This window comes from Ochotona curzoniae, unplaced genomic scaffold (genome assembly GCF_017591425.1).
Source record: "Ochotona curzoniae isolate NIBS_2020 unplaced genomic scaffold, NIBS_Ocur_1.0 scaffold_2476, whole genome shotgun sequence".
Taxonomy (NCBI): Eukaryota; Metazoa; Chordata; class Mammalia; order Lagomorpha; family Ochotonidae; genus Ochotona; species Ochotona curzoniae.
The window spans coordinates 20,715,858-20,786,143 of NW_024467095.1; the positions used below are offsets into that span (position 1 = coordinate 20,715,858).

Here is a 70,286-nt window from a genome sequence, read left to right on the forward strand (position 1 = left end):
CCAGACCCCAGCAGATGCTAGGATAAATGGCCATGGCTTCTTCTTCAAATTGATCCCAAGACTGTCCTGCTTAGGTGTCCTTCCAAAAGACATGCTGGTGTCACAGGTTCAGCACTTCAGAATGTGACCTGACTTGAGTCTTCACACAGAGGTAATGAAGCAACAATGAACCCATCAGGGTGGACCCCAATCCAGTACAGCTGGTGTCCCAATACAAAGGGGCCGTGTGGAGACAATGGAGCAGATGCCTGTGAACACAAAGATTGCCATCTGTCCTGAGAGGGGAGAACCAGGACATGGTCCCTTCCAGCCCAGAACAACAATCAACCCTGACAACATCCTAACTTTGGGCTTCTGACCTCCCGAGCCACACCCATTGTCTGACGACCCCCAACCTCAGTAGGTGTGCACTTTTCCAGTTGTTTGGGACTTTAGTCCCAGCCTGCTGGCCCTGAGCCTTCCTAAGCACACTGCTAAATTCCCTCAGAGGTACTGCAGGGGAGAAACTGCCAGCTCTCTTCCCTGCTGTGCCGCTGGAGAAACCCCAGCAGCCAGACCCCACTGTGGGGACATGGAGTATCTTTTACTAGGAGCCAAAGCAAAACTCAGTCTTTAATTTTAGAATTCACAGGGGGTAAATCCAGCTGGGATCAAAGGACAGAGTGCTTCCCAGATAAGCTCTGTGCCAACATTTGCTTCTAGGATCACAACTGCAGAGGCCCTCCTGACTGCCCCACAGCTACAGGGGACACGCTGTGCACCAGTCCACACGAGCCACCCAGGAGCTGGCCAGCTGCAGGAAGCAATGTCTGGTTGAACCTGAGAAAGGTAGCCACTCAGTGGCTGAGGAATGTACCGCCTTTCTGGGCCTCTGGAGCAGACACCCCCAGGACCTGGCAGAATCCGGGAACCAGGCGAAGACTCCAGTGATGGGAAGGGCCACAGGAACGGGCGGGGAGGGAATCATGTCCCCTGGGCACAAGGCCACCTGTGGAGAGTGTGGTCAGTGGGCCCCCCACCGTGGGTCCCTGTGCTCAGAACCCCACAGCTCCTCCTGTAGGGTCCGCTGCATGCCCCCTAGCAAGTCACTGGGCTCCTTAGGCCGGCCTGGGATCCTGGCTGATTCTGCGTCTGCACTGGGGGTGGGAGAGGTCGTTGGCGGGGGTAAGGCAACAGGCACTAAAGGAGGAGGGGGCACCTGGTGGCTCCCCATATGTCCGAGCACAGCACAGCAGCTGAGTGCTGAGGAAGGAGGCCCAGGAGGCTCTGCGGGAGCAGCATCAGTTGGTAGCTGAGGTGCTGAGCGGGCCCTCCCTCTGGGGAGTCCTGGGGAATCACCAGCCCTACAGCCCTCAGCCTGTGCCCGGAGGATCTTTGGTTTAGGTCTGGGGGGACCCTTCTGCCTCCAGTAGGGCATATGTCTGCGACCAAGGCCGTTGGCCCAGCGAGGTCCCCGGGAGAGGGCCCATGACTTTGACTCAGGGCCTCGTGGGCGCCTCCCCAGGCGATCCACTTGGGTCCTCATGGTGGCCACTTCTTGAGCAAGGCCTGCCAGGACTGTGGCCAGCCGATCCAGCTTCTCCTCGAGGGCGGCCCCGAGGCTGTGCAGCTCCTGCTGCAGGGGCTTCCCACAACTGCAGGCAGTGGATGACACGGCAGGGTCAGCTGCTGGAGGGGGCGACGCTGGCGGCTGTGGCTGCAAAGACTCATCGCCCATCTGGGGAAAGTCGCTGGGGTGCAGCTTCCCTTGGGCCTCAGCTGAAACCAGAGCAAAGAGCAGGTCAGACCATCACCTCCAAGGCCTGGCTTTCTAGAAGGGAAGGAAGATCACTGGAGCGTGAGCACACTGTGTGCAGAAGCTTGTTACAACCAAGGCAGCCATGTCTCCTGCCTCTTCCCCAAATTGGGGCATAGGAGCAACAGGCTTCCACAGTAACCAAACTTTCTAGGAAACAGCAGCTGGTTCCTGGTACTAAAATCAGTACTACAACACACACCCCTGCCCCATGGGTTGGTAAGAAGGGCCCACAGCAGCCCTTAGGAGATGGGTTGGGAAGGCTATTCAGCCAGGGGCCACCAGGCACACCCAGAGTCACCCAGTTCCCAGGGCTCACAGTCCCAAGCAAACCACAAGGGGTCCTACCCATCTGGCTTCAACTCTGCTTAGAAGTTACAGATTGAGAGCGTTTTAAGACTTGGAATACTTAAAAAAAAAAAAAAAAAAAGAAAGAAAAAAGAAAATCACAGAACTCCTCAGACCCAATTCCCCAGGGGCTGGCCTTGAGCCCATGCAGTCCTCTCCGGAGAGCCTGGGCCTTAGCACCTGGCGTTCCTGCCCAGCTCAGCCTCAGGCAAAGCGGTCACACAGGTCAGCTCAGGGCTCCCGAAACCCTGCGCCCTGAAAGGGGCCCCAGCTCCCAGCCAGCCACAGTGACCAGAGCACAGGGTGCCATGCTCATGCGTCTTTCTCCACCAAGGTTGATCAGTCAGGTGCTGTGAAGCTATGTCTCTGGACGACCATGGCCAGGGCATCCGACAGCACTGGGTCCATTTTCTCATTTGGGTGTTAAAGTCCCTTTAAGCCCCAAACTTGGGCTCTGGGACACTCCTGAATTTCTGCTTTTAAGAGGTATGTTTGCTGGTTTAGAAGTTCCAGATATTTCCTCTGAAATTAAAGATGCAACCTGAGACGCACAAAAGTTTTCTCTCACCTTTGTAACCCAAGGCCCATAGAATCACCCAGAAGTGTTTCCCTAAGCTGGGCCCTGGGTCCTGGTACGTGCAGAGGGCATGGGGAAACCGCCCGCTCACCTGGAGTGCTGGGCCTTCCGTGTGTAGGCTCCAGAGCCCTGGCTTCGTCCCCATCCTCAGGCCTGGGTCTTTTCTCCAGCCGTGGGGCAGGACAGGGAGCCCTGACTGCTTCTGGAGGAAGAACAGAGAGTGCTCAGCTTAGGGCCATGCACTCTTCCTTCTGACACGGGGGTCTTTGGATGAGATGCAAGATGGACACATGGCTGGCCAGGGAGCCTGCCTCTAGTGGAGGGGCCCTGAGCGCCGTGTGTCTGCTGTGCCTTGTCCTGTGTGCGGCATGAAGCACCCTGCAGCCCAGCACTAAGCCACAGGGAAAGCTGATGGAGCTCATGGTCCACGGCCAGCCAGGGTCTGCCCGAGGTAGCGGCTATGGCCCGGGACTGGAACCCAGAACAGGAGTGTGCTGGGGTGGAAGGCTGCTGCTGCCCCTGACGTCTCTGCAGCCCAGTCCTTACCGCCTTCTCCGGTGCTGTGGGGGACACCAGGTTGGCAGCCACTCTCTTCCCTCTCTGGTGACTGGGACCTGCCTTCTGCCGCCTTCTCTGCTTCTCCTAGGAACAAATACTGGGTTAGCTTGAATGGAGAAGCTTGGTGGCCTGTGCCAGTAGGCAGCATTTCCTGATGGAACAGCCATCAAGAAATTCTCCCAGGCAGGGAAATCTCACTTCTGATGTTGTTTGGCTGTTACTGACTACCAAGTCTTCAAGATACACATTATTTTACATCTATGCTCACATATGTGTATGCACATACACTAGGGATATATACAGCTTATGTATCAAGAGCGTCCCCCTCTGTTCCATGGCTCTGCCTTTTCTCTTAGGCACAACTGATGCTACAGGCAGCCAAAGCCCAAAAGACGCAGATAACTGTCCGGGAAGAGCCAGGCAAGCGAGAAGTGGGACTCAGATGATCAGCCTGGAGTCCTGGCCCATTGCGATCATGTGGTTGCAGTCATGTGGCAGCCCCTCCTAGGAGAGGGAAGGCTCACCTGAGCTGAGGACACCGCAGCTTTGGGGCTCCGCTTTCCCAGGGGCTTCACCAGACTTGCTGCCTCTGCTGCCAAGAGGGGCCACTTGAGGACTTGGGGACAAACGGACAGGATGCCTGCAGCTGGGAAGGTGGTTCCTTACTGGCAATTATAAACAAAGCTGGCATCAGGGCTGTGGCTGGTGGAGGTGGACACATGGGCTCAGCACCCTGCCCCTGCATTCCTTGCCCCCACCTCGGCTCACCCTGCAGGGACTGCTGCCAGAGCTCAGGCTCCAACTTTAGGTCTTCTCCGTCAGAGCTACTCAGGCTTGAGCTGGAGCTAGGGCTGGGGCTGGGGCCAGGGCTGGGACCGGCCAAGCAGGCAAAGCGCAAGGGTCTCACCGGCAAGATGTCCCTTAAGGAGCTCTCCAAGCAATGCAGCGGGGAGGGTCTGGCAGCTGACCCTGTGTGAATGACAACAAGAGAGCTCACTGTCCAGCCCTGATGACAGCCAGGAGGACTCTGCCTTAATGACTGGGCACACAGAGCAGGTTCCCTTTAGCTCAGCCCACAGCTCAAGTGGCCACTGGTGCGCCCTAAACCGTTACCTCGGGAGCTGGAAACAGGTGAAGCTGGAGCTTGGCAGGGTGTGGCCATGTCTACGGCCACCCTGGAAAACCAAATGAGGAACTTTCTAGAAGTCTGAAGTCTTTGGGAGCCCCCCTAGTGGTCCAGGCCCTGGGTCTTACATGCCAGGAGTCCCTCCCACTTGGTAGGCTGGGGTTGCCCCCCACAGTTTAGGGAGGACTGGGCTGGGTCTGGGGGACAGAGAAGAAAACCACAGTCATCAGCTGGGTCGTCCTCCCAGCCCAGAGCAGCTGACCCAGGAGCTCTGCTGAAGGAGTCAGAGGGAGACCCCTGCCCACTGTGTCCCACCCCCTCCTTGCCACACCTCTGCTTCCCTCTTCCGGGTAGGGATGTGAGGCAGGAAAGAACAGAGAAAGGGAATCTATTTCCCTGTTAAAACCTTTAACTGCAAGGAAAACAGAGCCAGGAACCGTTGAGAATGGAGGTAGCTCACCATCTTGGAGCCAGTGCTCTGGTCCCGGCCGGGTGGTCCCATGGTCTCGGGTCCCTCGTGGATGGCAGGCGGGGGCACAGCTGGACAAGGCTTGTGGGTTGGCCAGATGGAGGCTCCTGGCAGGCACTTCTCCCCCACCTTGTCCAGGATGAGCTGGCTCACAGGACTCGCTCCTCAGTGCTGTTGCAACAAGAAGTCAACAGGCCTGTCAACCCCTGGGCCTCATGCTGCCACAGAGAAGGCACACAACACAGTCCTGGCCAGATCGGGGATCTTAGGCAACAGTTTTGTCCATGGGAATCACCTGCTCTGGGATTTTTCCCAGGATCCTGCCTGCATCCTCCAGGCTCTCTTTACTCCCACACTTAGCTACAGGGACACAAGGAATTCCATAGCTCAGTGACAGGTCCAAGAAGCTCAGCTGACACTCGGCTCAGGCCTGCACCTTGCACCACCAAGTGTAAATGCTGAGCCAGACCCCACCCGTCACTCCCCATTAGGCAGCCTGCGCTGTGCTGAGCAGTCTGCCTGGCTTTCTGGCCTCAGATATGCCTCTGCCTATTTCGAGACTGTCCTCTGGGCTCAGGCAGACCTGCCCTTTGGGCTGCTCTGTCCTACTCTGTGGTACCCACAGTGGCTGCTGTGTTACCTTCCTTGTCTGCCGCCCAATTCTTGAGGTCCATTCTCCTTGGTCCCCTGTCTGCTGCCGAGGAGCAGGGCCAGGCAGGCTGTGACCTGGGCACAGGGATCTCTCTGAGACAGTTCTCTAGACTCTGGAGTGGGGAGCTTCCTGGTGGGCTTCCTGTGGAGATGGAACATCCACATTTTTGCATGACCGTAGTTTGGGTTCTGCAAATTTCAGGAACCTCACCTCTTACACAACGACCAGGGTGGAAGGGCCCACTAGAGGCAGGGCCTGAACATGTGCCAGCTTGGGCTCCAGGGTGGCCCTGCTCTGGTGGCCATTGAACACCTATGCAGAAGCTGGGCCCAGGGGTTGTGTGGAGGGAGCCTGGCCACAGGCCTGGTATTTGGCTCCCTCGGCAAAGCGAGTTGCCACCATGTAAGGGACAAAGCCGTGTGCTGACCCCGTAGGCAGCTAACAACGGAGTGGGTGGGAGGCTCTTTCACCACTCCAGGGCAACACTGTAGGTACCCTCACCTCAGCCTGATGCTGGGCCATTGTAGGTCAGCTCTGTGTCACAGCTATAATGCAAGAATCTTATTGCTGGCGATAGCCGTGCAAGCTACAGGAACTAGAACTGGGATTCCAGAGAGTGCCCTGGGAGAGCTGATGTTCTGGCCGGGTTTATGCCAGCAGGGTGGCTGATTTCCAGCCCTGGCAGAAGGTGGAGGGAGAGCAGCCCAGGGGCCCCAGCTCCGCTGCAAATGCAGAGGGTGAATAAAACAGGTTGCACTTCTGTAAGGCGCTTGAGGGCTCCTGCTGTCTGGGTGGCCTGCAACACAAATCCTTCAACAGAAAACACACAGAAAAGATGCGAGCCTGCGTGACGTGGCAAAGTGCTGCTGGGGGCTGAGGAGCACACAGACCAGACGCAGAAAGACGGCAGGGGGCAGTGTTGAAGACACACAGCAAGGTAGACTTGGTGGTCTACAGAGCTGCTGGCTGCGTGAGGACAGAGGAGCTGGGCCCTGTGCATGGCTCCACAGGGCAAATGAGCTCCAGCTCAAGCCACACAAAGGGAACTGGAGGGTGGTGACGAAGGCCGACTTCACTTTGCTGTTTTTATGCAACAGGAGGGTTTTAAAGCGGTCTTAAGACACTGCCCTGCTCCTTCAGAGCTCAGTCACTAAAATGGAGCCCTTAGCATCATCCAAGACAAGGCCCGTCATTGGCTCCTGCCTTGCAATCTCCCAGTGCTGCTTCCGGCATGGGCATGCCACCGAATCAGGCCCAAGACCCAGGGGGCAGAGAGGACTTGTGCCCTTTCCCTGTGGTTCACTTACCCTTTCTGGGCCACTGCCCCTGGCTCCTGGCAGGGCTCATGAAATCTAGGTCCCCATCAGTGCTGCTGGCAGAGGAGAAGCCGGTAGGGGTGCCTCGGGGGCCTGAGGGCCGGGCAGGGCCTTCTCTCACACAGCCCCGTGGGGCCAGAGGCAGGACAGGCTCCTTGGTCACCTCTGCAAGGGACAGCACAGCTGGAGTCACAGAAGGCCCATGAGGTAGAGACCCCTGGACCCTGTCAGCACCAGGGCTTCCCAGGGCATGGATGACAAGCCCACAGTACAACAACCCTCACAGCCCCTCGGTCCGTGTCCCGTGGCCATAAGGAGTTCCATGAGAGGGAAACACCAGGGAGATTAGAAACAGTTTTCATTAAATTTGATGAACAGTTAGCAGAGGGTGTGTGAAGGAGGGACTGGGGGAAAGATAACAGTGTCCTCCGCATCCCCTCACCCCCCATTGCTGTACCCAGGTACCAACACCACCTCAGGCCCACAGTCTACCTTCACTTTGCGATCCGTGGGAATGTGGCTCGGGCCTCTGAGACCCAGGGTCTCCTGGTTGGGGGCTCTGGGACCAAGAAGCGACCAGTGGCAGGGGAAGGGATGATGCAGTTGGGGGGATGCCCTTCAGACAGGCTTCCAGGGCTTCCAGAGGTGAGCTTGAGGCCCTGCCAGCTGGGACAGGAAAGATCACCCTGTTACCATCTCTTGCATGCCCCAGCCATGCCTCCTAGGGCCTCTATGGCCTGCCCTTTGTCACGGTGATGAGGCATGCTCCAGGCTCTGGGGAAATTGCCAGTCAGGGAGCCCTCCTATGGCAGATTTGTTCTTTGTTCCTTTGGAACAAAGATGTCCCCAGTCTGATGGCAGGGTGGCCACAGTCCTCACAACAGAGGGATGCCTGCACAGGGAACTAGACTGCAGAGCGAGGGACACTCAGGCTCAATGCTTGGGGAGAGAGGGCAGGCAGGTGCCCTTCCTTATGGGCTAGCATAACCTCAGCCAGGGACTGAGTCCTGCCAGATGACCCAGCACTCACCTTGAGCTATGGGGCCCCAGCCGGGTCCTCGGACCCCTTTGTTGTCTCTGGAGGTGGAGGGGCTATAAGTCTGCCTGCCAACTTGGCAGGTGGTGGGCACTAGTGGACTCTGGGCCCAACTGTCCTCCATCTTGACCATAGTGAGCATGCTGCCAGGGCCAGGGCGGAGAGGCGGTGTCTGCTGGCGTCCAGGCCCTGTGGGAAGACAGCCACCAGGCAGCCCAGGTTTTAGGTCTGGGCTCAGCTGCAGAGTCCTGTGGGAGCTTTCCAGGGTTAGGAAAGGACCTCCCAGGCCCCTCTTCCTCCAGCGCAGGTCCCAGCCTCACCAGGAAAGAGCCAGATCACATCCCAGCTGCCCCAGGCTTCTCAGAGTGCCTCCAGAGGGTTGTCTGTAGCCTTAACTGAGACCATCCCAGTAAGCACCAGAGTCAACCAGCTTGCTCTCTACTGTTCCGAGAAGCTGACACACACAGAAATGGGACCCACACAAACACGGGGGCACCCAAATCACAGTCATCTCCTGGGCCAGAACTCCTATCTCTGGTCTCCTGTCACCCCACCACCATTCCTGTCTTCCTCACAGATGTTTCAGTTCCTTATGCTAATAGCCACCTGGGAAAACTGTCAAGTACTGATTCACCATTTCCCACACACCTCATTCCATCTGCACAGCTTCACCCCCCAACCTCCTGACCGCCCACTGCTGCTGGGCAACGGGCTCACCATTACCTGCACAAGTCCTTCTCCAGGCTCCTGGCTCCTCATGCAGCAGGGGCTCCTCTGCTCCAGAGGGACTGGGACGCCTGCCCGGGGCCTCTGGGATCTCCTTCAGGCAATTCAGCAGGCCCTGGAGGGGACAGTCCCTTGAGACTGCCTCTGTCTTCACTAAAGAAAAAAAAGAACATTTCCATCTGACCTCAGGGGCCAATCCTCTGGGCAGCTGGGGGGATTCAGGGCAGAAATCCAGCAATGGCAGTGGTCTTGGGGCTCCTTTAGACTTGTATGAGCCACTGTTTTCTTGGTGTCCAGGTAAAAATTTCCTGGCCACACCTCCAAAGCTGCAGGACCTAAAGGGAGGGCAGCATGCACGTGTGCCCTCGATGTCCAGGTGGGGCATGGCCTTGATTGCCAAGAGAAGGAAAGGGTCCTGGGCTGCTGGCACTCGCACATGGCTTCTGGGGTCCTAATTGGACTAACATTTGGGGAGTTCCAGGCCTCTCACACACACACAGAGCACAGTATTCTGGGATAATTCATGATGACCCTGAGGGGGGAAAACAATTACCCCCTTCCCAGGCGAAAGAACTGAGGCATCCCCGGGTCCCACCTCTGCCCAGATCTGGAGTCCATTGTGGGCATCTCGGCATGCAGTGGCACGAAACGAGGCTTACACTCCTCTGTCTAGAATCACTTTAGGAAGGGCAAACAAGTCAAGGGGAGCAGGGCCACATTTGTTTTTCTTTCTGACCTCAAGAGAGCCACCTGGCTTCAGACACATGCTCCTGGCCACCGCCTTTGAGAAAGATGTTTGAGAGGAAGCAGAGCAGCCACAGAAGGCCATGCAGGCTGCCAGGGGCCACAGAGACTGTGGTCTAGGGAGACCCAAAGCCCAGCACTCACCTGGCCAGGGCAGGCTGACGGGTCCCAGCTCCACTCTGGGCAGCTTTGATGACACCAGGCCGGGCAGAGGGGGAAGTGGTTTGGGTGCCACCTCAGGATGCTGGGGACTGGGCACAGGGATCTCTTTCTGAGCACCGATGAGGCCCTGTAAGGGGCTGCTCCTAGGAGAGGTTCCTGCAGCACACACAGGGTCATGGTCACGGAGGCCAGCTGGAACACCTACAGAACGGTCTTGGGTTTCAAGGAGGCTAAGATTCTGCTTTGAGGGTGTCCCAGGACCAGCAAGGAGAGAAACATGACCTCGTGGCACCAGCTAAATATACCTCCCCCTACCACTGGGTCTCAGGTACCCCAGCCTCTCACCTGTCCTCAGGATCTCTCTGTGGCTCTTCCTCCTGCTGGGGCTACAGGTAGGAGGGCTGGGCTCCCCACCTGGAGAGCCTGGGCTTGTCTTCCCTGTAGACCATGGTTTACTGACAGCTTCTGCTGCAGGAAAAGACAGAGAAATATGTCTAGCTCTGGACTCTGTGCCCCTAGAGGGCAGGCCTCTCCAGCCCCTAGCATTTCTGCAGGGTCTTGACAACTGTGACTTGTGCTGGGGCCAGCTTCTGCAGGACTTGTGCCCAGGGCACCAAGGGGCTTCCCAGCTCCGTTTCTGTCTGTCAGCACCAACACTGTCCAGTCGGGACAGACGCGGCCTTTGAATTTGGTCCAGCAAGCGATGCTGGCAACCACAGCACTCACACTCATACCTCTCCAATCAAGTCACAGGAAGGTCAGAGAATGTGCCAAATGACATCTAAAAACCACACAAGATTGTCAATTTTACATCAGATGAACTCAAAAATAAAAAACACGCTGATGAATATCAAATTCACACACACACATTAAATAAGACCCTAAGATGGATCTACTCTTACTGTTGTTTTGCTGAGGAGGCCTGGCAATCAGCCCAGAGGGACACAGGTATCTTCCCTGTCCAAAGTCTGCAGGTCAGAAAATGACAAGTGGCAGGTGCACAGACCTCAGGGACAGGCTGGCTGGCTGCAAGGCTGCCTGGGAACCAGGCCCCATCTCTGCTCTCCCTGGGCCACAGACCAGTGGCCGAGTATCCTGACCTGCAGCCTGTATAACCCTGTCTCCATCCAGTATCGGATGATATGTAGTCCTAGAGAAGACGAAGATGCCACAGCTCCAAGCTCTCCTTCCCAGGGCCCTGGAAATGTTGGTCCCCTGCTCGATCAGACTCACCAATGGGAAGGGGACTTTCCCGCCCCTTGTCTCCAGGGAGGCCACTGGACGATGAGCTGCTGGTGGGCGTGGTGGCCAGGCTGTGTTGGTCACTGGGGCTTTCTGGAAGGCAGCTAAGCTGACCTTGCAGAGGACAGTTTTCTATTGTCACAGCTGTAACTGGAAGAGGCAGACACCCAAACTGGTAAGATGTGCCAGGAAGTGTTGGCAATGCATGTGCTTCTTTGCCATGTTCCACTACCAACGCCCAGATGTCAGCTCCCTGTGCATTACTGCCACCAGACTCTGAAGCACCAGTTCTACAGCCATATTCCCACCAACCTGTGCCTCTGTCCCCACTTCCTGTTCATTTATCGTCAATGAGTGGGGCAGAGCGACAGGCAGGAGCATGGACAAGCACCTTCAGGGGAAGGGAATAACTGGTGAGGTGACAGGAGCCCAGGCTGCAGCCGTGTGCAGTATAAATGACTTCTCTTTTTCTTCGTCTGTGAAGCAGGCACTCACACACACTGCCCTCTGCACCACTTAGGGCACAGCTACCAGAGGGTGGCTGGATTGGCAAGTAAGAGTCGCTCTCTCAGCCTCTGTGCCCCAGGGGCTCAAGCAGCAGGCACACAGCCAGGCAGCAGGAGCTGCTTTTCGATCCCTCTGCCGCCCTGCACCTGCCTGGGAGCAACTAGGGATCAGGCAGGCACACTACAGACCCAGGCGGTGGATGGGAACCTACATGTGCAGTGCGGAGAACCCTATGTGCACACTGTCCCTGCCGTCCCGGCTAACTTACCCTCAGGACTCGCTCTGTCCCCATCCAGGCCGGCTGCTCGGCTCTCAGGGCCGTCCACAGTGCTCTTGGCTTCCCTGAATAAGAACTCCGGGATCTCCTTCACGAGCTGCACCAGGGCGCTCAGGTGCAGGCTATGCTGGGGCTGTGTTCCTGCAGGGGGAGACAGTGGTGAGCTCGGTAGCCTGTGTTTGCTCAGCAGGGTTGCCAGCCCCTGCACCTCACGCCCTCCTCCCAGCCCTAGTAGCCGCTGGCAGCAGCCAGTGCCCAGCGAGATTCAAGGGGCTTGCTCTGAGGCCAGCGCTCTGCCCTGGTGAGGGTGTCTGACAGGGCTCATCTATGCTCAGCTATCCCTTCTCTCACCTCCTCTTGTAACAGCTGGGTCAGTCTCTCTTGTGAAGAAATCAAGTCAATTCTACAGAGAGGAAGCCATCTCTGTGGCCCAAGAAACACCTGCTGTACGTTAAGGCGTCAACAGGATTGAAGGAGGTAGCTTGGTGTCTTAAGGAAGGTAATTACAGGAAGAACAATGGACGGCCAGCAGTGATTAACAACCCCCCCTGTTGTCTTCTCGCACAGAGGAAATGTGGGCGTATGGGAAGGCAGACGATCCTCCCATCAATACCCAAGTGAACTACCAGCAGCTGCAGCCCCCTCTGATCTTTGATATATAACATAAAGCTGCCTTGTTTAAACCTGTAAAAATGCACAAAGCTTGTAATGAACAGAAGCATATGTGGCAGCCTGCTTGGACTGCTCCTGGGCATATGCACTAACCCTGCCTCTGGATAAACCCTAACTTCGATTCCACAACCAGATTCTGATGGGTTCAGGCCACACTGCCCTTGCCTCTAGCTTTTCCAAGTAGGCCCAACTTCCTGGCCTGGCCAGTCCAGGTCCTGTGGACACTTGGGAGCTGCTGGCTGGTTCTGCAGGGCTGACTGAGAAAACGCTGCAGCTGTTAGCTGGCAGGGGGCCTGGGACAGAGGTGCTTGCCAGGGCCACCCCAGGTTTCTTGTGAGTGCTTCCCACAGAAACTCTCAGTCCAGATGGCAGAGGAGTGAGGGGATGTCAGGAGGATTTGGCTGGAGGAGCATGCTCCGTGGGGAGTGCACTGCCCTAGCAGGCTGAGGTTCTAGGAGTCTTCCCTGGCGTTGAGGGGAGACTCAGTGCAACAGGACTTACCCTGGGGGGCTCCCCCAGCAGGCAGCTCTTGTCCTTTTGCAGCACGTTCCCTTCCCAGCACAGCTCTTCCAGGCTCCATGGGTGACAGGAAAGCAGAGAGAGGAAGCAGCTCGGATGTCCCTGAGAAGAGAGAGGACAGTCTCCCTAGGGACAGACGGCCTCTGACCCCCACAGCTACGCAGTGGCCCATCTATGCACATCTTGATGGTTCCCCAACACAGAGGCCACCATACAGAATCCTCCTGAGGCCACAGAAACAGCACCGCCATGGAAGACACAGCAAGACCCCCCACCCAGCTCTGAGCTCTCCAACAGGCTCTGGAACTGCCCATCTCACAGATGATAAAACTAAGACCCAGCACATCCTTGCATTATGAAGGGGCTCAGGATTGTGGGACTGGGCTCAGGCCTCCCTCTCTCTCCTGCTCACCCCTGGCTGCTGTCTCCCATCCTGGGGGAGGGCCCGCAGGTCCTTACCCACAGAGACCAGGGTCTCGTAGTTCTCACGCATCACCTCACGGTAGAATTCTCTCTGTCCCTCCTCCAGGAGCCGCCACTCCTCCTCGGAGAACCGCACGGCCAGGTCCTTGAAGGTGATGGTCACCTGTGGGCACAGTCTCCAGGGGGGTTGGTTGGCCCCATGTTGGTGAGGCCCAGCCCAGCTGTCCCTCAGCCTGGTGGCCTGCTGCATCTCCCAGCAGACACTGGGGGGCAGGGGTGGCAGAGCAGTGAACACAGCTGGAGGCCTGACACAAGGAGCGGCGGGAACATGTCCCAGGGACAGTGCTGGGGCGTTGACTTGGGAATCCCAGGAAGACAGCTGGACTCCTAAGCCTTGGTCGTGTGGATGTAACCTCATTTGGAATACAGGCCACGGTAGATAAAGCTAGGATGACGTGACACTCGTCAACAGTGTGACCCCTCTGTCCAGGTGGCCAGGGCCTTTTCTATGAAAAGACACAGACAGTGACAGGCACATGGGAAGAAGCAGGTGCAGAGACTGGAGAGAGGTGCAAGAAGGACCCTGCCCTCAAGCCTTCACCATGAGCAGAGCCCCTGACCCCGCCACACCTGGATTTTGGACATCTGTTTGCCAGGAATGTGAGACAGTCAACTGATACTATCTTGAAACCACCAGGTTGGGGCCAGCAAAATAGCTCAACCAGGCTAATCCTCTATCTGCAAGTGCTGGCATCCCATATGGATGCCAGTTCCTATTGCAGCTGCTTTACTTCCCATCCAGCTCCTTGCCTGGCCTGGGAAAGCAGTCGAGGATGGCTCAAAGCACTGGGACCCTGCACCCATGTGGAAGACCCGGAAGAGGCTCCTGCCTTTGGATTGGCTCAGCTCTGGCTGTTGCAGCTACTTGGGGGATGAATCAGCAGATAGCTTCTCTCTGTAAACCTGCCTTTCAAGTAAAAATAAGTAAGTCTTCAAAAAAAAAAAAAAAACACCACCAGGTTTATGGTATTATATTCTGATAACATGCCTGGGGCTACTGAGCCCTAACACAAGTTAACCCCAGCAACCCCTCAACTTACCATGATAAAGCTGAGTTAATGGAAGCAAACATCCCTTTGAGGCCCTGGGATCCTAGCAAGGCCGCATCACAGAGGGAGAAAAGAGCCTTACCAATAAAACTCACGTGAGGCTGAGTGTTTCTTACTGGGAATACATGGGCCCAACAAGCGCTCCTTTTCTTGTTATTTTTTAAAGACTTATCTATTTAAAAGAGAGTAAGAAACCGAGCTCTCCCATCACCCGGTGCCCTCCCCAGATGGTCACAATGGCTAGTACTGAGCCAGGAAGCATGAGCCAGGAGCTTCCTTTGGGTCTCCTATGTGGGTGCAGGCACCCAAATACCTGGGCCATCTTCTGTTGCTTTCCCAGGCCACTGGCAGGGAGCTGGATTTGAAACGGCATGAACTGGCACCTATTCAAAATGTTTGCATTGCAAGCAGTGGCTCTACCCACTATGCCAACCCCCAAGAATGTTCTACATTCTAAAGTATTTGTATACACACCATGATAAACCTGGGGGAGGGAACCCAATTAAAAACATGAAACTCATTTACATTTCGTGCATACCCTAAAGACACAACCTTAAAGCAATTTTTTTTAAGATTATTTTTCTTGGAGAGATATACAGAGAGGAGGAAAGACACAGAGGAAATCTTCTGTCCGTTGATTCACTCCCCAAGTGGCTGCAAATGGCTAGAGTTGAGCTAACCTGAAGCCAGGAGCCCAGAGCCTCCTCTGGGTCCCTCACACAGGTGTAGGGTCCCAAAGCTTTGGGTTTTTCTTGAGTGCTTTCCCAGGCCACAAGTAGGGAGCTAGATGGGAAGTGGGGCCACTAGGATTAGAACTGGCACCCACATGGGATCTTGGCTCATGCGAGGCAAGGACTTTAGCTGCTAGGCTATCGTGCCAGGCCCTAAAAGCAATTTTATGTGATATTTTGATTGTACCTGTGTTCTAACTGTGACCTGGCATACAAGGTCAGGAGTAAAGCTTTTTACTTGTAGCACTGAGGCACTCAGAAAACTCTGAAGGATTTTAAATTTCACATTTTGGTATTAGGGACGCTCAGCCTGTATAACAAAGAAAAAAACACTATATATCTAAACATGGAAGATTCAATAATCGGGAATCAAGCAAAGAGCAAGTTTATATTATTCTTCCAGTATTATCTGGAGAGAGAAGCTATAAAAACCTGTTTGGGAGGCCCAGCATGATGGCTCAGTGACTAAATCCTCTATGTGCTAGCATCCCACATGGACACCGGTTCCAATCCCGGCAACTCTACTTCCCATCCAGCTCCCTGCTTCCTGCTTCCCTGAGGAAGCAGCTGAAGATGGCCCAAAGCCTTGGGACCCTGCACCCACATGGGAGACCTGGAGAAGCTCCTGGCTTTGCTTTGGCTCAGCTCTGGCTGTTGGAGCCACTTGAGGGAGTGAACCAGAAGATAGAAGATCTTTCTGTTTCTCCTTTTTTTTTTTTTTCTGTAAATTTGCCTTTCCAATAAAAATAAATATTAAAAAAAGGGGGGCTAAGCCTGTTCAGAGGGCTAGCATGTTGGTGTATCAGACTAACCCTCCACCCTGGGGCAGCTGCATCCCATATGGTGCTAGTTTGTGCCCTGGCTGCTCCACTTCAGATCCAGCTCCCTGCTTACTGCCTGGGAAAGCAGCAGACGATGGCTCAAGTCCTTGGAACCTGGCACCCTCGTGGTGGGGTGAGAAGGAGAGACTTGGAAGCTCCTGGCAGGCTGAGGTCAGAGAGACCCCCTCACTGGGACAGACAGGCAGAACACAAACAAGCACATCACAGGCCTGACCCTCTGGCCTGTGTTCACAGCTTTCCTCTTCAGGCTCCAATCCTGTGACCACAGCTCTTGCAGACCCCTGGCTGCAGGCTGGCTGGTTCACAGGCCTTGGCTGGGCTGCGTCCATTCTCACCAGGTCTTGCCTGCTCTTGGAAGCTCCACCTCTTCACAGAGTCACCTGCAGAGCCAGCTGCAGTCAGCTCCAGTGGCGTGACCCCCCAGTGTCACCAGGTTCCTAGCAGCAGTGCCCTCTCAGGCCCTGTGGCCCATGAGCCCTAAGCTCTAGGGGAGGTGACATCGTGGAAGGCTCTCTGATCTCAGCCCTGCCTTTCCCACCTCGCACACCCTTGCACCAGTCCCCGCTCACTGCTCATCCCTCGAAGCTGGTGCCTGACTCAGACAAGTGTTCAGAAGCAAGCCTTTCCTGGGGTGACCCCTGGAAACCTGTAGGAAGCCAGATTTCTCCTGCTGCAGACAAAAAGCAACATTTCTGCCTGAGATTCCTTTAAAACATGATACAGTAAACTTTAAAGCCACCATCAGACTCTAAAAATTGATCAGCACCTGACAGGCATGGATTTGAAATGATAGCCAAAATTTTGAGTTAAGCAGAGAATGTGAATTGCGGGAAAGGGCCTTCTAGCTTAGCAACAAATGCTAATCCACTTATTTGTGAGACAGATTTATTGAAGAAAAGGAAAGCATTGCTCATCTTCTGCTTTGTTTCATCTACTCAAGTCACTGATTTAAAAAACTGTCTTGCTAGTAGGTGGCAGCCTTGTCACCCACTCATTGTCATGCTCTCTGCCTGACACCCCGTGACAGCTGCACCATGCAGTCACAACCACTTGCACTCTGCTCTCCTTCTAACGGGGTCAGAGCCCATCCACACACCAGGCTGGATTCTCCCCCCAGCACCCTGCCTGCTTGCTGCCCTGAGACCCAGAGGCCCACAGGCAGGCTGATGTGCCTGCCCCTGGCCAGCCCAGCACCTCTCTTCCTGGGATAACCTTCAAGGCTCTGGCCCAGGCCTAGTTATTCCCCTGTTGGGAATGTCCATTCAGAACACTCCAAACTGCTCTGTTTCCTGGCCTTGGACAGACACCTGTAGCTGACACCAGGGACCATGCCAGGGATGTAGGAGGGGAGGTGAGAGACAGCTCCCCTAGAAAGGCCCACCTGCAGGATAGGCCTGAGGCTGGCATCTGGAGGGCTGCCACCATTCTCTCGATGAGAGCCACAGTCCCTGGGCCCTGTGTCACTCTCAGCGGTGCCCGTCCTCAGCTGTGATGGATGCTTTAGGTCATCCCGGCTCCCCACTGCCATCTGTAGGTTCCTCCACACACTGTCCATGCTCTCTCATATAGATTCTGCCATAGGTGCTGTGATTTAAATGTGTCCCCCAAAGTTCACGTGCTGGACACTTAATTCCCAGGGCAAGGGTGCTGGGGGGGAGGGGAGGAACATTTAAGAGGCAATTAGGTCCTGGGGCCTCAGCCTTCCTGAATGGATTAGTGCCACTTATCAATCGGGTAGCTTTCTGATAAAAGGATCAGCTGAGCCCCCTTCTGCTCTCTTGTGCATACTGTCTGACTTCTCCATCTTCCACCAAGGACTGACACAGCAAGACATTCTGGCCCCTGGAACCTCCCGGCTCTGCTCTTTACAAATCACCCAGCACAAAACAAACCAGACACGTAGTCAAGCTGGACTCAATCACCACATATTTCCAGCCTTACTGTCAGATGTACTTTTCACTGCAAACTAAGGAAATGGCTTATTCCGAGTCTCAGTTGGAGTTGTGTTGCTATAATAGAATACCTGTAACTGAGAAGGCTGAGGGCCTCATCTGCCGGGGGTCTGCTTGCCCAGGGCCCCGTTTGCGGAGGGGACTCTGACTAGCCCTGAGGTGTCACAGCACATCACTTACTGAGTCACACCAGGCAAGTCCCAGGGAAACTCAGCTTTAAGAACACACTGCGCCATCGCCATTTTTTTTTATTCACTCCCGAAGTGGCCACACTAGCCAGAGCTGAGCTGATCCGAAGCCAGCAGCCTCCTCCAGGTCTCCCACATGGGTGCAGGGTCCCAAGGCTTTGAGCCGTCTTAAACTGCTTTCCCAGGCCACAGAGAGCTGGATGGGAAGTGGGACCATTGAGACACAAACTGGTGCCCATATGGGATCCTGGCACGTGCAAGGCGAGGACTTAAGCTGCTAGGCTACCGTGCCAGGTCCATTCTTCTTCTTTTCTTCTCTCTCTCTTTTTTTTTTTTTTTAAGATTTATTTCGACTGGAAAGGCAGATCAGATTTACAGAGAGAAGGACAGAGAGAATGACCTCCCATTCTCTGGTTCACTCTCCAAAGAGCTGCAACGGCTGAAGCCAGGAGCTTCCTCAGGGTCTCCCATGCAGGTGCAGGGTCCCAAGGCTTTGGGTTGTCATGACTGCTTTCCTAGACCACAAGCAGGGAGCTGGATGGGAACTGTAGCAGCCGGGACAGGAAACGGTGTGTGTATGGGATCCCAGAACTTCCGAGGTGAGGATTTAGCCAACTGAGCCCTTGCATTAGGCCCCCTGAGTCCATTTTGAGGGCAGAACTCTCAGGACCCAATCACCCCTTCAAAGTTCAAGCTCTCAAATACCACTGACAACTTCAGGTTTCAACATACAGAGTTTGGGGGACGCATGCAAACTACAGGATTTTGATTTCACCTCCATGTCTTTGGTGAGCTTGGTCCTGAGAGCCACAGTCTAGGTGTGTGCTAGTCCACATCCGGCACTCTGCCTGTAAGAATTCCACCCAAGACACGGGCCAGCAAGGCGGGTTAGCAGAGCTGAGCCAGGCCGGCGCTGCAGCCTCAGCTTAGAAGGGGAAGAGCCCAGGACATCTGCTGCCTGCTGGGTTAAGACGTTCTGGATGGACACTCAAGGTTGAACCAAGCAGCTGAATCCCCAGTGTGGCTTCGGATCAGTTATGGGACCTTAGCCAAACAACTTGATCCCTGTGCATCTGAGCAACTGTGTCTACAGTACTGGGTCCTACCAACCAACCAACCCCACAGGGATGTCATGACCGAGAAATGAATTAACACGGAATCAATGCTGGGATGTGTACAAAGTTAAACCTAGCACTCCTGCAGCCAGCTAGCAACACACACACACACACACACACACACACACACACACACACACACACACACACACACACACTCTCTGAGTTCCTGGCCCCCAGGGCCTCTTTCTCTCCAGGCTAAATATATCCACCTTTTTTAGACATCTGGAAGGGATGCTTTCCAGGCCTCTCCAGGCCTGTCGCCATCTCAGCCTGCAAGCAAACTTCTCTGTGACGAAGTTCTGATAGCAATGCCACCAGGCAGCGACAGGCTGGAGTAGACGCTGCTGCTCCTGTGGCCCCCCCCCCCCCACGACACGTGGAGGAAAAGTGAATGTGTGAAGGACGGAGGAAGTGTGAGCGTGCCCACGTTCAACGCTGAGAGGAGGCAATCCCCCTCCCCCCCCCAGCTCACCATGCACACACACCATCCTCCTCAGCCTTGACCTCACTCCCCCAAGCAACAGGAGACAAGCTTTCTGGACTGATCTAAGACTGTTGGAGCCCCACAACCTCCAAGCTCTGGGCTACTAAGAGAGTCCTCCAATTTTTATCAAGTGTATTACCAAGCTCTCCATGGAAACTGTAGCTTCAGGGACCACAAGCCTGTCCACAGATCCCAGTCCTTCTGAGCCTCAAGCCACACCCGCACCAGCAGACCATGCTGCCCTTTCCTGTGAGCCCTACTCGCCCACCCACAGTCCAGGAGTCACATGCAAAGCAGGTCCTCTATACCGCACTGTGGTGGCCACCCCTGGCCACTTCCTCCAGGAAGCTCCATCTTTGAAGGTTACACCTGACAGACCAGGGGGTCCAGCCCCCTGGGCTTACAGGACAGTAAGCCAAGGTATAAGGTGGTCCTGGGATGGTATCAGTGGGTATCTGGAGCCAGTGTATCCCCGTACCACTGGAGCTGCAAGGGCGACACCCAGCAACACCCAACTTTCCTTGTTTCTCTGTTCTCTCGGGATGCTTGCGGGCTACCCACTGGCCAAGATTCTGTGCCTGCTCTGCCCGGCCACATACTGCCTGCCCACCACAGCATGTACAGCTGCCTGAGGTGGGCCAAAACTCAGGCTCACACACACCACAGTGGCAGAACTGGCTCCAGGTGCCCACCCAGAACACCCAGCAGCTCCAGGTGCAGACCACCTCCAGCTTCCTTGCCATCTTGGCAGCTCCCACACAACCCGGTGCCAACTCTGCCCAGGCTACAGAGCAGGTGGGGCTCTCCCTCCAGCAGTCGGATGTACACACCTCACCAGGACCAAACCTGGGACCTGGTTTATCTTCTATTTCTCCCCACTTCCATGTCGGTGCCCCCCGGATCCAGGTTCCTACCAAGAATAAAAGTATGAAATGGACCCATTCCCCCAGGCCTCTCGCACCGCACTTTGGGTAACTTCTAAGGAGGAGGACACGCGGAGAGGGGGGGCAATGCTTAACGCGGAGAATGAGCTTCTGGGGGGTGGGGTGGAGGGTGGATGGAGGTCTGCGTGTCTTGGGAAGGGAGTGGGGCGGTGGACAGTGGGGGAGGGGGCAGCCCGAGGACCCTGAGCCTCAGCCCGGCCAGGCCCGGTACAGCTGATCCTAGAGTTGGTGGGTCCCGGCTCCTTCCCGCCCCCGCCGTCCCTCGGGGCCGCACTGCACCGAGCAGACGGGCCCAAGCGTCCCTCCGTCCACGCGTCCGCCGTGGCTCGCCTTACCTGGCGCGCCATGGCGAGACTCCGGCTCCTGGCCACTCCTCGGCTGACACAGTTTCCGGCGCGGGCCCAGACGCCAGCGCCCGCTCCTTGGTCGCAGGCTGTGCGGGGACACCCGGCGACCGAGGCCCCGCTGCTCGGCGCGGGAGGAGGCGGGTCGGGGAGCTCCGGCCGCCAGGGAGGGACAGGGCGGACGCAGCTGGGCCCGCCCCGAACCAAGCCGAGCCCGCCCCTAGCGCTTCGCATCCCGGGAGGGGTGGTCCGGCTTCCGCCCAGAACCCGGGGCTTCGGCAGCTGGGACTGCGCAGGCGCGACCGCGGCGCCAGCTGGGTTGGAGGCGGGGCTAGGGCGGGGCAGGCTGACACCCCGTCTCCGCCCCCTGTCCACTAGCGGACCTGGACCCTCCACGCAGGGACACCCGTGCTGCCACCCAGGCGGTGCTGCTTGCGGGTGTGCAAGCTCGCCAGTCTGCATCGGCCATCCACCCATTCAGTTACTGAGGGCGTCCTGCACAGGTGCCAGGTGGGAATGCTCGGCTGAAAGCGGGCTGATTTCTTGCACAGACGGACCTGGCATGGGCAGGGGGCGGGGGTTGTGACCCTGACTGCATGGATGGGCAAAGTGGCTGTGACACCCCAGGCACCCACATCCTCAGATCTTCCACTCCACGCCCTTGCTCACTGCAATGGTAACCTGCTTGCTGTTATATTGCTAGAGCACACTGCCTTGCGTTGTTAATCCTGTGTTGTATTATTTTGTTTATAATAGCCGTTGACCTGTGTTATTACACGTTGTTATAACACTGATCTATGTTACTGTATTTTGAGTGACTGTTAGCCTGTTTTGTTGATTATGGCAACCACAGTCGTTGCTGGCATGTGGGAGGCCTCATTTGCCTGTCCAGGAGGTTCCCTTATTAGAATGCTCAGAGAGGCGGGGGTCCCCTGGGCTCAGCCTCTTCTTCCAGATGGAAGGGGAGGGGATTTGGAAGCAGGAGTTCTATGAAGATAAAATCCTGCTGATCATTTGAGCTAGGATCAGTCCATCTGACATCTTGAACCTAGATTTGAAGATGGAAGGCGAACTTCAGCTCATCACCTCATGGTAAGTTCGGTGCCAGCCCAGCTCTCCAATCTCTTCAACTTAAAACTCTTCAACTTAAAACCTCAGGAATACAGTTCTTGATTTTCATGTCCACATCCTGTCCCCCCCCCCCCCGCACACACTGTGCCCCATTTGCAGATTCCGAGTTATCAGTCACTAAAAGCAGGTGGCATAGATGGTTGAATGGGCACTTCTTCCTGCCTTGCCTCTGTGAGCCTGGACCTGTGAGGGTGGACCCAGGGGTCAGCTTCTATGTCTGGGGTGGTACCCAGACATCAGCCTCAAAAGTGTTGCTGGCCAAGCTCATTGGGTTCTGCCCTCAGCACAAGCTTAACAGAAACGTTATTCAAAGCTAAGCAATGGGGAAGCACTGCTCCATAAACAAGTAAGCGAAGTGGAGTGTCCAACCAGACCTTGGCTTTAGGGAAATGGCTTGGGTTTTTAAAGGTTTTTTATCTTTCTTTTCTCACAGTCATGAATATAGGAAGGGGGCATAGGAGGACCCAAATGTCTGGGCCGATTAAGAGATATTTTGAATTAGTATTGAAATGACTATCTTGTCCTATTCTGGGAGCCCAGCCACAGCCTCCTCTTCCCTAGGTCTGGGAAGAGAAGCAGAAAGGAAACTCCCTTCACCTGGGTTGTCTTGCCAACACCCGTGATCTTGCTTTGCACAGCCAACACATCTGGCAGGCACAAAGAGTGAACTGTGAGATGGGATGCAGGAAGTGGGCACTGCCCCCCTCCTTCAAGATCCTAGACACAGCCTCAAAATGGGAGTAGCTCTGAGGGAATCTTTATTGTAGTAGGTAGATGCTGGGATGGCATCATCTCCTGTAGAAACTACCTCCTTGGCAAACGGTGTTTAGAGCTTTAACAGCCAGGATTAGGACACTGTGCAGGTTGAGGAAAGCAGGAGGAGGGTTCTGCCTGTAAAACAGTGGAGAGGGAGCCAATGGGCCCAGCTGCTCAAGCAGCATAAACTGTCATACCTTGAATGTTCAAAACAAAACAAAACAAAAACAGGGTGGGTGGCAGTACCTGACTCAACGCTAGGTTCTTGCAGCTCTTCTTGTGTGTGGTGGTCTAACTCCTTCCGAGTACAATGCTTCAAGATTTTGGAACAGCCTCTAAAATACCAGCTCAAGGGATTCTCTGTCCCTGTTCTGCTCACCCCCTTCCCAGCCCCCTTGCTTAAACCACCTGCATCTACCCCATTCCCTGTGTCTGAGTTGTAGAACTGGCCCGAAAGGGTTTATGTGGAGACCGAGCAGTCTGACCTAAGCACCAGAGAGACCAGTTCTCCAAAGACTGGGGTGACACAGGTTGGGATTTGTGTGTCACGGTGGACCACAGGGGATATCCAGAGAGGCACAAGGAGACAAAAGCCTCGGGGGATGGGAGGAGCAAGGTGTAGATGCTGATTGGACCCAAATATCATTGGCCAGTAGAGTCAGTAAGAATGGTGGCTGTCCAAGGTTGAACAGGCAGTGAGTGTGTGTGCGCGCGCGTGCGCCTGCTAGGCTGTGGTTTCGGGAGAACCTTTTGGAATTTTGTTGTCCAGCAAGTGTGTGTGAGGACACTTCTCTTCATCCCTGTTTTGTGGCCTCCTGGGTCCATTTTGTTAAGAGCTTGACACAAGTGACCTCGTTTTGTTTCTGACAATGTTCGCGTTCTGGACCCGGATGAAGTCAGGGTGGAAATGGTTCATGCTTAAAAAAATAATTCAAATTGGTTGTTCTATAAATTGATACTCACAGGTTTGGATTTTGGTAAACTAGCCATCCAGTTTTAGTGGATGAATCAGCTAACTTCCTTCAAAAGTAAATGGCCCATTCTTCTATGAGAAAATGGCTGAAATTTTTAAATGCTTTCTGATTTTATTATGATTTAATTTTCAATAGATGATGCTATTTAAAAGCACTTATAATATCAAAATGAGTTTTTGGTTTTGACTTTGCCTTGTGGAGAATATATTATGACTTTTTTTTTTTTAGAATTTTCTGAGACTTACTTTGGGTGATGTATGCAATGCAATAAATACTTTTTTGTAATGTTCTGTTTGCTTCAAAAGTGTGAGCATATTCCAATGCTGATCTAAGCCTCAAGTTGTTTGATCATGTTATTTTTGCCTGCTATGTCATAAACTGACTGGTTACTAAGAAAGATGTCCTCAAATCTCGCATGAAGATAACGCATTTCAGTGTGGGTGTTTGGCATAGCAGTTAAGGCACTGCTTGAGATACCCACATCACATATTGGGGTGCTTAGGTCAAGTCTAGTCTCCTTCACTTCCATCCACTTCCTGCCAGTGTGCACGCTGGGAGACAAGCAGCTGGTGGCTCAAGCACTTAGGTCTCTAACACCCAGGAGGCCCAGATGGAGATCCAGGCTCCTGGCTTTGGGCTGCCCCAGCTGTTGCAGGCATTTGGCTGGTGGCCAAGTGAACTAGCAGATGGAAGAGCTCTCTCTCTCTCTCGCTCTCTCTTCCTTTCAAGAAGAATGAAAATAGGGCCCAGCGTGGTGGCGCAGTGGTTAAGGTCCTCACCTTGCACACCCGGGATCCCATATGGGCGCCGGTTCTATCCCGGCAGCCCCGCTGCCCATCCAGCTCCCTGCCTGTGGCCCGGTCGAGGCAGTCGAGGACGGCCCAGAGCTTTGGGACCCTGCACCCGCGTGGGAGACCCGGAAGAGGCCCCTGGCTTCGGATCGGCATAGCATCAGCCATTGTGCTCACTTGGGGAGTGAATCATCGGACGGAAGATCTTCCTCCCTGTCTCTCCTCTCTGTATATCCGCCTTTCCAATAAAAAAAAATAATAAAAATAAATCTTAAAAAAAAAGAAGTTTAATAGAATTGCTGTGCAGTGAAGGGAGAGTGACTAGAAAGCTCCCTTAGTGGGAAGCCATCCAAAGAAAGACAAATTAAAAGGGGAGCTCTCACTGGGGAAGATGTGGTGGCAGTGTAGTCACTGGCTCGCGCCTGGCAGCTCAGTCACAGGCGCCACCAAGCAAACAGGGAACAACCCCTAGGGCACAGATGAGCTAAGAACCTGGGTGGTCGGGGAGGGGAAGACCCCTCTCTCCTGCATCATCACGCACCGCGTCTTCTGCTGTCAACTGTCAGCATTTAGAACTGGGCTGGCAGATGGTAACCGGCACCTGGGGAGACATGCCTTGGAACTTACAGGAAATATTTCTGTCCTGGAGGCCGCTGCTTTGTCCACCCGGTCCCAGAACAAACACATGGCCCCATGTGAGGCCAACTCACTGTCAGCCAAGGCCAACTAGCCCGACAGGTTGATGTTGCAAAAGTGGTCAGAATCAAAGTGGAGTCAGTGATGCCAAACCCCAACAGAATGGGATTAGGAGGTGCTCAAGGCAGGGCTCACACGCTGGAAACCACACAAGAAACTTACAATGCCTTTCTGAAAACCACAGCCTAGCACAAGATGGCCCTGGCCTCACAGAAAAAGTACTCCTGTAGGGGTAACTGTGCCACTGCTAGCTTGCATAGGTCAAGGGGTTATAGTTCAGGGGTACAGCATCTGACTGCAAATCAAGAGGTCCATGGTTCCAATCCAGCTGCACCCTGTTGGTGCTTTGCTTTATTGCCAGAGCCTAAGAGTTCTCTCCTTAGCTGCTGGTGAATTCTGTCTCCCCCTGGTTCAACATTGCAAAAGTTGTTAATGAGTGGGTCTTGTTTGAAGTTTTCCCATGGCATAAATCAGAGGTTACCCAATCTGACTTGGCACTAGTTACCTGTGACCCTTCCTCAGAGTCCAGATTACTGCTAGGAATTCATCCTCATGTCCAATCATTCTAAGATGCTAGGAGATTATTCAAGGAATTTGTCACTTGTGATTTTAAGCAACCTTTTAGCAATAAACCCCAGTGAGGCTCAGGCCTGTTATCTTCAGGCCATTGGTGAGCTAATGCATGAGGCTGGGAGGTCAGCACAGACAGGGACCAGGTGTGTAGAGGTGGGAGTGTGTGGGAAGGATGAAGAAGGTTGGGATCAAGCCTGCAGACATGAGAGAAGGGTGAGCAACTACTAGGGTTAGTGGCAGAATTGGAATGTGCTTTCTTGTGGGGCATGTTGTTTCTGGACAGCATTTGTTTGATGATTCACAAGTCTCTTATTCAAATTGTTATTTTCCTTCATGTTTATTTATTTATTTTTAAATTACATTATATTATGTGACACAGTTCCATAGGCACTGGGACTCCCCCCACCCCTCTCCCATCCCTCCCGCCATGGTGGGTTCCTCTCCCCCGTTGCGTAACCACAGTTCAAGTTTAGTTGAGATTCCTTCATTGCAAGCATACACCAAGCGTAGAGTCCAGCATCTTATTGTCCGGTCAAGTTCAGCGGCTTGTTAGGGAGACCCTCTCTGGTCCAAAGGCAGAGCCAATAGAGTAAAATCCCAGTCGATTAAAAGCCCCAACATAACATCAGCAACATACAGGGTAGGAAACTGATTGTGCTTTCCTAGATGGCTGCAGCTAGAGTACAGAGGGGGCTGCAGAGGCTCCGACAAGCACACTCAGCCATGACTCTAGCTAAAGTTCTGTAACTGGGATTTCCTTGAACCTGCATCTCTCACCTAACCTCTGGGACTTCAGCTCCTGACACTCTCATTGCAGCTGTTTTATTGGTTTCCATTAAACAAAGTCAGGTTCTGATCAATTAGGAACTAACCTGGTCCAGGAGAAGAGCAGGTAATTGCAGGTTGAGAGTTCCAAGGTGCAAATCTAGTACAAGTTTGCACGTCTTCTTGTCATGTTGGATTTCAGCTGGAATACAGGCCACTTCTTGGAAAAGCCTGTTTCACCAGGCCTGTTGGGAAAGAGCAGGTGCAGACAGCAGGCCCAATGGATATTGCTTAGGGTTGGGGTAGGGCCAAAGATCAGCCACATGAAGTCCTAAATCTATTATTATTAACGTGTATGTGATTGGACATGCCGCGTAATTATGACCTCTTTCAAGCATAAAGCGTAAGGCCTTAAATTAAATTTATGGTTGCCAACTCTGACATTTCATTGGAATCATCTGAGGAGCTTGTAAAAAAACAAAAAACAAAAAAAAAAACCCAAAACAACGAAGAGTTCAAATTCATAAGGTCTAAGGAGGCTTCATTTTCAGACAAGACCATTACCTGTTTATACTCACTCTCACACACATATATCAGATGCTGTGATGGACAGCCCAGCTACAAAGCCAGGTTTAATTAATCCAAAGGCATACCATAGAAATGTGCAAATGTTCCTGGTGATGTTTTCGGCTATAGATGGCCAGGTATGGGGCAGCCAGGCTTAGAAAAAATTATGAAGTCTTCTTTAGAAAAAATTATGAGGTCTCTCTTTTTAAGATGAGATTTTAAGGACACAAGAGTTTCTAATCCAAGAGGCTCTTATTTGTTCTGAGTTTAATTGACTTTAAAATTTGAGTGCAAGTTATTTCCAATACTGAAACACATGTTTTGATTATGAATACAAGAGAGGAATTAGGCTGGAGGTGTCAGCATAGCCACACAAATGCACTTCTTACTCTTAGTATTGTGGAGATGCAAAGGTCCAGCCGTTCCATAATCTTTATACACCAGTGAGTTATACATCGTTCCTGCTCATCTAAACCCTAGCATTGAAAGAACACATTGCAAACGAATCACTTCAGTGATTAAAAAAAAAGACAAATAAGGGGGCACCTGGATTTGAACCAGGGACCTCTTGATCTGCAGTCAAATGCTCTACCCCTGAGCTATACCCCCTCTGGCACCACACTCACCTGGCTTATACTTTTCACCTGTGGAGCAGTACTCAGCACTGTAAAGTTCAATTATAGCTCCCTGTCAACACTGACCTTCAGGAAACTCAGAGACATGAGTCATAGGCAAACAGCCTCCATCAGCTCTGAAGCTTCCTAGATCTGTCTGGGCTGGGGTCACCAGTGAGGAAAAAGGATCTGCAGGTGTCACATTTCCACATTTGCTTCACCTAAGAGCTGGCTATGGAGTTTGGAAAGTATCTGCACATTCCTGCATGAAACCCAGCCTATGCGTTTTCTCCTTCGTGAAGACAGAATGCACTGTCACTCAGACGGTGTCACAACCTCCAACAATTGGAGCTTTATAGCACCAGCGTCACAGACTCCCTGCCTCCCATGCTCTCAGCCACACCAGGCTTTTGCCCTATGAGGCTGAAGCATGTGTGTGAGTGAATGTGGCCTGGGTGAAAGCAGTATTCCAGAGGGAAATGTCCACTCACCTGGAGGACACGTGGCTGTGCTCTGTCTCTCTAGGTCTGGTCACTGTTCCGTGCACCAGACTGCTGCGGTGGGCAGGACAGGGGACAGTGACAGCTTAGGGACACCAGCTCCCGTTCATTCCTGGGAGTCTGCTGTATCTACAACTATGTCCTCACTGTACTGTAGAAAAAGTTCAGAAACACTCTGAATTGCACCCCCAGACTTTGCGATGAGAATACAGTACAGTTGGTCACACAAGGCACAGACTACGTCAGAAGTACGAAAAATCATCTTAGGAGACCTATGTATACATCAGCATTTTAAAATTAAATGAACTCTCTGAGTTTAAGCTTATTCTTCTTGAAGAGGATTAGTTCATTTATTTATTTCTTGTTCAGGTCCTTAAAGAGACCTGTATGTTTATTTGTTTTCTTTTCCTCTCTCTCTCTCTCTCTCTCTCTTTCTCCCTTTTTAAAACATGCTACAGTTTCATAGGCTCTGGGAATTCCAATCCACCTTCCCAAACCCCTCCCCACCATTGATTTCCCCTCTAGTATTACAACGAGTGGTCCTTCATCAACAATCCTAAGACCATCATTCTGCTACTAATGACTTTCCCGACATTGCCGGAGTGGATCATGTCCATTCAGGTACTTGTCTATGTATTATGGTACATCTTTTCATGTGTAGGCATCCTTCCCTCCCACTACCCTTCCACCCTTCCTACGTTCCCCTCCTATCGATCCCCCCAACTTGTAAGAGCAGTGTAGTCTCTCAATGTATCATGGCTTGGTACATATACACAGAGGAAGAAATCTAGTATCATACTGCCAAGGTATGCTTGTGTTTCTACATTGGGCTTCCTACATTGTTTTAGACTGGAGTTGTAACTTATTTTATTTGAAAGACAGAATCATAGATGGAGAAACAGAGATCTCTTCCATCCATTGGTTCACTCCCTAGATGCCCACCATGGTCAGATGTGCTGATTGAAGAAGGAGCCAGGAGCCTCCTCCAGGCCTGTCTCATGGGTGCAGGGACCCAAGGACTCTGGTCACCCTCTGCTGCTTTCCCAGGCCATAAGCAGAGAGCTGCATGGGAAGTAGAGCAGCCAGCATGCAATGCTCTCATACAGGAGGGATGAGAGCAGAGATGCCAACTGGAGTATCAGCACAGGAAGAGATGGGAGAGTATGTACAAGATCACACACAGTAGAGAGAGGCTGCAACAAGAGCCTCCGTTCTGGGAATGGCTAGAATTAGAGTGGGGGACAGGGAGATGGCACCTAGGCTATGGATTGTGAGATTCTGAGAAGAGAAAAAGCAAGGTGAAGGGGGCACCCGGATTTGAACCGGGGACCTCTTGATCTGCAGTCAAATGCTCTACCCCTGAGCTATACCCCCATGCCCTAGAGACTCTCCAACAAGCACATAAAACTTCAGACTCACACACAACACGCCTACAACACCTTTGATCTTCCTCATCATTTCAAGACAATAGGGAAGAGCACCAGTGGATTCCTCCATGAGCTGACTCCACAAAGGCACTTCCGGGGCTCCTCAGCAGCCCTCACACTACCCACAGCTCACCTGCCTACGTGTCTCTCACCCTTCCTCACTCTGTGTCACGTGGGCAGCTGGGAGAAGCACGCACATTGACTTGGAAGTGCCTACAGCATTTACATGCCTGAGTTCCTCACGTGACACACCACAGAAGAGCAGCTAGAAGACATCCTGCCCAACCTCTGGAGGCACATACAGTGCCTGCAGCTCAAGACCCCTTCCCAGTCTGTGAATCTTTGCTTTAAAGCCCGAGGGTGGCAGCTGGGGGAAGTGGTGACTTGCCAGTCCCTGACCGACACAGGGCAGTAGTTGGAGACGGCATTGTGCAGACAACGTGGTGTGAAGATGCACGGGGCTGCTAGATTTGGGCCAGCGAGGGTAGGGAACTATGGGAAAGTGCTACACTGTGAGTTGCACTTTGATCCCCGGTGAGCAAATTTTGTGCATGGTAAATATGTTTTCCTTCTTATCCAAAGAATACTGTAGAGCTATTTTGTCCATTGCTTTAGAAGTTTGTAAAATAGAAACTCCCATTTGTACTATTTCCCTCCTACCACCAGACCAAATCACTGTACACCGGTTTGGCTTGTTCTTGTAGCATCTTTACCTTTATGACATTAAATATATTACTCATTAGTGATAGTGGGCCATGTCTAATCTGGTCAGGTTTGGATATCCTTCACTTACTTACATTTGAGATGAAGATTGCCACTCATGTGCCTTCTTCCATTCTGTCTTTTAAAGTTATTTGCATCTCAGTGTTTGGTTAAATTGTCGTTATGTGTGTATCATCCTGACTACTAATAGCGTTCGTGGCTGATTTACATCGTGTAAAGTAAAACTGGGCGTTGTAAGAGAACCCTTTGTTTTTCCTGAAGTTTGTGTTAGCCTTGGGTTTTTGATGGCTTTGTTCTCTTCAAATGGCTAAGATGTTCTACAGTCTTTCCACCAAGATTTAGAGTATTGATTTGAAAACCAGAATTACACATAGAGAAAAGCAGAGAGAGAGGGATGTAAGGAGAAGAGATAGAGTGTGGGGAGACAGCAACAAAGAGGTGGTGGTGTGGGTGGGGAGTCAGGATTAAGTCAGCCGTGGGTTTATTCCCTTGAGGGTTTCATTGGCTGGGCTGGGCCAGAATGCATCAGGGGCAAGCACATACATACAGGTCTCCTCCATAGGTGGGAGGGACACAGGTAGCTTGAATTTCTTCCACTGCTTTGCCCTAGCCATTATTGAGAAGTTGGATGTGAAGTCTGTGAAGTAGAGGAGCTGGAAATGAACCAGTGGCCATATTCAATGCCAGTGTCACAACTGGTGGCTCTCTCCACTAGGCCTCAAGCCCCAACCCCAAGAGGATATTTTGACATTTCCTACTGTCCTTTGATGTAAACTCAAAGGTGAGTGACTCACAAACCCAAGTCCCCAGCATACTGCTCAGCGCCTCCGGAAAGGCTGATGTCTGGTGACTCAGGAACAGAAATTCAACACTCCAGCTTCCTTCGAGTCTTCACCTCTAAGCTGTGCTCGTCTGTTAACACAACTTCATTCATGTGAAACCCATGCACCCTACAGCTGAGCCACCAATAAGGATCCAGCAATTCAGCAACACAACGCATCAGTCAGTAGGCAGCACAAGCCCACACCAAACACCAGGTGTCCTTGTGCGATATAAGCTTGAGTGTGTGGTGTGGAGAGGATTCAAGAAGGAGCCGTGAAAGGAGGTGGGAAGCGCTATGCCAGAAGAGCAGCTTCAGAGACCCTCTGTGTGTGCACTGTGCCAAGCAGGATCTGAGAATCTGAGGCAGGGCAGCCCAGGGAACTCTGGGTGATTGCAATGGCCTTAAGGAGATGGGCTCCATAGCCACTGGGCAGGATCTGTAGCCCTCAGAGGGAGGTTCTTGGGTAGTTTCCACAAACTCAGACCAATGGAACTCTGACAACCTGACTGAGGATCCAGCTGAGAGAGCCACATAAAGTGTCCAGCTACCAAAATCAGATGCAAATAAGGGGGCACCTGGATTTGAACCAGGGACCTCTTGATCTGCAGTCAAATGCTCTACCCCTGAGCTATACCCCCTCTGGCACCACACTCACCTGGCTTATACTTTTCACCTGTGGAGCAGTACTCAGCACTGTAAAGTTCAATTATAGCTCCCTGTCAACACTGACCTTCAGGAAACTCAGAGACATGAGTCATAGGCAAACAGCCTCCATCAGCTCTGAAGCTTCCTAGATCTGTCTGGGCTGGGGTCACCAGTGAGGAAAAGGGATCTGCAGGTGTCACATTTCCACATTTACTTCACCTAAGAGCTGGCTATGGAGTTTGGAAAGTATCTGCACATTCCTGCATGAAACCCAGCCTATGCGTTTTCTCCTTCGTGAAGACAGAATGCACTGTCACTCAGATGGTGTCACAACCTCCAACAATTGGAGCTTTATAGCACCAGCGTCACAGACTCCCTGCCTCCCATGCTCTCAGCCACACCAGGCTTTTGCCCTATGAGGCTGAAGCATGTGTGTGAGTGAATGTGGCCTGGGTGAAAGCAGTATTCCAGAGGGAAATGTCCACTCACCTGGAGGACACGTGGCTGTGCTCTGTCTCTCTAGGTCTGGTCACTGTTCCGTGCACCAGACTGCTGCGGTGGGCAGGACAGGGGACAGTGACAGCTTAGGGACACCAGCTCCCGTTCATTCCTGGGAGTCTGCTGTATCTACAACTATGTCCTCACTGTACTGTAGAAAAAGTTCAGAAACACTCTGTATTGCACCCCCAGACTTTGCGATGAGAATACAGTACAGTTGGTCACACAAGGCACAGACTACGTCAGAAGTACGAAAAATCGTCATAGGAGACCTATGTATACATCAGCATTTTTAAATTAAATGAACTCTCTGAGTTTAAGCTTATTCTTCTTGAAGAGGATTAGTTCATTTATTTATTTCTTGTTCAGGTCCTTAAAGAGACCTGTATGTTTATTTGTTTTCTTTTCCTCTCTCTCTCTCTCTCTTTCTCCCTTTTTAAAACATGCTACAGTTTCATAGGCTCTGGGAATTCCAATCCACCTTCCCAAACCCCTCCCCACCATTGATTTCCCCTCTAGTATTACAACGAGTGGTCCTTCATCAACAATCCTAAGACCATCATTCTGCTACTAATGACTTTCCCGACATTGCCGGAGTGGATCATGTCCATTCAGGTACTTGTCTATGTATTATGGTACATCTCTTCATGTGTAGGCATCCTTCCCTCCCACTACCCTTCCACCCTTCCTACGTTCCCCTCCTATCGATCCCCCCAACTTGTAAGAGCAGTGTAGTCTCTCAATGTATCATGGCTTGGTACATATACACAGAGGAAGAAATCTAGTATCATACTGCCAAGGTATGCTTGTGTTTCTACATTGGGCTTCCTACATTGTTTTAGACTGGAGTTGTAACTTATTTTATTTGAAAGACAGAATCATAGATGGAGAAACAGAGATCTCTTCCATCCATTGGTTCACTCCCTAGATGCCCACCATGGTCAGATGTGCTGATTGAAGAAGGAGCCAGGAGCCTCCTCCAGGCCTGTCTCATGGGTGCAGGGACCCAAGGACCCTGGTCACCCTCTGCTGCTTTCCCAGGCCATAAGCAGAGAGCTGCATGGGAAGTAGAGCAGCCAGCATGCAATGCTCTCATACAGGAGGGATGAGAGCAGAGATGCCAACTGGAGTATCAGCACAGGAAGAGATGGGAGAGTATGTACAAGATCACACACAGTAGAGAGAGGCTGCAACAAGAGCCTCCGTTCTGGGAATGGCTAGAATTAGAGTGGGGGACAGGGAGATGGCACCTAGGCTATGGATTCTGAGATTCTGAGAAGAGAAAAAGCAAGGTGAAGGGGGCACCCGGATTTGAACCGGGGACCTCTTGATCTGCAGTCAAATGCTCTACCCCTGAGCTATACCCCCATGCCCTAGAGACTCTCCAACAAGCACATAAAACTTCAGACTCACACACAACACGCCTACAACACCTTTGATCTTCCTCATCATTTCAAGACAATAGGGAAGAGCACCAGTGGATTCCTCCATGAGCTGACTCCACAAAGGCACTTCCGGGGCTCCTCAGCAGCCCTCACACTACCCACAGCTCACCTGCCTACGTGTCTCTCACCCTTCCTCACTCTGTGTCAAGTGGGCAGCTGGGAGAAGCACGCACATTGATTTGGAAGTGCCTATAGCATTTACATGCCTGAGTTCCTCACGTGACACACCACAGAAGAGCAGCTAGAAGACATCCTGCCCAACCTCTGGAGGCACATACAGTGCCTGCAGCTCAAGACCCCTTCCCAGTCTGTGAACCTTTGCTTTAAGCCCGAGGGTGGCAGCTGGGGGAAGTGGTGACTTGCCAGTCCCTGACCGACACAGGGCAGTAGTTGGAGACGGCATTGTGCAGACAACGTGGTGTGAAGAAAATGCACAGGGCTGCTAGGTTGGGCCAGCGATGGTAGGGAACTATGGGAAAGTGCTACACTGTGAGTTGCACTTTGATCCCCGGTGAGCAAATTTTGTGCATGGTAAATACGTTTTCCTTCTTATCCAAAGAATACTGTAGAGCTATTTTGTCCATTGCTTTAGAAGTTTGTAAAATAGAAACTTCCATTTGTACTATTTCCCTCCTACCACCAGACCAAATCACTGTGCACAGGTTTGGCTTGTTCTTGTAGCGTCTTTACCTTTATGACATTAAATATATTACTCATTAGTGATAGTGGGCCATGTCTAATCTGGTCAGGTTTGGATATCCTTCACTTACTTACATTTGAGATGAAGATTGCCACTCATGTGCCTTCTTCCATTCTGTCTTTTAAAGTTATTTGCATCTCAGTGTTTGGTTAAATTGTCGTTATGTGTGTATCATCCTGACTACTAATAGCGTTCGTGGCTGATTTACATCGTGTAAAGTAAAACTGGGTGTTGTAAGAGAACCCTTTGTTTTTCCTGAAGTTTGTGTTAGCCTTGGGTTTTCGACGGCTTTGTTCTCTTCAAATGGCTAAGATGTTCTACAGTCTTTCCACAAAGATTTAGAGTATTGATTTGAAAACCAGAATTACACATAGAGAAAAGCAGAGAGAGAGGGATGTAAGGAGAAGAGATAGAGTGTGGGGAGACAGCAACAAAGAGGTGGTGGTGTGGGTGGGGAGTCAGGATTAAGTCAGCCGTGGGTTTATTCCCTTGAGGGTTTCATTGGCTGGGCTGGGCCAGAATGCATCAGGGGCAAGCACATACATACAGGTCTCCTCCATAGGTGGGAGGGACACAGGTAGCTTGAATTTCTTCCACTGCTTTGCCCTAGCCATTATTGAGAAGTTGGATGTGAAGTCTGTGAAGTAGAGGAGCTGGGAAATGAACCAGTGGCCATATTCAATGCCAGTGTCACAACTGGTGGCTCTCTCCACTAGGCCTCAAGCCCCAACCCCAAGAGGATATTTTGACATTTCCTACTGTCCTTTGATGTAAACTCAAAGGTGAGTGACTCACAAACCCAAGTCCCCAGCATACTGCTCAGCGCCTCCGGAAAGGCTGATGTCTGGTGACTCAGGAACAGAAATTCAACACTCCAGCTTCCTTCGAGTCTTCACCTCTAAGCTGTGCTCGTCTGTTAACACAACTTCATTCATGTGAAACCCATGCACCCTACAGCTGAGCCACCAATAAGGATCCAGCAATTCAGCAACACAACGCATCAGTCAGTAGGCAGCACAAGCCCACACCAAACACCAGGTGTCCTTGTGCGATATAAGCTTGAGTGTGTGGTGTGGAGAGGATTCAAGAAGGAGCCGTGAAAGGAGGTGGGAAGCGCTATGCCAGAAGAGCAGCTTCAGAGACCCTCTGTGTGTGCACTGTGCCAACCAGGATCTGAGAATCTGAGGCAGGGCAGCCCAGGGAACTCTGGGTGATTGCAATGGCCTTAAGGAGATGGGCTCCATAGCCACTGGGCAGGATCTGTAGCCCTCAGAGGGAGGTTCTTGGGTAGTTTCCACAAACTCAGACCAATGGAACTCTGACAACCTGACTGAGGATCCAGCTGAGAGAGCCACATAAAGTGTCCAGCTACCAAAATCAGATGCAAATAAGGGGGCACCTGGATTTGAACCAGGGACCTCTTGATCTGCAGTCAAATGCTCTACCCCTGAGCTATACCCCCTCTGGCACCACACTCACCTGGCTTATACTTTTCACCTGTGGAGCAGTACTCAGCACTGTAAAGTTCAATTATAGCTCCCTGTCAACACTGACCTTCAGGAAACTCAGAGACATGAGTCATAGGCAAACAGCCTCCATCAGCTCTGAAGCTTCCTAGATCTGTCTGGGCTGGGGTCACCAGTGAGGAAAAAGGATCTGCAGGTGTCACATTTCCACATTTGCTTCACCTAAGAGCTGGCTATGGAGTTTGGAAAGTATCTGCACATTCCTGCATGAAACCCAGCCTATGCGTTTTCTCCTTCGTGAAGACAGAATGCACTGTCACTCAGACGGTGTCACAACCTCCAACAATTGGAGCTTTATAGCACCAGCGTCACAGACTCCCTGCCTCCCATGCTCTCAGCCACACCAGGCTTTTGCCCTATGAGGCTGAAGCATGTGTGTGAGTGAATGTGGCCTGGGTGAAAGCAGTATTCCAGAGGGAAATGTCCACTCACCTGGAGGACACGTGGCTGTGCTCTGTCTCTCTAGGTCTGGTCACTGTTCCATGCACCAGACTGCTGTGGCGGGCAGGAAAGGGGACAGTGACAGCTTAGGGACACCAGCTCCTGTTCATTCCTGGGAGTCTGCTGTATACGTTCATTCCTGGGAGTCTGCTGTATCTAGTATGTCCTCACTGTACTGTAGAAAAAGTTCAGAAACACTCTGTATTGCACCCCCAGACTTTGCGATGAGAATACAGTACAGTTGGTCACACAAGGCACAGACTACGTCAGAAGTACGAAAAATCATCATAGGAGACCTATGTATACATCAGCATTTTTAAATTAAATGAACTCTCTGAGTTTAAGCTTATTCTTCTTGAAGAGGATTAGTTCATTTATTTATTTCTTGTTCAGGTACTTAAAGAGACCTGTATGTTTATTTGTTTTCTTTTCCTCTCTCTCTCTCTCTCTCTCTTTCTCCCTTTTTAAAACATGCTACAGTTTCATAGGCTCTGGGAATTCCAATCCACCTTCCCAAACCCCTCCCCACCATTGATTTCCCCTCTAGTATTACAACGAGTGGTCCTTCATCAACAATCCTAAGACCATCATTCTGCTACTAATGACTTTCCCGACATTGCCGGAGTGGATCATGTCCATTCAGGTACTTGTCTATGTATTATGGTACATTTTTTCATGTGTAGGCATCCTTCCCTCCCACTACCCTTCCACCCTTCCTACGTTCCCCTCCTATCGATCCCCCCAACTTGTAAGAGCAGTGTAGTCTCTCAATGTATCATGGCTTGGTACATATACACAGAGGAAGAAATCTAGTATCATACTGCCAAGGTATGCTTGTGTTTCTACATTGGGCTTCCTACATTGTTTTAGACTGGAGTTGTAACTTATTTTATTTGAAAGACAGAATCATAGATGGAGAAACAGAGATCTCTTCCATCCATTGGTTCACTCCCTAGATGCCCACCATGGTCAGATGTGCTGATTGAAGAAGGAGCCAGGAGCCTCCTCCAGGCCTGTCTCATGGGTGCAGGGACCCAAGGACCCTGGTCACCCTCTGCTGCTTTCCCAGGCCATAAGCAGAGAGCTGCATGGGAAGTAGAGCAGCCAGCATGCAATGCTCTCATACAGGAGGGATGAGAGCAGAGATGCCAACTGGAGTATCAGCACAGGAAGAGATGGGAGAGTATGTACAAGATCACACACAGTAGAGAGAGGCTGCAACAAGAGCCTCCGTTCTGGGAATGGCTAGAATTAGAGTGGGGGACAGGGAGATGGCACCTAGGCTATGGATTGTGAGATTCTGAGAAGAGAAAAAGCAAGCTGAAGGGGGCACCCGGATTTGAACCGGGGACCTCTTGATCTGCAGTCAAATGCTCTACCCCTGAGCTATACCCCCATGCCCTAGAGACTCTCCAACAAGCACATAAAACTTCAGACTCACACACAACACGCCTACAACACCTTTGATCTTCCTCATCATTTCAAGACAATAGGGAAGAGCACCAGTGGATTCCTCCATGAGCTGACTCCACAAAGGCACTTCCGGGGCTCCTCAGCAGCCCTCACACTACCCACAGCTCACCTGCCTACATGTCTCTCACCCTTCCTCACTCTGTGTCACGTGGGCAGCTGGGAGAAGCACGCACATTGACTTGGAAGTGCCTACAGCATTTACATGCCTGAGTTCCTCATGTGACACACCACAGAAGAGCAGCTAGAAGACATCCTGCCCAACCTCTGGAGGCACATACAGTGCCTGCAGCTCAAGACCCCTTCCCAGTCTGTGAATCTTTGCTTTAAAGCCCGAGGGTGGCAGCTGGGGGAAGTGGTGACTTGCCAGTCCCTGACCGACACAGGGCAGTAGACAACGTGGTGTGAAGATGCACAGGGCTGCTAGATTTGGGCCAGCGAGGGTAGGGAACTATGGGAAAGTGCTACACTGTGAGTTGCACTTTGATCCCAGGTGAGCAAATTTTGTGCATGGTAAATATGTTTTCCTTCTTATCCAAAGAATACTGTAGAGCTATTTTGTCCATTGCTTTAGAAGTTTGTAAAATAGAAACTCCCATTTGTACTATTTCCCTCCTACCACCAGACCAAATCACTGTGCACCGGTTTGGCTTGTTCTTGTAGCGTCTTTACCTTTATGACATTAAATATATTACTCATTAGTGATAGTGGGCCATGTCTAATCTGGTCAGGTTTGGATATCCTTCACTTACTTACATTTGAGATGAAGATTGCCACTCATGTGCCTTCTTCCATTCTGTCTTTTAAAGTTATTTGCATCTCAGTGTTTGGTTAAATTGTCGTTATGTGTGTATCATCCTGACTACTAATAGCGTTCGTGGCTGATTTACATCCTGTAAAGTAAAACTGGGCGTTGTAAGAGAACCCTTTGTTTTTCCTGAAGTTTGTGTTAGCCTTGGGTTTTTGACGGCTTTGTTCTCTTCAAATGGCTAAGATGTTCTACAGTCTTTCCACAAAGATTTAGAGTATTGATTTGAAAACCAGAATTACACATAGAGAAAAGCAGAGAGAGAGGGATGTAAGGAGAAGAGATAGAGTGTGGGGAGACAGCAACAAAGAGGTGGTGGTGTGGGTGGGGAGTCAGGATTAAGTCAGCCGTGGGTTTATTCCCTTGAGGGTTTCATTGGCTGGGCTGGGCCAGAATGCATCAGGGGCAAGCACATACATACAGGTCTCCTCCATAGGTGGGAGGGACACAGGTAGCTTGAATTTCTTCCACTGCTTTGCCCTAGCCATTATTGAGAAGTTGGATGTGAAGTCTGTGAAGTAGAGGAGCTGGGAAATGAACCAGTGGCCATATTCAATGCCAGTGTCACAACTGGTGGCTCTCTCCACTAGGCCTCAAGCCCCAACCCCAAGAGGATATTTTGACATTTCCTACTGTCCTTTGATGTAAACACAAAGGTGAGTGACTCACAAACCCAAGTCCCCAGCATACTGCTCAGCGCCTCCGGAAAGGCTGATGTCTGGTGACTCAGGAACAGAAATTCAACACTCCAGCTTCCTTCGAGTCTTCACCTCTAAGCTGTGCTCGTCTGTTAACACAACTTCATTCATGTGAAACCCATGCACCCTACAGCTGAGCCACCAATAAGGATCCAGCAATTCAGCAGCACAAGCCCACACCAAACACCAGGTGTCCTTGTGCGATATAAGCTTGAGTGTGTGGTGTGGAGAGGATTCAAGAAGGAGCCGTGAAAGGAGGTGGGAAGCGCTATGCCAGAAGAGCAGCTTCAGAGACCCTCTGTGTGTGCACTGTGCCAACCAGGATCTGAGAATCTGAGGCAGGGCAGCCCAGGGAACTCTGGGTGATTGCAATGGCCTTAAGGAGATGGGCTCCATAGCCACTGGGCAGGATCTGTAGCCCTCAGAGGGAGGTTCTTGGGTGGTTTCCGCAAACTCAGACCAATGGAACTCTGACAACCTGACTGAGGATCCAGCTGAGAGAGCCACATAAAGTGTCCACCTACCAAAATCAGATGCAAATAAGGGGGCACCTGGATTTGAACCAGGGACCTCTTGATCTGCAGTCAAATGCTCTACCCCTGAGCTATACCCCCTCTGGCACCACACTCACCTGGCTTATACTTTTCACCTGTGGAGCAGTACTCAGCACTGTAAAGTTCAATTATAGCTCCCTGTCAACACTGACCTTCAGGAAACTCAGAGACATGAGTCATAGGCAAACAGCCTCCATCAGCTCTGAAGCTTCCTAGATCTGTCTGGGCTGGGGTCACCAGTGAGGAAAAAGGATCTGCAGGTGTCACATTTCCACATTTACTTCACCTAAGAGCTGGCTATGGAGTTTGGAAAGTATCTGCACATTCCTGCATGAAACCCAGCCTATGCGTTTTCTCCTTCGTGAAGACAGAATGCATTGTCACTCAGACGGTGTCACAACCTCCAACAATTGGAGCTTTATAGCACCAGCGTCACAGACTCCCTGCCTCCCATGCTCTCAGCCACACCAGGCTTTTGCCCTATGAGGCTGAAGCATGTGTGTGAGTGAATGTGGCCTGGGTGAAAGCAGTATTCCAGAGGGAAATGTCCACTCACCTGGAGGACACGTGGCTGTGCTCTGTCTCTCTAGGTCTGGTCACTGTTCCGTGCACCAGACTGCTGCGGTGGGCAGGACAGGGGACAGTGACAGCTTAGGGACACCAGCTCCCGTTCATTCCTGGGAGTCTGCTGTATCTACAACTATGTCCTCACTGTACTATAGAAAAAGTTCAGAAACACTCTGTATTGCACCCCCAGACTTTGCGATGAGAATACAGTACAGTTGGTCACACAAGGCACAGACTACGTCAGAAGTACGAAAAATCATCATAGGAGACCTATGTATACATCAGCATTTTAAAATTAAATGAACTCTCTGAGTTTAAGCTTATTCTTCTTGAAGAGGATTAGTTCATTTATTTATTTCTTGTTCAGGTCCTTAAAGAGACCTGTATGTTTATTTGTTTTCTTTTCCTCTCTCTCTCTCTCTCTCTCTCTCTCTCTCTCTCTCTCTCTCTCTTTCTCCCTTTTTAAAACATGCTACAGTTTCATAGGCTCTGGGAATTCCAATCCACCTTCCCAAACCCCTCCCCACCATTGATTTCCCCTCTAGTATTACAACGAGTGGTCCTTCATCAACAATCCTAAGACCATCATTCTGCTACTAATGACTTTCCCGACATTGCCGGAGTGGATCATGTCCATTCAGGTACTTGTCTATGTATTATGGTACATCTCTTCATGTGTAGGCATCCTTCCCTCCCACTACCCTTCCACCCTTCCTACGTTCCCCTCCTATCGATCCCCCCAACTTGTAACAGTAGTGTAGTCTCTCAATGTATCATGGCTTGGTACATATACACAGAGGAAGAAATCTAGTATCATACTGCCAAGGTATGCTTGTGTTTCTACATTGGGCTTCCTACATTGTTTTAGACTGGAGTTGTAACTTATTTTATTTGAAAGACAGAATCATAGATGGAGAAACAGAGATCTCTTCCATCCATTGGTTCACTCCCTAGATGCCCACCATGGTCAGATGTGCTGATTGAAGAAGGAGCCAGGAGCCTCCTCCAGGCCTGTGTCATGGGTGCAGGGACCCAAGGACTCTGGCCACCCTCTGCTGCTTTCCCAGGCCATAAGCAGAGAGCTGCATGGGAAGTAGAGCAGCCAGCATGCAATGCTCTCATACAGGAGGGATGAGAGCAGAGATGCCAACTGGAGTATCAGCACAGGAAGAGATGGGAGAGTATGTACAAGATCACACACAGTAGAGAGAGGCTGCAACAAGAGCCTCCGTTCTGGGAATGGCTAGAATTAGAGTGGGGGACAGGGAGATGGCACCTAGGCTATGGATTGTGAGATTCTGAGAAGAGAAAAAGCAAGGTGAAGGGGGCACCCGGATTTGAACCGGGGACCTCTTGATCTGCAGTCAAATGCTCTACCCCTGAGCTATACCCCCATGCCCTAGAGACTCTCCAACAAGCACATAAAACTTCAGACTCACACACAACACGCCTACAACACCTTTGATCTTCCTCATCATTTCAAGACAATAGGGAAGAGCACCAGTGGATTCCTCCATGAGCTGACTCCACAAAGGCACTTCCGGGGCTCCTCAGCAGCCCTCACACTACCCACAGCTCACCTGCCTACATGTCTCTCACCCTTCCTTACTCTGTGTCAAGTGGGCAGCTGGGAGAAGCACGCACATTGATTTGGAAGTGCCTATAGCATTTACATGCCTGAGTTCCTCATGTGACACACCACAGAAGAGCAGCTAGAAGACATCCTGCCCAACCTCTGGAGGCACATACAGTGCCTGCAGCTCAAGACCCCTTCCCAGTCTGTGAATCTTTGCTTTAAAGCCCGAGGGTGGCAGCTGGGGGAAGTGGTGACTTGCCTGTACCTGACCGACACAGGGCAGTAGTTGGAGACGGCATTGTGCAGACAACGTGGTGTGAAGATGCACAGGGCTTCTAGATTTGGGCCAGCGATGGTAGGGAACTATGGGAAAGTGCTACACTGTGAGTTGCACTTTGATCCCCGGTGAGCAAATTTTGTGCATGGTAAATATGTTTTCCTTCTTATCCAAAGAATACTGTAGAGCTATTTTGTCCATTGCTTTAGAAGTTTGTAAATTAGAAACTCCCATTTGTACTATTTCCCTCCTACCACCAGACCAATCACTGTACACCGATTTAGTTTGTTCTTGTAGCGTCTTTATCTTTATGACATTGAATATCTTATTCATCAGTGATAGTGGGCCATGTCTAATCTGGTCAGGTTTGCATATCCTTCACTTACTTACATTTGAGGTGAAGATTGCCACTCATGTGCCTTCTTCCATTCTGTCTTTTAAAGTTATTTGCATCTCAGTGTTTGGTTAAATTGTCGTTGTGTGTGTATCATCCTGACTACTAATAGCGTTCGTGGCTGATTTACATCGTGTAAAGTAAAACTGGGTGTTGTAAGAGAACCCTTTGTTTTTCCTGAAGTTTGTGTTAGCCTTGGGTTTTCGACGGCTTTGTTCTCTTCAAATGGCTAAGATGTTCTACAGTCTTTCCACCAAGATTTAGAGTATTGATTTGAAAACCAGAATTACACATAGAGAAAAGCAGAGAGAGAGGGATGTAAGGAGAAGAGATAGAGTGTGGGGAGACAGCAACAAAGAGGTGGTGGTGTGGGTGGGGAGTCAGGATTAAGTCAGCCGTGGGTTTATTCCCTTGAGGGTTTCATTGGCTGGGCTGGGCCAGAATGCATCAGGGGCAAGCACATACATACAGGTCTCCTCCATAGGTGGGAGGGACACAGGTAGCTTGAATTTCTTCCACTGCTTTGCCCTAGCCATTATTGAGAAGTTGGATGTGAAGTATGTGAAGTAGAAATGAACCAGTGGCCATATTCAATGCCAGTGTCACAACTGGTGGCTCTCTCCACTAGGCCTCAAGCCCCAACCCCAAGAGGATATTTTGACATTTCCTACTGTCCTTTGATGTAAACTCAAAGGTGAGTGACTCACAAACCCAAGTCCCCAGCATACTGCTCAGCGCCTCAGGAAAGGCTGATGTCTGGTGACTCAGGAACAGAAATTCAACACTCCAGCTTCCTTCGAGTCTTCACCTCTAAGCTGTGCTCGTCTGTTAACACAACTTCATTCATGTGAAACCCATGCACCCTACAGCTGAGCCACCAATAAGGATCCAGCAATTCAGCAGCACAAGCCCACACCAAACACCAGGTGTCCTTGTGCGATATAAGCTTGAGTGTGTGGTGTGGAGAGGATTCAAGAAGGAGCCGTGAAAGGAGGTGGGAAGCGCTATGCCAGAAGAGCAGCTTCAGAGACCCTCTGTGTGTGCACTGTGCCAACCAGGATCTGAGAATCTGAGGCAGGGCAGCCCAGGGAACTCTGGGTGATTGCAATGGCCTTAAGGAGATGGGCTCCATAGCCACTGGGCAGGATCTGTAGCCCTCAGAGGGAGGTTCTTGGGTAGTTTCCGCAAACTCAGACCAATGGAACTCTGACAACCTGACTGAGGATCCAGCTGAGAGAGCCACATAAAGAGTACACCTACCAAAATCAGATGCAAATAAGGGGGCACCTGGATTTGAACCAGGGACCTCTTGATCTGCAGTCAAATGCTCTACCCCTGAGCTATACCCCCTCTGGCACCACACTCACCTGGCTTATACTTTTCACCTGTGGAGCAGTACTCAGCACTGTAAAGTTCAATTATAGCTCCCTGTCAACACTGACCTTCAGGAAACTCAGAGACATGAGTCATAGGCAAACAGCCTCCATCAGCTCTGAAGCTTCCTAGATCTGTCTGGGCTGGGGTCACCAGTGAGGAAAAAGGATCTGCAGGTGTCACATTTCCACATTTACTTCACCTAAGAGCTGGCTATGGAGTTTGGAAAGTATCTGCACATTCCTGCATGAAACCCAGCCTATGCGTTTTCTCCTTCGTGAAGACAGAATGCACTGTCACTCAGACGGTGTCACAACCTCCAACAATTGGAGCTTTATAGCACCAGCATCACAGACTCCCTGCCTCCCATGCTCTCAGCCACACCAGGCTTTTGCCCTATGAGGCTGAAGCATGTGTGTGAGTGAATGTGGCCTGGGTGAAAGCAGTATTCCAGAGGGAAATGTCCACTCACCTGGAGGACACGTGGCTGTGCTCTGTCTCTCTAGGTCTGGTCACTGTTCCATGCACCAGACTGCTGTGGCGGGCAGGAAAGGGGACAGTGACAGCTTAGGGACACCAGCTCCCGTTCATTCCTGGGAGTCTGCTGTATCTACAACTATGTCCTCACTGTACTGTAGAAAAAGTTCAGAAACACTCTGTATTGCACCCCCAGACTTTGCGATGAGAATACAGTACAGTTGGTCACACAAGGCACAGACTACGTCAGAAGTACGAAAAATCATCATAGGAGACCTATGTATACATCAGCATTTTAAAATTAAATGAACTCTCTGAGTTTAAGCTTATTCTTCTTGAAGAGGATTAGTTCATTTATTTATTTCTTGTTCAGGTACTTAAAGAGACCTGTATGTTTATTTGTTTTCTTTTCCTCTCTCTCTCTCTCTCTTTCTCCCTTTTTAAAACATGCTACAGTTTCATAGGCTCTGGGAATTCCAATCCACCTTCCCAAACCCCTCCCCACCATTGATTTCCCCTCTAGTATTACAACGAGTGGTCCTTCATCAACAATCCTAAGACCATCATTCTGCTACTAATGACTTTCCCGACATTGCCGGAGTGGATCATGTCCATTCAGGTACTTGTCTATGTATTATGGTACATCTCTTCATGTGTAGGCATCCTTCCCTCCCACTACCCTTCCACCCTTCCTACGTTCCCCTCCTATCGATCCCCCCAACTTGTAAGAGCAGTGTAGTCTCTCAATGTATCATGGCTTGGTACATATACACAGAGGAAGAAATCTAGTATCATACTGCCAAGGTATGCTTGTGTTTCTACATTGGGCTTCCTACATTGTTTTAGACTGGAGTTGTAACTTATTTTATTTGAAAGACAGAATCATAGATGGAGAAACAGAGATCTCTTCCATCCATTGGTTCACTCCCTAGATGCCCACCATGGTCAGATGTGCTGATTGAAGAAGGAGCCAGGAGCCTCCTCCAGGCCTGTCTCATGGGTGCAGGGACCCAAGGACTCTGGTCACCCTCTGCTGCTTTCCCAGGCCATAAGCAGAGAGCTGCATGGGAAGTAGAGCAGCCAGCATGCAATGCTCTCATACAGGAGGGATGAGAGCAGAGATGCCAACTGGAGTATCAGCACAGGAAGAGATGGGAGAGTATGTACAAGATCACACACAGTAGAGAGAGGCTGCAACAAGAGCCTCCGTTCTGGGAATGGCTAGAATTAGAGTGGGGGACAGGGAGATGGCACCTAGGCTATGGATTGTGAGATTCTGAGAAGAGAAAAAGCAAGGTGAAGGGGGCACCCGGATTTGAACCGGGGACCTCTTGATCTGCAGTCAAATGCTCTACCCCTGAGCTATACCCCCATGCCCTAGAGACTCTCCAACAAGCACATAAAACTTCAGACTCACACACAACACGCCTACAACACCTTTGATCTTCCTCATCATTTCAAGACAATAGGGAAGAGCACCAGTGGATTCCTCCATGAGCTGACTCCACAAAGGCACTTCCGGGGCTCCTCAGCAGCCCTCACACTACCCACAGCTCACCTGCCTACATGTCTCTCACCCTTCCTCACTCTGTGTCACGTGGGCAGCTGGGAGAAGCACGCACATTGATTTGGAAGTGCCTATAGCATTTACATGCCTGAGTTCCTCACGTGACACACCACAGAAGAGCAGCTAGAAGACATCCTGCCCAACCTCTGGAGGCACATACAGTGCCTGCAGCTCAAGACCCCTTCCCAGTCTGTGAATCTTTGCTTTAAAGCCCGAGGGTGGCAGCTGGGGGAAGTGGTGACTTGCCAGTCCCTGACCGACACAGGGCAGTAGTTGGAGACGGCATTGTGCAGACAACGTGGTGTGAAGATGCATGGGGCTAGTAGATTTTGGCCAGCGATGGTAGGGAACTATGGGAAAGTGCTACACTGTGAGTTGCACTTTGATCCCAGGTGAGCAAATTTTGTGCATGGTAAATACGTTTTCCTTCTTATCCAAAGAATACTGTAGAGCTATTTTGTCCATTGCTTTAGAAGTTTGTAAAATAGAAACTCCCATTTGTACTATTTCCCTCCTACCACCAGACCAAATCACTGTGCACCAGTTTAGCTTGTTCTTGTAGCGTCTTTACCTTTATGACATTAAATATATTATTCATCAGTGACAGTGGGCCATGTCTAATCTGGTCAGGTTTGGATATCCTTCACTTACTTACATTTGAGATGAAGATTGCCACTCATGTGCCTTCTTCCATTCTGTCTTTTAAAGTTATTTGCATCTCAGTGTTTGGTTAAATTGTCGTTATGTGTGTATCATCCTGACTACTAATAGCGTTCGTGGCTGATTTACATCCGTGTAAAGTAAAACTGGGTGTTGTAAGAGAACCCTTTGTTTTTCCTGAAGTTTGTGTTAGCCTTGGGTTTTCGACGGCTTTGTTCTCTTCAAATGGCTAAGATGTTCTACAGTGTTTCCACCAAGATTTAGAGTATTGATTTGAAAACCAGAATTACACATAGAGAAAAAGCAGAGAGAGAGAGGGATGTAAGGAGAAGAGATAGAGTGTGGGGAGACAGCAACAAAGAGGTGGTGGTGTGGGTGGGGAGTCAGGATTAAGTCAGCCGTGGGTTTATTCCCTTGAGGGTTTCATTGGCTGGGCTGGGCCAGAATGCATCAGGGGCAAGCACATACATACAGGTCTCCTCCATAGGTGGGAGTACCCCAAGTTAGGCAGGCAAAGCCCGGTAGAGTGATTTTGAGGGTCTCCTTTGCTGCGCCATTGCCTTCACTGATGAATGTGGGAACTGGGACTGGCGAAAGTGCTGTTGCAACACCTGTTGGACTGGATGAGAAGGGAAGGTTCTAACCAACTGTGTTCACTGGTACATGCATGAGCAGGAGTAGGTGCAGGTTGGCTGGTCATTCCTGCAACATCAGCTAGCAAGTGCTGTGATTGTGGGTTAAATCATGTCAATCAAGTAGAGCAGAAAGCCACCTGTAAGAGTGCAAGATATGGTTCTCGGAATGGGCCCAGTAGGGAAATGGTTGGCATCTCTCTGATTGGGCGCCAAATCCTGCTGGTGAGCATTAGTACTAGGGCTGGGGCCAGGCTTGACTAGACCGGTGCTGACACCTGCTGGATAGTATGTGCAAGATAGTGGGGTCAGTTTGGCTGAGCTATGCTTCAACACCCTTTGACATATAGGAGAGCTGAATGGGATATGGACAGACCAGACACGTCTGCTGAAGATACTGGCAAGCACAGGAGCCAAGGCTGGGGAAAGGTTTATTAGGGGTTTTTGAAGGTCACTCTGACTAGGTTGCAGGTCCTTCTGCTATATGTGAGAACTCAGTGTGTAGTGGACAGAGTTCGGCTGTCCTGCAGCATCCATTGGTTTAGGTAAGAGGCAAGGCTGGAGACAACTGATGCATCAATTGCAACTACCAGTGTGTGCTTAGACTAATATGGGTAATGGACAGAACTGGACCCATACTGCCAAACACACACAGGAGTCAGGTCTGTGATCACTTCAGATGAGGTTTATTTTAGGATCCCCCCAACTGACCCACTCCAACCATGGAGAGAATCACAGGAGTTGTGATTGGTTGGAATCACAGGATGGAATGCATGTGTCAGAATTGAGCATCTCCAGACCAGGCCAGATTACAGTGCCCATGGGCTTAGCTTTGGTTCAGGTCTGGGGCGAGCCCCACTGGACAAGTTCATATCACCTGCTGGCAAATCTGAAAGCCAGAATAGTGTGTGGGTCATGCCATGTCGAGCCACAATACCAGCCAGTTCACATTAGGGTCGGGACTGGGGGCTGGCTGTTCTGGTTAGGTTATATTCCCCACCAGCATGAGCTGGAACTGGGGCAGGCTTGGCTGGGCCAGGTAACAGCATCCACTGTCAAGTGCTGAGGTGAGGCAGGCCATGCCAGACTGGGCCTCAGCACCCAACCAGCACACTTGAGACCTGGGGGAAAGTGGGCAAACCCGGTAGGGGGGCTGCAGGGAGATCCCCTACTGGATCACTATTCCTACTAGTGAGCGTGAGACTGAGATTAGGGATGGACCAGGTCAGGCAGGGCTACAACACCTGTTGGCCTATATGTAAGCTGGACTGGGGACTAATCAGGCTGGGCTGACTTCCTTCTGGTACATGCACAAGCCAGAGGGGGTGAGGGTTGGTTGGGCTTTGCCACAGCATCAGCTAGCAGATGCTGGCATGGGGGAAAACTCTGTCGAGTTCAACCCAAAGTACCACCTGGAGAGTGCAAGATCTGGTAGTGGGAGTGGGCCCATTAGGGAAACAGTGGGCACCTCCCTCTTGGGTTGCCACTCTGATTGGTGAGCATGAGAACCAGGACTGGGATAGGCATGGCTAGACAGACAGTGGCACCTGCCAACACATGTGTGGGCTGGATAGTGGGGCTGGTTAGTGTGAATTAGGCTTCAAAGCCCATTGATACGTATGAGAACTGGATGGGATGTGGGACAGACAGGACCAGTCTGCTGTACATACTGGTAAGCAAGGGAACTAGGGCAGGAAGCAGGCCTGGTGGGGGTTATTGCAGGTCATTCCAACTAGGTTACAACTCCCACGGGTTTGCGTGGGGATTGTGAAGTGGGCAGGACTGGACTAGGCTGCAACACCCATTGGTCTGTGTAGAAGACAAGGCTGGAGACAACTGACCCAGTAATTGCAACTAACAGTGTGTGTGTAAGCTAATTTGGGTGACAGACTGTGCCAGGCCCTATATTGGCAAGCACACATAAGAATCAGTTCTGGGATCACCTCAGATTAAGTTTCTTTGGGAATCCTCCCAACTGAAGTGTTAGACTTACAACTCCAAACATGGAGGAAATTGCAGGTTCCATGGTCTGACCATGGAATGCATGTGTCAGATCTGGGCCTCCTCAGTGGCTTAAATGCAACAGTGGACAGATGCAAATGGAGGATTTGGCAGTACACTGCAGCCTACAGAGAATACCTGGTACCATAACAGAGGATGAAAGAACAAATCGATCAACTACGCCAGCCAAGAGTTGGCAGTGAATACCTGGGCAAACAGAGACTATAAGGTAGACTTTATCAACTGATGGAATCTGGAGAGATTTCATCGTGATTGGAGTGTCAAGATTGGCAGCAATACAGAACTGTTGAACTATCAAAACCACTTGAGCAGTGCCCTCAGTGCAAGCCCCACATCAGGGACCCAGTCATGCTTGAGAAGCTGGGTGTGGCTTCTCCTCTTTTCTCTCCACTTCCCACAGATGTAGGAAGGAAAGAAGATAATGTAAAAACAATGGTCTCACCCACTTTCCTCCTGCCCTTGACCCTTTGCACCCTAATCAAATATGTAAAAAGTATCAAAAATAAAATTTACACAATTAAAAACAATTAAATCTTTAAAAAAAAAACTAAAAATAAAATTATATTTCCACTATGTACATGTGTTGAGATATAGCCAGTATATACCAGTAATTCATGCAAAGCAAAAAATATTTCAATAAAAGATTGTTTTCAAGGGTTTAAAAAAAGAGAGAACTGAGCCTCTTCATTGGCTCAGACAGAGCAGTAGTTGACATACCTGGACACACATGGATGATATGGCAGCCCACTGGGGCCCACAGCGAGCATCTGGTACCATAGCAAAGGATGGAGGCCAACACAAATTGGTCAACTACCCCAGCCAAGCGTTGACAGCAATACCGAGGTGAACAGAGACTCTAAGGTGGACTATGTCAGCCAATGGACTTTGAAAGGACTTCCTCATCCTTGGAGCAGTGAGATCAACAGCATTTCAGAACTATTAAAACAACTTGAGCAGACCCCTCAGAGCATGCTCCACATCGGAGACCTTGGGATGACATGGCTGTTCCCCATCCCTGGGAGCTGGAGTGGTTTGGAGGCTGGATATGGCTTCTCCCCTTTCCCCTCATTTTTTCCCTGGGATAAAAAAGAAAAAGTGACTTGGAAACAATGGTCTCACCCACTTTCCCCTAATCCTTGACCCCTTCCTCCGTAATCATCAAAAATAAAATTTAAAAAAAAAAAAAAAAGAACCTCTGTGTGCTAAAATTCCTCAAAAGAGAGAGAAAAGATGATTCAATTATCAGGAAGCACGTGTCACCCAGTGGTAGAGAAAGAAATCAAACACTACAATAGGCATTGCGATCAAAAGAGCTGATTCTGGAAAACTGGTTAAGTGGGCACTGAAGCAATGAAAACGTGAAAAGAGGACCCTAAGAGGAGCAGAGGAAGCAGGAAGGAACAACCCCTGGCTCCCAACACTGAGGGCAAAGAGGAAGTGACTGTTTACCAGGAAGGCCACGCCGGGAGAGTGGCTGTGAAAAGCACAGGGGCTTCCCTGCTGCTGCTGGAATCTGGAGAATCCGTTGGAGGTCTTTCAGGGAGCACCACTGCTAACAAGGCTGGCTTTGGGGCCTTCGTGAGACAGCTGGCACCACACCTGACCCTGCCAGTGGGAAGGCCGTTGCTGGGTCAACCCTGAAAGGAATAACAAGTTGGGTACAAAAGCAAGTGCCTACTCTTTTCCTCTGTTCCGTCTACTGATTCAGTTGGCCAGACCTGACAGGCAGCTGGGTGAGCAAGAACTGTGGCTTGCAGCATGCCAGTCCCAGCATCTATAGGCAGAGTGAAGAAGCTTGGACCGAGAGCTGAGAAACAACAGACACAACCATGAAATCAACAGAAGACTTCCATCCAGAATATACACTTCAGTTAGTAAGAAAATCGCCAAAAACTAGTCCAAAACCTATGCAAAGGACTTGATAACTGCATAGAATGTGGAAGACCACTAAACACGCACAAAATACTTAACCTCAGAGGTATCACTTCTGTGATACCAGAAGTGTGGCTTGTTCAAGTTCAGCTGTTCCTTGAATATATCCCCTAGAGAAAGTCATTCGCATGTGAACCAGAAGATATGCTCATGGGTATTCATAGCTTTTTTTTTTTTTTCTCTCCTCTTAAAGGTAGCCAAAAGACCCTGTGCAGTGGCATACAGAGCTAGTCCTCAACCTATGGCACTGGCAACTCATACAGGCTCTGGCTCATGCACTAGGTGCCCCATTTGCAATCCATCTCTCTGCTACTATGTCTGGGAAAGCAGCACAAGATAGCCAAGCACTTGAGCCCCGCCCGCCTGGGAGACCCACAAGAAGCTCGTGGTTCCTGGCTTTGGACTGGCCCATCTCCACCTGTTGCAGCCATTTGAGGAGTGAACCAGCGAATGGAAGATTTCTATCCCTATGTCTCTCCTTTTCTCTCTGTAATGATGTCTTTCAAATAAAATAAGTAAAACTTCAAAAAATGTATTTGGTAGAGTAAGAGCCAGAGAGTGCTCCCGACTACTGGCTCACTTCTCAAAGACAAGCAACTGCAGTCGGGAGCTGAGCTGGGGCTCAGTCTCAAGCGCTCCTGTGTGCAATGTGGACATCTCAACTGCTGTTGTAACCACTAGGCCAGTATGCGGTCAGCCTCCATTCACCCTTCTTGCCAGCTGTGTCAAATCTCATCTGGGCCCTGTCAAAATTTCCCTTTGCCAGCTGGCACTGCAGCTATGTGTTTGGGGGTGCTGCGGCTGTAGGGTTTGGGGGCACTCCAGCTGTGGGGTTGGGATACTGGAGCTGTGTCATTGATGGGCACTGCAGCTCTGTAGTTGGGGACACTGCAGCTATGTGCTTGGGGCACTGCAGCTGTGTGGTTGGGCACTGCAGCTGTGTGGTTGAAGGACACCACAGCTGTGTCATTGAGGGGCACTGCAGCTCTGTAGCTGGGGGCACTGCCACTGTGTGGTTGGGGCACTGCAGCTCTGCGGTTGGGGCACCACAGCTGTATCATTGAGGGGCACTGCAGCTGTGGGGTTGAGGGCACTGTAGCTATGTTTTGGGGGGGCACCACATCTCTGTGGCTGGGGGCACTGCAGGAGCACCTCAGGAAAACGGCTCAAGCATGCACGCTCAGCAGCCCGTGTAACCACCTTCTGGGGTCCTGCTCATACAGTGCCCCCAACTGGCAGCTCTCCAGGGCCCCCAGCACGTGGCAACAGGAAACAGCAGCAGAGGCCAGGAACCCCTAATGCCCACACTCGGTATGTTTGTAGTAGTGTCTCCTTTGAGGGAGAATTTCTGCAACATAAGTCCCCCGCAGGGCTGACAGCCAGGCAGTCTGTGATGCAGGCTCAGATTCCAGCTATGAAACGAGGTCTTGAAAATCCCAGTTGCTGTTTGTTATTTGTCCCTTAGGTTTCTCAGTTTTAAGCTTTTATTCTGCACTGACGACAATGGCACACATTTGTGGGCCCCACTGTTGTGTTTGCATGCATGTAGACCATGTGTACGTATTACTAATGTGCCCCTGTTCCCCTCCAGCAGCTTGCCTAAAAGGAAACATCTCCCACCTGGAGTCCAAAAGGTTCTCACTGCAGGTCTCTGTCAAGATCCTTCCATCAACTTTGCGGACTCTGGTGTTTTGCTTCTTGCCTTATGGCTCTTCCCATCGGATCCCACAGTCTTGGTCTCCTAGCTTGTAAACGTGAAGCCAGGGTATCCTACTTTCTAGGTCTGTGTAGTCCCCTGGCATGGACAGACATGGCATTCTTCAGGTATCCAGTACCACACGGTTCTAGTAACTAGGACCTCCCCAATGATGCTTTATTTACAGTCTCCCATTTTCCTATTTACTTGCACAACCTCCAGGGAAATGCTATTCTACATCCCACTTGCCACATAAAGCAACCAGAATCCACTTCCACCCCTCGTCCTGACCCTCCATGGAGAAGGTGAGAGGCAGGATTAATGTAACTACAGGACCTCTGAGGACCCACAACAGCCTCTCTGGGTCATCTGTGGCCTTGTGCTCTGGGAGCTGAAAGAGATCAGCTAGGACCTAGATGTGATCTGCCCCAGCCAAAACCCCTGTTGAAGTCTGGTCCTCAGTGTGTGGAAGACGTTGGCAACTTAAGAGAGGTAAGGCATGGTGGGAGGTGATCGGACCTCGCTGGAATATGTGAAGGCCAATGCTGGTTTTGAAGGTAGCTTAGCTCCTACAAACGTGAGTTGCTATGAAAAATGAGGCTTGTCCTTGTCTGGTCTTTTCCTCCACTCTCTCTCATGCATGTTCTGGCATTGGCATTGGCCACCAAGATACAACACAGCCAGTGGTCTCCCCTGAGGCCAGTGCCCTGCTCTCTAGACTTGTTGACCTCCGAAATCATGAGCTTAATCAACTTCTTTTTTATTTTTAGTTTTTAAAAGTTTTTATTATGTTTACATACGTTGATCAAGGTAGGAAGAGTTGAGGGCTAGGGGAAAGTGGGTGAGACCATTGTCTCCAAGTTTTTTCTTCTTCCTGCATCTGGCAGAAGTGGGAAGACAAGAGAAGCCATACGCAGCCTCCCAACCAGCCCAGCACCCAGGGGTGTGAAATGACCTCCTTACAGCAACCCAGGGTCCCTGATGTGGGACCATGTTCTGAGGATTCTGCCCAAGTGGTTTCGCTAGTTTTGAAACACTGTCGATCTCACCAATCCAAGGGTTAGGAGCCCCTTCCAAAGTCTATTAGTTGACATAATCAAACTTAGCATGAGCTTCATGGTCAGACCACCAACCTGGAAATGAGAACCCAGGCTCCCACATGTCCCCATCTGTGCCATCACATACCCCTGCATACCCATGCATCAAGTCCACACAAGCATGTCCCTGGGCAGTCAGTCTAGTCCTGCCAGGTAGGCTTCCAAGGGCAAACTTTCGTGTGTGTCGGTGGGTGGTATTTAGTGGTGGCCAATGCTAACTACCCCAGCTCAGGTTTTCCACATGTGGTGGTACTTCGGTCTGCCCCTCAAAGGTCCACTTATTCCTCCCTCCAAACTACCTGATCTCAGCCCCTTTGTTTACCTGCAGTTACAGTGACCTCGTTGATGGCATTCCCTCAGTAGTGCTTCTTCATTTGGGTATGGGCCCTCGGGTTCCCACACACATCCAACCCCACACCCCAGAGTAAACTTCCAGGCAGCCTGAGGGCTTTGCCCAGCTCAAGCTCCAGCTGGGATGCCTCTTCCCCGTGGCTGTGTTGACTGGCTAGCCTCATGAGCTTTTGGGCCAAGAAGGGCTTAACCTCTGTTCTTTATACATTACCTGCTGTTAGGTATTTGTTATAGTAACAGGAAATGGACTAAGATAGACTCTTTCCCAGAATAAGGGCTGAGTAGGCCACAAATAAAAATAAAATAACAACATGTAGGAGATAGAGAAGGGATAGGTGGGTTGAGAGGGCAGCTGACCAGTCTGGACCTGGTGAGAGCAGAAGAAATTTTCCAGAATATGGTGGAAAGAAAAGCTCCCTGGAACGTGGTGCTGGACCCACCCTGCCACCAAGGAGTCCTGGAGTTGGGATCAGAGCCCAGTGGACAGGCTGCCTCCTTTTCCTTGCCTGTGCGTGGCTGACCTCACTCCCTCTCCACTGGCACGCCTCTTCCATGATGTGACCACCTCGACTCCTTAACCCCCATAACTGGACCTCTGAGATTCCTATCTAATCCCCTCTGAGTCATTCCTCGGCCCATGGAGACCTCTTGCCCAGAACCGGGCTTTCAGAATCTCATAGGACCATGAGCTGGCCAGGATGTGGAAAGGGGTTTGGGCACACTTGTGGGCTATATCTGTCTGTACAGATAAGATTCCCCGAGATGCAGGACACAGCCTGGGTGAGCAGAGACAGGGAGCAAAGAGGCTACCTTGTTCCATGTGGAACTCTAAAAAGTCAAGGGGTCTAAAGGTATAATTACTATAATTAGCATTATGAAGGTAAAGTCATGCTCAAATAGCAGAAATTACATATTTAATTTTTATTAAAATGTAATTCAAAGTACACTGATCTTAAATGAACAACTTGATGAATTTTTAAAATGTATATATTTGTGCCATCTGCAGTCACAGCAACACACAAACCATTTCTGTTCCTCTAGAAAACACCCCAGTCCAGGTGAATCTCACTCTCACCACCAACCTGTGGAAGCAAATCATCCTCTGGCTTCTATTGATATCAATCGTTTTGGCTTGAGCTGGAGTCTTACGTCTGGCTTCTTTGGCTCAGCCTAGTGCTGGTGAAATTCTTCCACATGGTTTCATTTATCCTCAGTCCTATTTTTTTATTGCTAAGTAGTATTTCATTTATCCGTTTTCCCGTTAAGGGACATCTGGGCTGTTTTCAAGTTAAGGCTACTACAAATAAAGTTGCAATGAATAATTTTGTACGAGATGATTTTTATGAACATATGTTTTCATTTCCCTTGGATGAAAGCCCAAGAGAGTGAAATTACTGACTCATAAGAAGTTTACAAGAAGTTGTCAAACAGTTCTTCAAAACATGTATGCCGTTTCACACTTCGGCAGCAATGTGTGAGCACCTCAGGTTCTCCACGGCCTTGTGGGTGTTGGTCCATTCGCCGTGCCAGTGGGTGTGAAAAGCTGTTTCATCTACATTTGCATTTCCCTCCTTACTAACGATGCTGAGCACTTTTCCACATGCTTTGCATCCAGTTGAATATCTCTCTTTGCGAACTTGTGCGTTTTTAAATTGGGCTACTAGTGGAAGTGTTCACATCTGTATGTATCGATTTGTACTTATGTGTACACATATATTACATAGGTATGTGTTCTGAGTAATTTTGTCAAATATGTGAATTATGAAGTTTTCTCCCAATTTATGATTTATGTTGTCATTTATTTGTTTTCAGTTTTGATTGGAAAAGTGCAGAGACAGGAGAGAGATCTTGCATTTATCCACCAGTTCACTTGACAAACGTCCCTAAAGGCCATGCTGAAGGAACCTGGAAATAAGTCTGGGTCACCCACCTGGGTGGCACACACCCAATTCCATGGACCATCACCAAGAGTGCATCTTAGCAGGAGACTGGATTGGAAGCAGAGTAGCTGAGATTTGAACCAGGCACTCTCCAACAAGGGAATGAGGGTGTCCCAAGCAATAACTTGACTCAGTGCCACACAACTGCCCTTACATTTCATATTTTAAGGTGGGAAGTGCTGCACGAGAGGCTTCAGTTGGAAATAAGGGTCTTACTGGGAACTGGACGAAAGACCTCCTGGCTAGGTGGTGGTGAGAGGCCTTGCTGCATTGCGTTCCTGTCCCAGAATGGGATGGGAGGCTGTGCTTAGAGCTGATGGATGGTTTGTTTTGTTTGGTGTATGAGATTTCAAAACAGCAAATCATTCAGACTGCATCATGTGTATTATTGGTTGTTAGTACATTTTAGAGCCAAAATTGGCACAACAGAAAAGTCTGAAAAATTGGCAGCTTGCCCAGAAGAATGAAGAAAAAGATGACGTTAGGATGAATGTGGAAAATCTGCTTGCTTACCACTTGTCCTGGGTGCAGCTCATATTGGTGGCAGCTCTTGACATTAACCACATGAGGCCGGTCGTGCAGGCCTGCAGGATGCAAAGGTTATGGGGTCGTGGCGACTTTGCTGAGATTTCAAAGAGAAGCCTAAGCAACCAGGTCTCTGCACGTAGCCCCACGTGGAGCGATGCCGAGTGAGGGTATGGCAGCCAAGTCCACATAGAACCCTAATGCATGCCCACCTGGAAAACCACAGACATCTGCACACAGCCTCGGAGGCCAGCTGTGCGGGCAGAGAGCGACAGTCACCTAGGCTGCAGCAGGGCTCCGTGAGAGCAGTGCCAAACAGAAATGTGGGGTCCGAACCACTGCAAGAAGTCCCCTCCAGGGCAACCGCTAGGGAGACACAGAGACAAGACTTCAACACGGGAGAACGGAAGCATGGGCTGTTATCAGCAAAGCTGTAGTTGCAGAGAGAGAGAGGGCAAGCCCAATCTGCCATTCACTGGTTCACTACCCAGGAGGCCGTAACTCCATCCAGATCTTCCACATGTGTGACAAGAACCCAAGCACTTGGTGAGTCTTCTGCTGCCTCCTTAAACACATCGACAGGGAGCTGGATCAGCAATAAAGTAGCTGAGAGTCAAACCAGGGGTCCCCTATGGGATATCAGCCGTGCAGGCAGCAGTGGAGCGTGCTGTGCCACAGCATCGGGTCCCTGCATTTTCACTCACTCCATAATGCTTTCCAAAGGCTGTTGCAGTGGTATAGCACAGTAAGCTTCTACTTGTGGTGCTGGCATTGCAATACGGGCATCTGTTTGTGTCCTCAATGCTCCAATTCCCATCCAACTCCCTGCTAACAGCCTGGGAAGGCAGTGGATGGCCTAAGTCCCTGGGCCCCTGCACCCACATGGGAGACCCAGGAGAAGCTTCTGGCTCCTAGCTTCAGACCAGCCCAGTTCTGGCAGTGTGGCCATTTAGCGAGTGAATCGGTGAATAGAAAATCAATCTCTGTCTCTCTCTCTCTCTCAGTCTCATTTCTCCTGTCTATAATCTGCCTTTCAATTAAAAACAAATTATTCTTTTAAAAATGCTTTCTAGGGCCTGGCAGCGTGGCCTAGTGGCTAAAGTCCTCGCCTTGAACACGCCAGGATCCCATAAGGGCGCCAGTTCTAATCCCAGCAGCTCCACTTCCCATCCAGCTCCCTGTCTGTGGCCTGGGAAAGCAGTTGAGGACGGCCCAAAGCTTTGGGACCCTGCACCCGTGTGGGAGACCCGGAAGAAGTTTCTGGATCCTGGCTTCAGACCGGCATAGCATATAGCATCGGCCATTGTGCTCACTTAGGGAGTGAAGCATTGGACGGAAGATCTTCCTCTCTGTCTCTCCTCCTCTTTGTATATCTGACTTTCCAATAAATAAATAAATCTTTTAAAAAAACGCTTTCTAAACTACCTTTTAATTTTTTATTTGATCCTTGGGCTATTCGGATAGATGCATTTAGCTTCCAAATCTTTGAAAAAATTCTGTGAAATTTTCTGTTGTTAACTTCAAAACTAATTCTACTGTGATCAGAGAACATATTTGATTTTCTTTAAATTTTTTTAAAGATTTATTATTATTATTATTATTATTATTTTGGACAGTAAGTTACACAGAGAGGAGGAATGACAGAGAGGAAGATCTTCTGTTCGCTGATTCACTCCTCAAGCGGCCACAATGGCTGGAGCTGAGCCAATCCGAAGCCAGGAGTCCTGAGCCTCTTCCAGGTTTCCCATGCGGGCACAGAGTCTCAAAGCTTTGGGCCGTCCTCGACTGCTTTCCCAGGCTGCAAGCTGGGAGCTGGATGGGGAAGTGGGGCTGCAGGGATTAGAACTGGCACCTATATGGGATCCCGGTGCATTCAAGACAAGGACTTTAGCTGCTAAGCTATCACGACAGGCCCAATTTCTTTTAAATTTTACTAACACATTTTATGTGTCGCTATGTGGACTAATTTGATAAATGTCCCATGTGCACATGAAAACAAAGTGCATTCTTGAGTCTCGCATCTTAGCTCAGCCATCCTGAAACACAAAAAGCAGCTACTCTGAGTTTGTGGAGTTTTATTGATTTTGTTTTTCGTGTCTTCAGCATAAGGGGCTTCGATAGAATCATGGAAAGTTCATCACATCTTTTAATCTTATTTTCCCGTGAATGCTTAAAACCTCCTTATATTGTAATGAATTTCTATTTTGAATATTGCTTATTATTATGTCAGGAATGTTGAAATAGTCACATCATAATTATAAATTTAGCAATCTCTTATTCCAAACCTATCAATTATTACTACATTTAAATCTTTATTATTTAGGGGCATAAATTATAGGATTGTATCCCTTGATAAACTCTTACCAATATGAATTCTTTATTCATGATGATATTTGTATTTTTCTGATGTTAGGCACCACCAATTCAGACTTATTTCTATTGGTGTCAATATTGTCTAACGTTTAGCCTCTTTTATGTTTAAATATTTAAAGTATATTTCTTGGACCCAAAACAATGGCTCAAAGGCTAAATCTTTACCTTCCAAGCACCAGGATTCCATGTGGGTGCTGGTTTGTGGCCGACTGCTCCAAACCCACCCAGCTCCTTAGTTTGGCCTGGGAAAGCGGCAGAGGAGGTCCCAAAGGCTTGGGACCGTGCACCCGTGTGGGGAACCTGAAAGAAGTTTCTGGTTCCTTGCTCCAGGCTCCTGGCTTCAGATCAGCTCAGCTCCAGTCCTTGTGGTCATTTAGCAGTAAACCAGAGGATGAAAGATGTTTCTCCCTCTCTCTCCTTCTCTCTGTAGATCTGATCTGCCTTTTCAATACAAATAAATAAATCTTTTTTTTTTTAAAAGTGCATTTTATATAGCTATCATGTAGTTGGACACTTCTCTCTTTCCTCTTCCCACCTTTTTAATGAAATCTGACAATATCTGTATTTTGCGTAAGATGTTGAGGTCATTTATATTGAATGATATTTATGATATGATTGCATTTAAATCTGTTTCATATTTATTTTCTGTTTTTTATGTGTACTTTATATCCTTTTCCCTTTTTGTACTTTATTTAGAATCAATTAAGTATTTTGAAAAAAAAAAATTTGTTTTGAGTTACAGAGAAGAAGACTTAGGTGAAAAGAGAGATCCTATCAACTGATTCAATTCCCAAATTCTCATAATAGCTGGGGCTGGGTCCTGTCCAGGAGCCTGGAGCCAGGAACCGAAGCCTGGAGCCAGGAATGCAAAGCAGGTCTAGCACACTGGTAACTGGAACCCAACCACACGAGCCATGAACACTGCCTCCCAGGGTCTACACCTGCGGGAATCGACAGTCAAGAGCCAGGGCTGGGAGATGAATCCAGGTGCTCTAGTGTACACTGTTGGAATCGTAACTGCTAGACTAAAGACCTACTGCAACTGAATAGTTTATCATTTTATTCTACCTCTTTTATGCTCTTACTAGCTGCAAACTATGGTTGTATGATCTTAGTATTGTTTTACAATACATAGCAAGTTTTTTTTTAACTTCTTTCATACTAGCTTCCAAGGATGCTACATCACTGTATTTGTAGTATAGAAGCTTGTAAAAGTATACTTGCGTTTCTCCCAATTATATGTGGTATTTGCCAGCTTCTTTCACACTGTGTAACTTTTGCCTGCCAAACATGATTCTGCTGGCACCATTACTTGGTGCTAGATATTATTGTATTCTTACAAATACCCTTAAGGTTTGTTCTTGAATGCAACTGTGTGTTGGAAACAAGACCTTCTGCATTCTCTACCCAGTGCTCCATGAACCATGAGGTTTCCCAGTTTGGCTGGCAGAAACAGGACCTGTCCCCAGTGTGTGTAGGGGGCATTGTTACTGCTAAACCTTTCAGGTGGCTCCTTCCCCAATCTTGGAGTGCCCTCACCTGCACCTGCAGATCAATGCTGAGCACGTCCTTATGATCCTGCCAAACTCGAGTCTTCTCTCTCCTCAGAGCTTTCTCCTCTCCAGGATTCTCTCCTGCAAACACAAGCTGCCTCTGTCTCCCAAGACTGCCAGCCCCATTTCCTCACTTGGCGTTCACAGGGCTATCGCCATGGTCTCCTCTCCGTAGGTCATGGCCTAGAAGCATTTTCAATGAAATGATTCGGGGCATCCACAGGATTCAATCTGCTTGTGTTTGCTGTTCAGGAATCACTGTCCTTTGTTGTCTGACGCACAGAGGTTTGAAAATGATGGGGGTGGGGGGAGCGATAAACATAATCATAATGAAAATAAATTTTGGCCATAAGCAACAGTTTGCCATTGTCACGTCTATGGATCCTTCTGGATGTTCCCATGTGGAAGTCGTTCTGGCTCAGTCAAGCACAGGAGTGAATGCCCCAACTCCCTGCTCCATAATCTCCCTCTTGAGCTGGAATCTTTGCTTGCGGAACAACCCAACCGGAGGCATTGCTATAGAACTCCCAAATCTAGGTTCACCTGCCCAAAGCAAGAAAAGCCCATTTGTGACACTGGAGTAGTGAAGAATGTTCTTATTGCAGAACAGAGCAAGGAGCAGGTGGGCGGCTATCACTTAGCTCCTGGGCTGCCCAAGGAGTTAGGGGTGAATATTTTTTTTACTAAAATTGAGGCTGAGAGGCACACATTCAGCTCGTGCCTAATTTCCTGATTTGTTCATGGTGCTTGTCACCTTCCTGTGATCGATTGGTGATGCTACGTTCTTTAGGGAATTTGTAGGGTGGCCAGATGGGCTTCAGCTGGACTGGGCGTGGGAGAGGGTTTATGTGATTTTCTGCTCCAGATCTGGAATTTCCCTGCTCCAGATCTGGAATTCTCCTAAAGAAACCCTTGGAGCCAATGAAGGGCCACTGGGTTTTATCTATTGCAAATGCAATTGTCTTCCTAAGCCCACTGATGGGAGCCCAGTAGGGCTGACGATACCACTCCCTCAGCTCAGTGAATTCCTTTTGATAAAAGGCAGGCGTGGACACCTCGGACTAAAGAAGGTAGACCAGAGCCTGGATCCTGTCTTCACTTACAGGAATCTGGTCTCACCAAACCCTATTGTCTAAATCCAAGTCCGAGCGTCATCTACGATTTCTCTTTTCCTCATTTCTCACAGCAGTTACTCAACTATCCTGATCAATTATTTGTCCCCTTTTCTCCACATCAGTACACACTGGAAGCAGCAGCCATCGCCCTCTGAATGTGTGGTTGTTGGATGCTGTGACATGCAGACACAGCCGCTGATGGCTTCCAGCTTGTCTTGTTCCCACTCTCTCTGAATCCAGCTCTTTCAATCAAGGGTGGGTCTCTGGTCATCAGCAGAAGCCTCAGTGCTGATACTAGACATACACTTGAGGAGCTACATAGAGTGGGTGCTAACCAGAAGTGGTAGCTTCCAAATAAGCTTTCACAGTTCCCTTCATACTTGGCTTTCCAAGGTTCCCTGTAATCTCCACTTGTCCACCTTGCCTTGTTTTAGAAAATCTGGTATTCCCTGATCCTCCTACTCCCCCTTCTGGACTATTAGTTTACCTTGCTCACTCAATGATTATGTACTGTCATACTTCTCCCACAATTCCCCTTATTCTTGGGTGATTCTCTTTCCTTCATTGCACACTGACTGGCAGCTCTCATTGAGTGTACTCTTTAACTTTTAAAATTTTGATATAAAGCATATAAAAAGTTACAACTCATAAGCACTCAAATTTATGAATAACAAGGAATAAATACATCTGTGTAACTTTACATTCAGAACAAGATACTTTGCATTATTTCAGGGTGGATAGAGTTGAAACGGGAGGAATAAAGCAGTTGGTAATTGCTCTCGGTACACATTTGATGTAGCTTTAATTTTTGTGATGTTTTATGTTAAAAATAAAGCAACATGTTTGAGGAAATAAATCTAAAAACAAATATCAACAAGATTAAAAAAAATCTTCATGTGACATTACATTGATTGCATGACAGCAAAGGAAAAAGAGATTCAACTGTAATGAGATAAGAACTTACCAACCTAACTCTAACTTACTTGGTAAATTATTTTGATATAGCTTATAACACATATTGGTCTTCTGGGCAACTTGGGTTTTACTTGTGAGTTCTCGGAAGGAGGAATACGAACTGGTGCATAGTGACAAAGAACAGTGATTGGACCACAGGTGATGGAGCAAATACACACACAGGTGCTTGCACACACCTGTGTACCTGTACATGCGTATATTGCCTAATTTTGGGGGGAAGGGCAACCAACAACTTAGTTGCAAAAAATATCCTGTCACCCACATCCTGGCTATTAGTATTGTTGAAAGAAACCAGAACTTGTACAGATGGCTGGTTCTCAGAGTAGGCAGCAACCTAGAAGGTGGACAACAAAGTATCTTCTACCTGAAAGTAAGAGTCTTCAAAAACCAATGCAGACATGTTAACAAAACACAGATGCCAATTCAAGCAGATTCATCATGAGTTAAGTTTGTGGGAACCTCAGCATGAAAGCACAAAGAGTATATATTTGACTTAGTGGTTAAGATGCTAATATTCCACACCAAACAACTGGGCTCAATGCCCAACTCTCGGTGGTCTTCTGTCCAGCAGGTGCTGAGACCACCAAGGGATGAGGCACCAGTGCTCCTCTGCAGCAGAAACACTGGAGACAAACTGTTGGTGAAGGATGCTCATTTATTTGAGAGAAGTCACACGCTTATATAGGATAGGAAAAAGCAGTAGGCAGAAAGCAGTCCTGACAGTACTTGCACCCAACAATGACGTTGTGACTGGCTAATCGATATGTCTATCTCCCTGGACCCTCCAATGAAGTTAAAAGTCAGGGAGCACAGAATGCCCGTGTCTCAGGGTAAACTCATTACCTGCTGAAAAGCAGGATGAATGTAACATTTGACTCCCTAGAGTTGTTTACCAAGGAAGTTCTAGCACAGTTCCTTCAAGACACAGAGCAGAGAGACTGGGGCACAGCCCATCACTCTTGCTGCTTGCCTGGTGAACAGCCGTGTTGGGGTCTCGGTTAGCTGAGACTCCTGTTGAGGGTTTCCTTTGGGGACACAGTGTGACATGTGCCTACGGCCTCCCACAATTGGCTAAGTGGATAGAGATCCTGAGGTGATCTCCCATATCCAAATCCAAGTCCAAGTCCAGCTCCCTGGGAAGCCTTGGGAAGCGTCAGGTGACTGTTGAAGTTACTGGGTCTGCATCACCAACAAGGAAGATTTGGGTTGGATTCTCAGCTCTCAATTATAAGCATCTGGGGAATGAGCCAGTGGAGAAGAATTCTCCCTCTGTCTCTGCTTCTCAAACTTTTAAAAATACAGGAATGTGTTAAAGATCATTAAAGAACCCACAAATCCAACTTCCTACTAATAACATACTGTGAGACGCAGCAGGTATGGCTCCAGTATTTGGAGCCTTAGCACTCATGCGGGAGACCCAGACTGAGTTTCCAACTTGTACTTTGATGAGGAAATGAAAGATCTTTCTCTCTCTCTCTCCCTCTCTGTCTTCTGCACCTCGCAAATAATAAACTAATTAATTATACTTAAAATGAATCAATGAATCTATATTAATAAATTTATTTTGATTTAAGATACAAAGAAGAAGGAATGCTCTTATTTATAAGTCTTGCAATAAATATAGAAAGAATGGTAGAAATATAAAATCACCATTTTGTAGCCATCATTGTAATAATTGGTTTGGATAAGAATAATGGATGATTGTCAAATTTGTTAAATGAAAAATCGTTGGAAACCCAGAGTATAGAAACGCTATCAAGCATCACTTTATTTTTTAAAGATTCATTTATTTATTGGAAAGTCAGATGTACAGAGAGCAGGAGAGACAGAGAGGAAGATCTTCCATCCGATGATTCACTTCCCGAGTGAGCACAACGGGCGATGCTATGCCGATCCGAAGCCAGGAGCCAGGAACTTCTTCCGGGTATCCCACACGGGTGCAGGGTCCCAAAGCTTTGGGCCGTCCTTGACTGCTTTCCCAGGCCACAAGCAGGGAGCTGGGTGGGAAGTGGAGCTGCTGGGATTAGAACCGGCGCCCTTATGGGATCCTGGCGTGTGCAAGGCAAGAACTTTAGCTGCTAGGCCACGCTGCCGGGCCCTAGAAAGCATCACTTCAATTGGAAAATAAAATATGACCTCACCAGCAGTGGGACTGTGGACATCCCAGCCTCCTAAAGGACTCAGTGCCACTTTCAGAATACACCTCCCAAAAGATCACATTTTAATCCAACAAAAAGAAGACAAAAAGAAAACTCCCTCTCCCCTAAACCAACCATTATTCTAAATGTTTACACATTTGCAGCTTTTTTTTACTTTACATGATTTCTCTCTCAATGCTGTTTGTAAGACCCAGTCATGCTGCTGTGCATATATTGCAGTGCCATTCTGCAAACTAGCTAGACTCTTCAAAAATGGTGATTTCATGAAAGAACATAAAAAGCCAGAATATAATTCTAGATGAAAATGATCTAAAAACACATGACAGAAATGTAGAACCCCAATAAAATCTGGGTTCACTCATCCAGCACGCAGCAAGCCACTCACCTAGTGGTCCATGCTGACAGCGTGGGGTGCCCTCCAGGCCGAGCCACACTGGCCTTCCTCGTGGGGTCCATGCTGACAGCGTGGGGTGCCCTCCAGGCCGAGCCACACTGGCCTTCCTCGTGGGGCCCATGCTGACCGCATGGGATGCCCTCCATGCCGGTTGTGAGCTGCAGTTCATCCTTCCACTGTGAGAGCCTGAACGTTTGGCATGCATCACTGTTTCCTAAGATGACTATTTCTGGATGTTTATTTCATCTTGTGTACACTGCACCAAACCCAACAGTCACTCTCCAAAGGCTAAGTGTTCTGTGGCAATTATTGTGCCCATCCCAGCAAAGACATGGAGAGGCAGTCACACTGTCAGAGCTTGGAAACCCCCACAATCCCACCCCACGTCCCCCAAAAAAACCATTTCTCATGGGTTTAATGTCTGTATCGCACTTATAAGGTTCCATTTGCATAAAGGGACTTACAGCTCTAATGAGTGGACACTTCTAGAACAGCATCTAAACTACGCATCAGGACGTAGACTGCTTCACTGTGACTTGAGTCCATCACTCCCCGTTCTTTCTCCCACTGGCTTTTCTTGTTCTTGATGCATGGTGCCATCCCTCTGTGCTTCAGACACCGTGCTTCCTGTCTGGGCCATTCCCTGACTCTGCATCTCCCTAGAAAATCCCTGCTGCTCCTTGGCTGTGCAGAGAAGCCGTGCTTAATGTCCAGGGTAGACTTAGCCCTCTGCACCTTGCTTGGACTGCCAGCCCCTTGTCCTTGGCACTATGTACAACCTTCCCCAGCTGGCAGTGAGTTTCTTGAGGCGAGACTGCCACTTTTGACATTATACTCCTGAGCAGTTTTTAAAAACCAAATTTACAGACATATGTTTTAGACATTACCAAGGAAATGTATGCTTATAAGTTCTCTTTTGTCCAGGGGAATGTATAACTTATCCAACATTTTAAAAAAGAAGTTTTATTATTATTATTAATAGACTAAGTTACAGTGTCCGGCGCAATAACCTAGTGGTTAAATCCTCACCTTGGTATGTGCTGGGATCCCATATCCCATTTCTAATCCTGCAACTCCACTTCCCATCCAGCTTTCTGCTTGTGGCCTGGAAAAGCAGTAGAAGATGGCTCAAAGCCTTTGAACCCTGCACCCACATGAGAGACCCGAAGGAGGCTCCTGACTCCTGGCTTCGGATCAGCTCAGCTCCAGCCATGGTGGCCACTTGAGGAGTGAATCAGCAGATAGAAGATCTTTCTCCTTGTATCTCCTTCTCTCTGTATTTCTGCCTTTCCATTAAAAAAAAAAAAAAAAGACTAAGTTACAGGGGAAAGAAAGAGATCTTCCACCTGCTAGTTTACTCTTCTGATGACTGCCATGGAAAGAGCTTGGCCAGGCAGAAGCCAGGAGCTTCTTCTGGGTCTCCCACGTGGTGCAAGGGTCCAAGCATTTGGGTTACGTTTTGCAGTTTTCTCAGACACAATTCCAACCCCTCAGACTTTTCTATTTTTGGAGTCCCTGTTGTTCTCAAGGCTAGATACTTTGAAAAGAACAAGGGTTTAGTTAGTCTCAGTACTGTGGATTCAAAAGTCTTGCACCGTTTGCTTAGCTCTGGCCCTCGTGCATGGTGCCACAATAGTGGGAGACTACGCAGAAGTGGTCAAGTGACCAGACAGGATAACCTGCTTCCCTGGAACTAATCCCTCCTGGGAGACCAGCACTAATCCCCTGTGATTAAGTCACCTTAGGACCCCATCTCAACACCTGCTACACTGGGAACAAGGTTCCAGTATCTGAAACTGGGAGAATAAAGCACATCAAAACCACAGCAGGGTCCAAATGACTCTGTGTTAACAGGAGCAAGTGCTCCAAAAACTTCTGTGACACGAATAACCCTGGAATTTCTGTTCAGAAAGCACAAGCACCTGGATTATGGGAGTGTGAAGGTCCTATCAGCAACCCCCACACGGAGCTGAGGACCCAGTACGTACCTGGCACGGCCTGGTTGGCTCATTTCTGCCAAGCGTCTTTGGTCCCTACCCAAGCTAGAAAGGACTCAGTGTCCCTACAAAACAGGCCTAATTTCAACTGACTAGCCTTTGATGTAACAAGCTCCCCCCTGCCCCACTTTGAAAGCCATAAGGTAGTAGTGTATTCATTACAAAGTCATCAAAAATTGATGACTCAAGGATCAGCCTTATAAAACTTCAAAATCTCTTGTAAATATGAGTCAGAAGCTGAGTAATAAGCTTGTTTCCATTTTAATTAATCACGTCGTGGCTGGGTGGGCCATGTCCTGCATAGTCAGTGTTCCAGAATATCCATGGTGAGAAATCTAATTTTCATAATGAGAACACTAATTTCAAAAGCTGTGGAGAACATTGTTATGGTGCAATTCAATAATTTTGATTATTAAATCTCAAAAACAAACTCAAATGCAAACTTTGATGTTCGTTTCAGACAAGTCTGGTTTTTTTTTTTTCTATGTATGAAAGATCTTCAAAACTGCATAGAGAATGAGTATTATGAAAAAAAAAAACTTGGCATGGATTTAAGAAAAAATTTTGCAACAAAGTAAGCTTATCTTTTCATTCCGTTTCCCTCCTAAGTTTTACAAGTAAGGCTGTAAGTCTGGAATCTGTTTAAAGGAAGGCCCATGTTTATATTCTTTCACTGTATGCGTCATCTCTACTGGCATGACGCGTCCTCACTCCAGCCCTGGATGGTTCACACTCCAGATTTCTCACTCTGATGAGGCAGCTGGAAAGTTTTGAGGTGCAGCACAAAGCTGTGTCCCCATGGGAGACACCAGGACCCTGGAGTGGGTCATTCCCCTAAGTTGTTCTCAGTCACTGACACTCCTTGGGTGGACAGATGTTGACACTGGTATATTAGAATAACTGAGGCTGTGAAAGATTCTAGAAAACACAAAAGGCAATCATGGATAGCAGGACCCTGAAACATGTGCCATGCATCTGCCACACGCCCACGTTGCCCCTGGCTCTCTAACCCCCTGGTGAGCTATGCATGATGTCATCTGGCTGGTAACCTAGCAACACTGGGATGCCCAGAACGGTGCAATTCTGAGACTTAAACCCTCCCAGGAAGGAGGCCCAAAGTCTGCCAGAGCTGTGGGAACCAGGGCAAGAGCCTGAGGCATCAAGTCATCAACATTTTTTCCTGTGGTCAATAAATCAAAACAATCTTAAAATGCAAGCGAACGTGGCAGTTTTATAAAGGAAACTGAAGACCACGTAGTTGCTAAAGCGTGACAATTCAGTGCACCCTCTGCCCACCAAGGGCCATTCGGGCACACACTCACTTGTCTGTGTCCTTGAGCGCTCTGGGATTGAAGGAACACTGCTCTGTAGCCAATCAACTCTGGAGGTGTGTGTCTCCTAGTTCCCAACGGACAGCTGGAAAAGAGGTCATTCCCCAGCCCCCAGGCTCTGAAAACCAGCCCTGAGAGATTCCAGGGTGGGGACTTGGAGAGACTCCAGAGCCAGCTGCAAGTGCTTTGCCACTCCAACAGCTGTAGATGAATGCTTGTATAGAGTCTTTTTCTCCCCAACTGGCTGTCAGAAAAGCTTGTACGTGAATTAGACTTTAATAAGCACCACCTGAGGCCTGAGGACACCTACTCTGAGGCTGGGCCAACTTTCTCCGTGATTTTGTATCAGTCAACATAGACCGTGGTAACAAGCAAACCCCTAAATGATGAGGCTTATTATACCCAAGGTTTATTTCATGCTCACACCATGTGGCCACGTTCACCATCAGAGGTCAACTATTCAACATCTTTTCCCTCTAGGATGCAGTCAAGTAGAGCGGTCATCTTCTCAAATGTTGATAGAGACCATGGCAGCAGGCTTTGAAGAACCCCAATCTGCACCTCAACGCTCAGCCCAGAAATAATATGCATCCACCCAGGACTCATTGGCCTGAACTTGGCACTTGGTGCAGCCCAACTGGAAGGGGTCAGGGACTGTGATCCAGCCATGTTCCTTGAGGGAGACTGATTGAAACTATTTGATTAGTAGCCGTGGTAGCCACAGCTGTTTTCAAAGTCCCAAGCCTGAACCTCCAGGCTGTGTGTCTGGTCTTAAGGGGAAGCTCAGGTATAAGGGAGTAGCTGAAAAAAGACTCAGCCGCATCCCTGTTGCTGAAACTGCCCAAGCACCAGCCTCTCAGACTTCCTGAACTGTTTCAGGTTCAACAGCCTTCCCAAGGTTGCTCTGGCTGAGCTGCTCAATAATCAAGCATCCTTAGATTGTTTCCATGAGTGCCCAGAAGGAAGACAGGAGTGGAGATGGTACTTATTAGACCAGAGAAGAGTGATTAATTCTTTTTTTAAAAAAAGATTTATTTTATTCTTATTGGAAAGTCACATATACAGAGAGGAGAAGAGACAGAGAGGAAGATTTTCCATTTGCTGATTCACTCCCCCAGGGCTGAAACGGTCAGAGCTGAGCCAATCCGAAGCCAGGAGTCCAGAGCCTCTTCTGGACCTGCCATACGGGTGCAGGGTCCCAACGCTTTGGGCTGTCCTCAACTGCTTTCCCAGGCCACAAGCAGGGAGCTGAAAGAGAATCTGGATGGAAATTGGGGCCACTGGGATTAGAACTAGCACTCATATGAGATCCTGTG

The 70,286-nt window shown here is 49.7% G+C and overlaps 1 protein-coding gene and 10 non-coding genes across 11 annotated transcripts; all 11 read right to left on the reverse strand.

Annotated features, from left to right (window-relative positions):
* Positions 1-591: 591 nt before the first annotated feature.
* Positions 592-20,935, reverse strand: KRBA1 (KRAB-A domain containing 1). Its single transcript, XM_041002189.1, has 18 exons — positions 20,853-20,935; positions 13,186-13,312; positions 12,709-12,828; positions 11,527-11,676; positions 10,743-10,901; positions 9,855-9,977; positions 9,492-9,665; positions 8,601-8,756; positions 7,872-8,066; positions 7,334-7,507; positions 6,833-7,006; positions 5,514-5,666; positions 4,865-5,044; positions 4,047-4,247; positions 3,802-3,943; positions 3,267-3,364; positions 2,812-2,922; positions 592-1,758 (listed from the first exon to the last, which is right to left on the reverse strand). The coding sequence occupies exons 1-18, from the start codon at positions 20,862-20,864 to the stop codon at positions 1,004-1,006; spliced, it is 3,204 nt and encodes a 1,067-aa protein (XP_040858123.1). The 5' UTR covers positions 20,865-20,935; the 3' UTR covers positions 592-1,003.
* A 6,716-nt stretch (positions 20,936-27,651) lies between these two features.
* Positions 27,652-27,723, reverse strand: TRNAC-GCA. The gene has a single exon. It is a non-coding gene; the product is annotated as a tRNA-Cys (tRNA).
* Positions 27,724-29,530: 1,807 nt separating this feature from the next.
* On the reverse strand, positions 29,531-29,602 carry TRNAC-GCA. The gene has a single exon. It is a non-coding gene; the product is annotated as a tRNA-Cys (tRNA).
* A 2,165-nt stretch (positions 29,603-31,767) lies between these two features.
* Positions 31,768-31,839, reverse strand: TRNAC-GCA. The gene has a single exon. It is a non-coding gene; the product is annotated as a tRNA-Cys (tRNA).
* A 1,801-nt stretch (positions 31,840-33,640) lies between these two features.
* On the reverse strand, positions 33,641-33,712 carry TRNAC-GCA. The gene has a single exon. It is a non-coding gene; the product is annotated as a tRNA-Cys (tRNA).
* Positions 33,713-35,879: 2,167 nt separating this feature from the next.
* TRNAC-GCA lies at positions 35,880-35,951 on the reverse strand. The gene has a single exon. It is a non-coding gene; the product is annotated as a tRNA-Cys (tRNA).
* Positions 35,952-37,780: 1,829 nt separating this feature from the next.
* TRNAC-GCA lies at positions 37,781-37,852 on the reverse strand. The gene has a single exon. It is a non-coding gene; the product is annotated as a tRNA-Cys (tRNA).
* A 2,122-nt stretch (positions 37,853-39,974) lies between these two features.
* Positions 39,975-40,046, reverse strand: TRNAC-GCA. Its single transcript has one exon. It is a non-coding gene; the product is annotated as a tRNA-Cys (tRNA).
* Positions 40,047-41,875: 1,829 nt separating this feature from the next.
* Positions 41,876-41,947, reverse strand: TRNAC-GCA. The gene has a single exon. It is a non-coding gene; the product is annotated as a tRNA-Cys (tRNA).
* Positions 41,948-44,078: 2,131 nt separating this feature from the next.
* TRNAC-GCA lies at positions 44,079-44,150 on the reverse strand. Its single transcript has one exon. It is a non-coding gene; the product is annotated as a tRNA-Cys (tRNA).
* A 1,801-nt stretch (positions 44,151-45,951) lies between these two features.
* On the reverse strand, positions 45,952-46,023 carry TRNAC-GCA. Its single transcript has one exon. It is a non-coding gene; the product is annotated as a tRNA-Cys (tRNA).
* Between the last annotated feature and the right edge of the window lie 24,263 nt (positions 46,024-70,286).

Coding starts and splice junctions, on each gene's coding strand:
- KRBA1 (XM_041002189.1), bottom strand. Junction 12,829..13,185: donor CGAGACCCTGGTCTCTGTGG/GTAAGGACCTGC, acceptor CTCTCTTCTCAG/GGACATCCGAGCTGCTTCCT. Junction 10,902..11,526: donor GGACAGAGCGAGTCCTGAGG/GTAAGTTAGCCG, acceptor TGCCTCTTCCAG/TTACAGCTGTGACAATAGAA.